Source organism: Biomphalaria glabrata, chromosome 12, assembly GCF_947242115.1.
Source record: "Biomphalaria glabrata chromosome 12, xgBioGlab47.1, whole genome shotgun sequence".
In the NCBI taxonomy this organism is placed as follows: Eukaryota; Metazoa; Mollusca; class Gastropoda; family Planorbidae; genus Biomphalaria; species Biomphalaria glabrata.
The window spans coordinates 9908955-9981043 of NC_074722.1; the positions used below are offsets into that span (position 1 = coordinate 9908955).

Sequence of the window (72089 nt, forward strand, 5' to 3'; positions counted from 1 at the left end):
AAAAGACGAGACAGAAAAAAACTTGAGACAGAAAAGACTTGAGACAGAAAAGACTTGAGACAGAAAAGACTTGAGACAGAAAAAACTTGAGACAGAAAAGACTTGAGACAGAAAAGACTTGAGACAGAAAAAACTTGAGACAGAAAAGACTTGAGACAGAAAAGACTTGAGACAGACAAGACGTGAGACAGAAAAGACTTGAGACAGAAAAGACATCTTGGTCTACGACTTAAGTGTCAAGAAGCCTGCGCAATGACTAAACGCCTTTAATTTTTGGAACTGTTATCACCACAATTCCAAATCGTATCTCCCGATTTCGGAATCCAAGTGCTCTACCCCTCGGTCACCAGATCCTCCCACAAGGGGTACTATCGTTAAATTTTCAGAGAAGCCCAAAGCGATATACATTGTAATTCCTCAGCTTCAGATTCACTTATTTGTTGTGTGTGTGTTTGCATGCGTAAGAAGCGGGTTGTTAAAAGATTCATATGTCTTCCTCGTTTTGCCAGATCTGTTGATTAAAAGTATTCAGTAATCAATATAATATAATATATAATCAATATAATAGAGACCTAAACATCTTTTCATAAAAATAAATAAATAAAAAAAAACACAACGAGAGTGTAAAATAATTACAGACATTTATTTTTTGTTTATTTCTTTCTTTTCATATATCACTTTACAAATAGAAAATAAAAATACACAACATTTTGGAATGAGTCTCAACGACGTAAACTCTACACAAACGTATGTATTGACTGGGTCAGTATAAATGTATGTCATTATATAGAGCAGTGGTTCTTACGTACTATCTTTCATAGACATTCTCAATGGATCACTACAACTTTTAGAGACATTCTCCCTGGGTCTCTACAACTTTTAGAGACATTCTCCCTGATCACTACAACTTTTAGAGACATTCTCCCTGGATCACTACAACTTTTAGAGACATTCTCCCTGGGTCTCTACAACTCTTAAGACATTCTCTCTGGATCACTACAATTTTCACATTCTCTATGGGCTAGTAAAACATCCTATGTGGGTAAGTTAGTAAAATCTGCATGGCTTTCTGCTATCAATTCTCTTTGAAAAATGCAAAATATTTTGAACCCTTAAGGAAAAAAATGTTCATTGATATAGGGTACAGGTATATTATTCCCCTGAGACATTTAAATGTGATTTAAAGGGATGTAAACCTATGTGTTCCACGAAGAAATCAGTGTCGGAACCACTGCTTCATAAAAAGAAAGGTGATATATTGACGTATGTCATATTGTTTTCTATCATATTTTAGTATTTCATGGCTAATGCGGACCGCCCCGCTTGGTACCCAGCCTAGTAACACCACTGCAAAGTCCTTTTACTTTCTCAGCCACCAATGTCAACACTTGCATTCATTGATACAAACTATTAGTAGATTCAGTCATCACATATAAAGACAGAAGATGTTTGATTATGTTTACTGAAGTCAACCGCATACACAATACAACAAACACAATGAGCATCATATAGATCTAAACTTCTTTGTACTTTTATGCTTGAAGTACAAAGCACTGTTTAAAGCTGTTACAAAAAGTCCCTCCTCCAACGCTTCACTTCTAGACCCAAAGACTTATGATCTGTAAACTACTATGGATTCGAAGATATATGAACCTATGGGACTATGAACATATTGAGATTAGACAGACGTTAAAGACCTATAATGACTACTTCACCATCAGCTTGATTAAAATGTGTAACTATTTATTTATAGACCTGTGGGCCTACAAACATTGACTTAGGGACCCATTGACGTATAGATCAAAACAGAATCAACATAATCAAAGATTATAATTTAAAACAAATTTTTTGTTTGATAGCTCTATACATTAAATCTTACAATTGTTATACTCACAATATCCCCGTATTAAACACAACTCAAGTGTTTACAACGTTTATATCCCAAGTCTGGGGCTTCATCAGCTGTTAAATGTAGCTACAAAACATTAATGACCCATTTAACCTATTAACTCGAATTCATACTAGCTGAAAACATAAACCCGTCAAGGTTTGTGAAAGAAAAGAAAAACAGTGTATTTAACTTTTATTTTCTTTAGCGACTATAAAATATTTATAAATTTTTATTAACAGCAATCAGACCAGAATAAATGAATTCCTGAAATATAACGTTATTGAAAATGGAATAATTGTCTTTATAATCTACTAAATTGTTGTCAAATATGTTGCAAGTGCTGCAATATAATTGATAAATGTTTTAGAATGATTTCCAGCATCCCTTATACCAAGATTATACGTTCTGTGTGAATTACGCTTAAACCAAAGTCTTTAAAAAAAACTTTTCATGTTATTAAACAATAAACATAACAATTGTAGTCACTAAATGCACGGACAAGCTTTAATATAAATATACATTTATGACTCGATCTCTTGAAAGGACAAAACATGAAAGAAAGGAATCCGTCTTTTATCCTAAAAGATATATAGTAAGTTACAATCAGGTTCAAGATCAATCAAAGCGTGTACGAAACTAAAGTACACCAGTGTCCACAGAGGAATGTAAAACCTCAATTTGTCATGTCCATATTGATCCAGTTTTTCTTTTGTCAGTGTAAAACAATATAGTTTCAAATACTATTGTTGGTATCCTATCGGAGCTCAGTACCGACTTGGACTTTTATTTGCCAATGACAGTAAAGCAGCCTGCTTCCATCATTTTATTTTTTGTGTGTGGTTAAAGTTGTATGTTATTGCAGCATTTAAAATAGGCGACATGTTGTTTCATTCTAATGGCATTGTAAGAGACGGCTTTCATGGTAGCCATACTTCAGTGCCAGAGCCGAAGTGCCAGAATCCATTTGAATGTCATGTATCAAATGTGGACATTTTATGTACTAGTACAATATACACAAAACATTGACATTTTTTTAATTACACATGAATATTTTTTAGTCCCAGAGGTAATGCCCTCATCTAGATGAACATATTTTGTTCAATTAGGTGTGTAATATCAAATAGTTCCTTTTGAGTTTTCATTGGCAAAAACACAAGCATTGGGCCTTGAATGTTTCAGTAGAAATGTTTGTCCCATATTGGACCTGACATGTTGCATCTCTAGTGTCCGTTATGCTAGTTGGCCTGGAAAATTCATGTTCATAACATGCATGTTTGCGGCGAGATTGTGAGGCGCGTAGGTGGGGTGTGGGGACTGCATGTATGTACAGGAGCTCAGGGCGCTGTGAGGGCCTTGACCTGGACTCGGGCGTAGGCCGTACCCTGAGGCTGAAGATGAGGACGATGGTTGGCGCAGCGCGCAGTCCGGTGACGCCTGAGAACTCAGTCTGCAGGCCGCCATCTGTGAGCTGAAGCTCAAGCCGTGGTTGATGTTGGGGAGAAGAGGAGACGATGTGGCGCCAGGGAGGAAGCTGCCTGACCCTGCCATGCGCCCCGCTGACGGATGATGATGTGGATAGTACACGGAATCCCCGGCTCCGCCCATGCAAGACACGGAACCGAAAGCTCCCGATTTCACGCCGCCGCCGTACTGGCATTGCGTGGGGGATGGGACAGGGCTGGCGTCGCCTGAGCCGAGCCTCTTGTTCCCCAGTAAGTCGTGTTTGCTGGACCCCAGCAAGTGGTAGCTGGAGGCAGACATCATGTCTTCGCGGTCCTGGGAACCATCGTCTGCTGGGTCAGAATGAGATGCGAGGCGCTCTTCTTTGATAGCCTTGGATGATGACGTCATGCGATGAGCGTCCATTTTCATCACTAACATGTCGTCTGGTCTGCTTCTTTTAACAATGTCGTCTGCAAACAAAAAAAGTTTTTATAAAGGCTGTTAAAAAAAACAAACAATACAGAATGAATATTAATTCACTTCAGAAATAATAATAATAATAAATTATACTACAGATTTTGTGAGGTTAATATAGCTTTTGGTGGTTTTAATTAATGTTTTCAAAAGATGGGTCTTTTGTCCTGATGTCTAGTAACGTTTTTTCCCTATATAGGCCCTCTCTTGTCTGTTTTTAAGTTTTATGATTTACAGGTACATGGCCATATGTCCATTGCAGGCATGTAGCTTGGCATATCATCGAAGGCCATATAATAATTTGACCAAGTAGACCTAACTATATATAATGGTTTTCCACATGTTCAGATTTGTGAGTGCCGCTTGTTATGGAGTGTGTGTGTGTGTGTGTATGTGTTTCATTTGTGACGGTGGGAAGAGGTTAGCGATTGGTTGTGAATGATGCAAGATAAACGTCATTGTCGTCAGCGGTCTTTGATATGGCAGACGACTCCAGAAGGTGATACAGAAAAGATGTGTGTTTTTGTAGTGAGTTAGACTTTGTTCAGAATACCATTTTATAGTATTACTAAAGTCTGCTACAGTGAATTCAAGTTGAATATGTTTCTATTGAAATAAAAGTTCTATTTAGTTCTGTTGGCAAAAGAAGTTGTTGAAAGCTATTTCAAGTTGTAGAAGTTAAACTATAATACGCCTATAGAGGTTTAGTTGTCTACCAGTAGTGTAGTACTACGAGTCAACGAAAATCAACAACATCGCTCTGGTCTACTCTCTCGCAAGCACTTCATGTCTTCTCCTGGACCTGATGCCAAAGTTCTCGCTTAAATAAAGTAGTTATTTAATATGGAATTACTTAAGATATACTTTGGTTTTAACTGAAAATACCAAGCGTTTGGTTTAGAAAAAAACAACAACAACACAAAATTACTTCTACGCTAAAGAATTCCAGATGGAAGTCTTTAATGAAATTTTGTATGATGCCCATTTGTGAACTGAAGCTTTGATACCATCAAAGAACGATAATGCTAAATCCAAAGTTTGTCTGTCTCTCTGTCCATTAATGCTCGTCTGTATATTTGTCCATGGGCAGAGTCCCACGTGATATCGTAAGTGTTGTTGCTATGCTATCTGTCCGTCTGTCATAACTATCAATTTAATTATTCAACAACAGAAAAATAAGAGAGGAGGGGTGGGGCAACACAGACTATGGGTATTAATACCCAACTCTCTCAAACTTAAACCTATACTATTGGCCAATACTCTGGTTGGTGTTTTTCTATAGGCCTCTAGTGACTTGTTAATCTTAACATGATTTTTTTTTTCTTCCGTATCTTTCTATCCGCTAAGTTGTCCCTCCCTCCCCCACATAGATGTCCTCCCTCCCTTTTCATGTTTTTTTTTTGGTTTCTTCCAAAATCTTTTTTTAAAAGCCCTAGCCAGGTGTTTGCATCATTTCGCAGGATCCCATAATCCAATTTAGCCGGAACCGGAAGGTGTGAAAACGGACTCCGCGTAGAAGAGGCCAGATGCTAAGACTAATTTCACCAGTTCATTAATATTGCAGAGAAAAGCGGCAAACTCGATCGTCCGCGCTCAATTTCTCCTCCGAGACTCACCCCTCGGGAGGAAAGTTTACTCTGCCTCGGGCGGGCGGGGAGAGACCAGTTTTAGTTCCCGAGCGCGAAGAGAATGCGCCATTTCTGACGGGTAGAGTGCTAAAGAAAATCGCGGCGTCGGTTACTTACTGTGGTAGCTATCGCTCCAGGGTGTCGGCCACAAATTGAGGCATCGGAAACATGGACTGCTAATAAGAGAAAACGATAGGACTATTTACTATCTGAGAAGACACTCGGATCTTTTTTTTCTTTTTTTATAAGTGTTTTTATTTGTTGTCGTCTGCTGGTGGTGGCCATATGCAAAGTGTGATGTGACGTAACGTGTGACGTATTACACAGTAGAATTCACTTGGAACATTCTAAGCCGGGGGGTGGAAAGGGGAGGGGGGATAGGACAATGCTACAAAAGTGAGGAGATGTTAAAGATTATAAAGAAATGAGGAGACAAAAAAAAAAAAGATATGCACTTTTGGAAAATAAAAAAAAAAAGCTGGCAAGCTGGCGTGTTTGTCATCTTACAGTAAGAACAAGTGGAGTAGGTTGTTTGGTTGTGTCACGTGACGTGTTGATATCACAGACGGGCAGTTTTCCTTTGAGCTCAGAGACAATAGAAGTTGTTCTTTTAGTTCTTTACGTCAATATTCTTTTTTTTTTGTAGATCAGATTTTAAATCTTAGTAGATTGCCCGATTGTCGTGAGAGGGAAGTAGAACTGTGGAGGAGTGGGGGGAGGGGGGGGGACGAGAAGGGAAGTCTGGGGAGGGAGAAGAGATTTGTCAAATGTAGAGAGTGAATTATTGAATAGGGCAGGGATTGAAGAATGGGGCGTTTCAAGGAGCAGGAGTCATTTCAACGAGGCCCGGTAAAGGGGGGGGGGGGAAGACACCACAGAAAAGAGTTGAGCCAGACATTAGGTTATTTTTCACACTAGAACAGCTTGGGCCATATACAAAATATCGATCATGGGCGTAACACGTGGTAAGGCCCAGAAAGATCTGTGTTGGCTTGTGTTTCTCTTGGGTGGAGAGAGGTAGTTGTGTTGACAGGAAAACCAAATGGTTGAATCCCGATGGAATGTGCTCTGAGATGATATTGGGCATCAGTTCAACCGTTGATATGTCTTCTGAAAGCAGGGCCGACTTTAGGCCGATTGCTCCAACTTGGGCCCCGCATCTTGCAGTGGCCCCCCGATTTAAATTTAAGCATATCACTATCTGTCACAGACTTTTAAAGACGTAGGACTCAAAGGGTTAACATATTTAGTGTATCGTATGATAGTTGTAATATTAATTAGACCGCTGGCGCCTATTGTGTGTGAGTTGCTTCCCATGCATGCTGTATAACAAATGTTGATATACTGACCTAATTAATACAATTCAAAGTCTATTACGTCCCTTGTGTGTGCCAGAAATGCTACAAACCCAAAAACCACTTACAATCTACTTCCATTCAACTTAAATAGTGCCATAGAAAACACTTAATTGCATATTACGTAATTAAATAATTCGCTTAGTGACCAAACATTTGAAATCCTGAAACCATTCTTATTATGAAGAAAACAAAAAAGCGTTCCGTTTCACGTATTAGCATAGCCGCTTAATCGTATTTAATGTGTTGGTACTTAATCAATGCAGTTGAGCGGATTCTTTTGTACTTAAATAGACTCAACACACAAGGCTAGTTACAAACAAGTTACATTTGAACATTGATAAATTAGTTAAGTGTTTTTTCTGCATAAACAATGCTAGAGTGTGACTTTATTTCCTATTAAGTTATCCTTGCTTTTGTGTAGTCATAGCAAGACGCATGGGAACTCAATTCTTCTAAGAGATACTTGATAGATCAGGGACGGAACTGCCGCCGTAGTGAGTCTGTGTTGTCACCCGGGACCTCACCCTCAGCGTGTTTCCAATCACCTCGGGGGCAATAATATTTAAAAAAAAAATCTATACATTTGTGAGGTTATTCATGCTCTGTTAGTTTCGCTACTGCATAAATAAATAAATATATATCTTGAAAAATATGACATGACTTAGTTATACTTAAGTGCATTTTTTACTCAAACACTGGGAAGAATTGCATGGGGGGCGGGGGTAGTTAACACAAACATTTGGCCAGATCTTTCAATTAGACATATCCAGGCCCTGTGTTAACCTAATGGGATATTTAAAAAAATGTCAAAGATGTATAAATTATCAAATAAAAGATTAATTACCTTTTTCGCGATCTGCCTCACCATCCGATGGTCTCTTCATGGTCAGGCGATGGTCTCTGGAAAACGTACAACTATAAGTGATGACAAATGACACATGTGTAAACAAATGACAGCATGAATGTCATATCAAATGATACTAACAAACTACAGAAATGTACACATCTTCAGTCCACATAAAATATAGATAGTTATGATTAATTGTTGACAAAAATACTGTCTGGTCAGATGAATGACCAATCACTTTTTTTTTTATTAGGTACGTAAAGTATAAGATTGAAGAAACTCTGAGTCAGGATTCAAACCATTGACCATCGCTATGTCGCATAGTAATAAGTCGCAACTTTTAAGTCCTTGGTTAATATGCATGACTAAATGCATGACGCGTAGGACGTAATCATCTTCTTTTTTGAAGTAACGTCTGTATTATAAGATAAGATTATAAGATAAGATAAGTAGTACCAATGAACAGTATTCGTTTGTAGCATGCTACATTGATGACCACGCATCTTAAGATGGCCAGAAGACTCCCCACTAACATAGACCGTGGAGAAGAATGTTCTTTGGACTTAAAGGGCAAAACCCAGTGCCTTTCATCTCTCTTCCATATTGGCACAAAATTATTTTCTAGAGCTACACACCAGACTTAGACTTTACAGTACACACTAGACATAGACTTTACAGAACACACCAGACTTAGACTTGACAGTACATACTAGACATAGACTTGACAGTACACACTAGACATAGACTTTACAGTACAAACCAGACTTAGACTTGACAGTACATACTAGACGTAGACTTGACAGTACACACTAAACTTAGACTTTACAGTACACACTAGACTTAGACTTTACAGTGCACACTAGACATAAACTTTACAGTACACACTAGACATAGACTTGACAGTACACACTAGACATAGACTTTACAGTACACACTAGACATAGACTTGACAGTACACACTAGACATAGACTTTACAGTACACACCAAACTTAGACTTGACAGTACACACTAGACTTAGACTTTACAGTACACACCAGACTTAGACTTGACAGTACACACTAGACATAGACTTGACAGTACACACTAGACATAGACTTTACAGTACACACTAGACATAGACTTTACAGTACACACCAGACTTAGACTTGACAGTACACACTAGACATAGACTTGACAGTACACACTAGACATAGACTTTACAGTACACACTAGATATAGACTTCACAGTACACACCAGACTTAGACTTGACAGTACACACTAGACATAGACTTGACAGTACACACTAGACTTAGACTTGACAGTGCACACTAGACATAAACTTTACAGTACACACTAGACATAGACTTGACAGTACACACCAGACTTAGACTTTACAGTACACACTAGACATAGACTTTACAGTACACACTAGACATAGACTTGACAGTACACACTAGACATAGACTTTACAGTACACACTAGACATAGACTTTACAGTACACACCAGACTTAGACTTGACAGTACACACTAGACATAGACTTGACAGTACACACTAGACATAGACTTTACAGTACACACTAGATATAGACTTCACAGTACACACCAGACTTAGACTTGACAGTACACACTAGACATAGACTTGACAGTACACACTAGACATAGACTTGACAGTGCACACTAGACATAGACTTGACAGTACACACCAGACTTAGACTTGACAGTACACACTAGACATAGACTTGACAGTACACACTAGACATAGACTTGACAGTACACACCAGACTTAGACTTGACAGTACACACTAGACATAGACTTGACAGTACACACTAGACATAGACTTGACAGTTGGTTACTTACTTCCTTGCTAATCCATTATCCCGGAAACCTTTGGCAAATGGGTTGTGGTCAATTTTTAACTGCGTTATCTGAAACGATAATAATAATAACAATAATAATAATAAGAAGAAGAATAAGAATGTTAATAACTCTAATAATTGTACTATTTTGGCAGCCTACAAGGCATAAGAACCAATGCAACAGTAATAGTTTTACATATTTGTAGGATGCCGTGAGCCCCTCTAGTTGACAAAAAGTGGTCATCATGGAACCACGATGGACGAACTACAATAGTTTTCAGAATAACTATAGTAACTATAGTCTACACGCTGTAAGTTTGAAGAAATATTGGCGTTATGTTACGTGTCCTTGGTGGAATTTGTTAATTAGTTTTTACATTTACAAGATAAGTTTTGATGATATGCTAAAATTTTGTTAAATAATTATTATTTTTCATTTTAAAAACTCGGACAATTTTTTTTTTTTTTGGGGGGGGAGGGGCCCAAGAGATAGAAGAGGCCTTGAGCTATAGCTTATGTAGCTGGTAGGTAAATCCTGAGCTTTGTAAATATATTTACATGTCATATCGTTTGAAGAAAAAACAACCCAACTTACTTTAAAATTCGAATATGTAGCGTCATTATGAAACGATTTGTGACTGTTTAGACGTTATTGAAACAGCCTATCCTTACTGACTTAGTGAAGTTACAGGTAAGTGAACGCAATGACCTAGATCCTTGTTATTCAAAGCCACATTCATTGAGGTTACCTTAAATCTATTAGAACAGCTCTGTTCGTAATGGCCAGACATTTTGTTGTCTGCTAAAACTATTAACTCAATCATTAAAAAAATCAATGAAACATTTCGGTTTATGATCTTACCGTCTCATTCTGTTATATATCTCGTATATAGATCCGAAGGTATATTAACTAGCCTATTGTATTTATTCATAGTTTTCAACATTAATTTTTTTTTTGGGGGGGGGGGGGGGTAAATTCGCTGATGTATCTTTTTTTTTTTAATTTTTTTTTTTTATTTTAAAATTAAACTATCCTTTAAAGACATTTTTTCTGCTTTCTGAGAACAAATTAAAAAAAATTAAATAAAATAAAGTTTTCAAAAATAATCTTTTCACTTAGGAAAAGGAAAAAAAAATGGTCATCAACAACTGCAGTGGTTAATGTTACGCAACTATTTCACCCAATTATAGAAGAATAAATGAAGTCATCAGTCTTAGTGCACATTTTGACATTGCACGGAACTTCCGGTACCAATGCTAGGCCTATAGATCTACTACACTGTATACTATTCCAATGCTAGGCCTAGACTCACAAGACGATGCAAACATTTTCCCGAACATTAATTTATTCCACTCTTCAAGGAATACGAAAATACCCGAAGACGCCTTGTCCGTTCAAGATAAATAGCTTCTCGTTCTCTAGCCTAATTTTTTTTTTTACTTTGAAAAATTATAACGGTCAAACTTTTCTCAGCGATATAGAGAGAAGTTTTTTAGGTCAGTGTCCACCCACCCAGTTTTTTAAAGTTTCCACGAAGCTACTAACTGAATAGAGGTAATGTAAAAAAAAAATAAAAAAAATAACTAAATAGATACGGTACTAATATGCAATTTTGGCTCGTCTTACAAAAAAAAAAAAAGTTGTTTGTGATTTTAAAATAATTTACTAATTTACATCTCGTCTGCTGCAGGATTTGGAATTCCTAGATTTATATTGTCCATAACCTGTCTATAACTTACCTATAACTTGCTTATACCTTGTTTCTAACTCTTCTATAACTTTGCCTACAATTTGCCAAATAGGCAGTGGTACTTTTCTTTAACTAGAAACAGACTATTCTGTTCAGTACTTCTAATCCAACCTACCTGTTCATTCTGGTAGGCTGTGACTGCTATGAAGGTAGTCTCATCAAAGGAATAGGTGTTGAACGTGTTCCACCTCATCGTGAAGATATCATTGGCCTGCACCACGTGAAGGCGAGGCTGGTACTTGTGCATAGAGTTGAGTATAATCTGTAACCAGAGAAAGGTGAAACATTCCTCAGCAGAGTCAGACACCGAGAACGAGGCTAAGTAAAACATGACTCTCATTCAGAGATGTAGCTAGAAAATACCCATGAAGGCTGTGTGGACTTGGACTATACAGAAATCATGAACTGTAAATTGCAGGTTTTATTAGGAATTGAACTTTAAACCCCTTGCTTAACAGGCATTTACACTAATACTTGGCCATCAAGTAAAAAAATGAAGCCCAGTAAAGATTAGATAGTATGTAGAAGGGGGTGGGCGCAGCTACGATATACCTTCTTAACGACACTTCTGATAGTTGGGTTTATTGTGTGGACAGTAGCTGCTAGAGAAATGCGCATGTAATCAATGTAATGTATTAACCCATTTATGCCTTAGTATATTGATTACAATGATATGTCCGGAAGTAACGTAATCAAGTCAGAACAGAACCTAATGCAGTAAGAGTTAAATGATACCTATCAATGAATATGAAACTCGCTTACTGGAATGCCCCTTTCTGGAAAACAAAAGGGGCGAGAGAGGAGCATTAGAGAGGTACACAAAGTCGATGAGGGGTGTTGGAAAGGAGGAGGGTGGCCCACCCTTGAAGCAAAAGGTGGATACCCGAGCCTGGAAGTCCGTCTAAATGACAGCATAAAACACATGAGCTTCAAGTCAGGAGGCGTCTTAGGAGGACATAAATTTGTCATCGTCGCGGCCTCGGCGTCTGCGTGCAGCATGGGCCCTACGTAGACCCGGGGCGAGGAGGAGTCATTTGTAGTTTACGCGGGGGGGGGGGGGGGAAGTTGGCCTGAAGGGAGAGAAAGATATGGCGAGCGGGGTTGGTCTTGGGTTCTTTTGTCGTTCGGGGGGTTCGGTTTGGTGGCAGGCAGGTACAGAGATGGGGGACTACCGTTGAGACGGAAGGGGACGGGTTGGGGGGGGGGGAACGGGTAACTGGATGTCAGGTTGGAAGTTTAGATGCGCCGGTAGCTGGGTGGCTAGGTGGAGCGGTGCAGATTAATTTCCGGTTAGGTTTTGTTGCTTGAGAAAGGAGGGGGGGGGAGGGGTTTGAGTCTTTCAATATGGTTTGTAATGTGATAGGCCATCTGGCGAGATGTGTTCTAATAGTGAACTTGTGGTAATCCTGGGCGCCGAGTGTGCTAATGATGGAGTGATTAGTGGAGAATCTCACATCGTTCACTGGATGTGCAAATAATGGGTTAGATGTGCAAATAGTGGATTGGATGTGCAAATAGTGGGTTAGATGTGCAAATAGTGAATTAGATGTGCAAATAGTGGGTTAGATGTGCAAATAGTGGATTGGATGTGCAAATAATGTGTTAGATGTGCAAATAGTGGATTGGATGTGCAAATAGTGGATTAGATGTGCAAATAGTGGGTTAGATGTGCAACTGGTGAGCTGAATGTGCAAATAATGGGTTAAATGTGCAAATAGTGGGTTAGAAATACAAACAGTTGGCCAAATAGTCGGTTTAATGTACCAGCTCTATTGTAGAGTTGGATATTATACTATTTTGACTGTAATTTGACTAAAGTTATAGACCTAACGATTTCTTTCACTTAGAAAGAAAACAAAACAATAGTTAGCAACAGAAATTAAGAGTCAGAATTTTTAAAAAGTCTACTTGCTTAAATCAAATCTGTCTGTTTGTATGTCTGTCTGGGTGGATTCTTTTACACTTTTTATTTTCTCCCACTCCTATTCACGGATTAAGTTGAAATTTTGCAAAATCATTAATTATTGATGATAATCAAAATAAATTACCAATTAGTTAATCATTTAGTATTTATAATTAATGGTTTTAAGTATCAAAAGAGGACATGAAACTTGTGTGTGTGTTTTTTTTAAGTATTTTAAAATTTGTCTTGCCTGTTTGGCCTATCATTGAGTTTCTAAATGGATTAAGGGACACAATCTCGAATGATCTTTAAAATTAACTCCCCATTTATTACTTTGGACATTACAAGGGGAGTTTCTGTTCTTACGTTACTCTTTTTTATACAATAAATGAAATTTTCATTTATGCAGGAAAAAAAACTATAAAAATGTTTATGATCCAGTTTACGTGCTTTAAGCAATAAAATACATTTAGAGAGACAAAGAAGGGAAAGCGGTATAAAGACGTGGTGACCATATAATGGGACCGAAAGAAAAACGTAGGGAAACAATGGACTGGGGGATATTTAAAAATAAATAAACAATGTCAAGTTCGCCACATTGAAAGCTCCCTGTTGCCAAGCAACTAATACCAATGACTTTATGTTACAAGCGAGTTAAGAAATTTAAAAAGTGTAAAAAAAAAATAAATAAAAAATTTAAAAAAATATTACGTTTATCAACACTTCCGTATTTTGTACTCCGGATACACCAAAAAGCGTGCTATTTACGGATTTATCTTCATGTATGAAATTTGGCAATAAAACCGTTTCGCTGCTATATGAAGTCTTGACATTCAACTGACCAGTTCTTTACACCTGTTTACTCCAATGACGTTGAAATGTTTACCCCTAGAGTCACCAGTCAACTAAAGAACGTTTATACCCATTAAGGGACGTCAGCTGGGAGGGCCGTCTCAAGACCCGTTGAAGCCTCTATTTAAAAAAAAAAAAAGCCGCTGGATGCGGGAATTCCCCGAAGGTTTCAAGTTATCAATGTTCGCTTTGTGTTCTCGTGAATTCTCGTGCGCGCATTATGAATATTAATTTCCCTCGCGTGAGTTGCCAAAGTTATCGGCCTTGCCTGACTCATCGTGCCTTCCTACTCTCTTCTGTTTTGCATATCCCGCTAACATGAGTAGCCATTTTGAAAGTCCGCCGGGACGCCCTCCCCCTGAAGATAGTTCTTTAACCTCTCACGGAGAGATCACGGAGTTGTCTTCTTCGGTAGCTATTCGGACTTGTCATTTTCCGAAACGAAGGGGAGGGGGGCTCTCTTCAACCCCCCCTTTTTTTTTGTCAATGATCAGCGGACATATGTGGGTGTCTTGAGAGTGTGGAGGGAAAGGGGGGGGGGCACATTTGTTAGGCTTCGGTTTCGTGAACCATAATGGAGAAAGTTTATTAAAGAAAATAAAAAATCTAGGTTAGAGCACAAAGGTCACTTCCTGTGACATTGTTGTCAATAAGTCATCTTAAAAAATAACTCAATGGCATGATTTCGTTTAATATATTAATTAATTAAGTATTATTATTTTGGGAAAGAAACTAGCCAAAGCGATCCTTGAAAGATTTTACATGGAACTGAAAGGCACATGCTTCTGACACCGACATTTGGAAGCGAGTATTGATAGTATTAGTGTATGAATTGAAAATGATGCATCTGATGCGCTTACTTTCAATTCAAGTCGACTTAGCAGAAGTAGGCCTATTATAAAACTTTTATGGTATCCTGTGGTAAAGTGCTTGTTTCTTGGTTAAGATGAAAATTTGATTTTCAGGATTTTTAAGACGCCCCTGAGTTGGGGTCTTGGGAGGGGGAAATAAAGGCAGTGGGTCGTTGTGCTGGCTGCATGACACCCTCGGCCTCAGAAACAGATACCCTTTACATCATGTGCTCTATTAGACCGCAAGTCTGAAATGGATACTTTACTTTGTTTCTAGTGGTGTGAAGTAATGCTTTTATTTTTTAGTACATATTTACCAGAAGTGAATGTGGTTGAACACTATGAAGGAGTGAACACTACTGATGACAGCTTGTGATCGCGAGGAGGCTAAAGAACCAGTACCCACCAAAACGCAAGCGAAATGTAATTTTGATTAGGCCTGACATTGACTCACTTTGGTTCTGGCCAGTAAATCAATTCTACGTATAATTGACAGTGTTTTATTACAGATATAAAATTTCTATTTATAGACATCACCAAACCAAGTGTATTTTTTTGAAAGACTTTTAAAAGTAAAACTTTACTGATATATTCAAATCGTGTACCACAAAAAGTTGTTTGCCCACTAATTCTTAATTTGCAGGATGTTGTCGTTTAGTAGGCGTATATATTCTTTTGTACGTGACCACCGGCGGACAATGGTTTTGCTTGCCCTGGATGTAGCAAAATAAGTAGGTCACAGCCCGGCTGCGTCGCCACGAGAAATACTACTTTCCTCATTAATCTTCGGACTCGAAGACAGGCCTTGTATTCATTTGTCTTTGTGTGTGAAAACGAGAGTGAATAAAAAAAAAAAAGCAAAATACAGAAATCGGGTGTTGGCTGGCAAAAACCTTCTTTCAGGGAACAGTACCAGGAAACAGAAGAAGAGGCAGATAGATAAAGCTTTGGGAAGACAACATAATAGACTGGACGGGCCTGCCATTGAAAGAGGTTTTAACTAAGGCAAAAGACAAGAGAGGAATAGAGAAAGACGGTCGACAACTCTTGCATGATGCCCTAACAGACTAAGGGATAGGTAAAGTTAAAAAAAAAAGACCCATTAGAGTTGTCACCCTTTTAATCTTATTCAGCGCAGAGCTCGCATAACGAACATAGGTGGAAGGCCAAGAGTGTGAAGGTCAGTAGTGGCACTTCAGCGGCAATCACTCCGATTTCAATGTTGATGTAGTAAAATAGAGAGAAGAGTGAGTGAGACATAGTGCATGTGATTGTCGTTCAATAGCGCTCTCCGATTTTGTAAAAGGGCGCAAGCTGCTACCATTTGTCGGGAAATTGGAGAGACTCTGTGGAGAGGAGTCTTGATCATTCCGAACGATTAAAGACAGGAACACTTTTTTTTTTTGAAGTAAAAATACATCATTGATAAACTAAACACTACATCTGCAAGGAACCCTGATGAATTACAAAGCAGAAAGGACTACTTCACCCGTAGCGCTCTGGGTCGTACGGCGTAGTGTCTAGTGGCGATCATTTAAATCTAGAGACTTCAGTGACTACATAAACTAATGGTATACTCACATGTCCGTTCTGGTCCAGATTGTTGTTGGTCAGTTTTAATTTGTGGAAAGTGACCGGCTGCTTCATCCAGTGCCCTCCAGACGCCGGGGAGTCCGGGTGGATGTACAGGCGCCCTGGCATGTGCGGTTCCGCTTTGCCCGTGACCACCCACTCCGAGTTGTGATACTTATATCGGCAGTCGTCCACCGGGACAATGTCTACAAGTAAAATGTACTTTGCGTGGGGGTCAAGGCCATCCAGGGTCACTTTCATCGTGGGAAACATTCGTCTGAAAGAAAAATACAAAAATCAGTTAACTCAAACTTTGAATCGACTAACTCAAGACGCATGGATCTATGGGGTAATAGGTATACATCTGTTCTGTTCTGTTTTTTTTTTTCTGTCCGGTGTAGAGAATAAAAGAAGTGGTGATAAGAAGCTTTTTTAAAAGGTAAAGCCTATATGTTAATTTTCTTCATTTTTAAGCTCTCCAGAACACAACTTTCCATGTTCTTCCGTTAGTGGCACAAAATACACAGAGGTAGCCTTAGACTTTCACTGTAGGATTTAAAAGTTAAACACATTATCGGCTAATAGCTAGTGGTTATAAAGAAGATTTGATGCAAACTACAAGGATCAGCTGCCATGTAATGAAATAGTGTTAAAAATTTAGCACATTTTTTTTATTTAGTTGGCAACAGAAACGTTCGATTCAGCATCATTGGCATTGTTAGTTATCTTTAAAAAAGGAAATAAGCACACACACACACATATACTACAAGGCCAAGTAGACATGTCAAGTAATATATTGAACTAGTCTACCGGCGGCGTAGCCTAATCCGCTATTTTGCAGGGCCGGTCTTAGGCCACTGCAACCTATGCGACCGCAGTGGACCCCGCATTTTCATAGGACTCGCGCTAATTCTACGTGTATAAATTAATAAATTAAACCATTATATAACTTATAATAGATTTGTGCGCGGCCTCCTGTCAATTTACCAGGAGCTCCTGGAAATCTCATGAAATTGCAAAATATACGAAAAAGTCTTGGAAATCTCCGGAAATTATTAAAATCTTTTGAAAACATACAAATCTCCTGAAATATATGGACAAAATTTGTCATTTTGAGGTGTCATTCAATTTGGAAAACGCCAATCCTACCCGCGATAAAAAAACGGCCTTATACAGTACCCGTGATCTATGTAGGAAACATAATTCTTATGATATACTGTATGACTTCGCTACACGCAAGGCTCGTAAAGTAATTCTGTACGTAGTAAAGAATGAATAAAATGCAAAGATGAATTTATTTTCTAATACAAACTCTTAATTTTCACTTATTAACCGTATCCCTACATAAACGTGGCCCCACAAAGGTTAAGTCCGGCCCTGCTATTAAGTGACGGGTGAATACAGAGTAGATTACTTGTTCTCCTCCCCCCTCCCCTCTTTTTTCGCCTCTAAAGCTACGTGGGGTAGAAATAAAGAGGAGTGATCTTTCCATGACTTCTTGGTCACAACGGTTAAGTCCGGCCCTGCTGTTTTGTGACGGGTGAATACTACTTGTTCTCCCCCTTTTTTTTTTCGAAGGGTAACTCTAGTCCGACTTGGAGAAATAAAAGAGTGATCTTTCCATAACTTTTGTGGAAACTCTTGAGCCTTCAAGAGAATTATATATAGAGAACATATTTGTTATACCAAATTAAGGTAAGCAAAATGTTTAAGTAACGCAGCAGGATGGACGGATGAACATATCTGTCTATTTCAAATACAAGTGACTGTAAGATGAAATCTTATAGGGAAAAATCTACTACCAGATGTTATGCTCGACAGAACTAAGATCAAAAACGATATTCTATTGATCAATGATATCCTATACTCCGAAATGTCTCATTAAGGTTAAAATGGACTACTGTTGTTTTTGTCGATCTGCGAGTTATACTTGTGAGTAGCGGTTCTTTAAACTCATGTTTATAAACTATTTCTAGAAAGAAACAAACTCATTGGTTTAGTTAACAGCTACTGAAGATGAAGTGAATTGCTGCGTTTGTAAACAGACGAAGTGTAACGGCAAGCTTTGGGGTCACTCTCAATGGAGTGGTTTAAGTGATGAGGTCAACAGCTCTGTTCTCTTTTAGCAACTGTGTCTTGACCATTGTCCAGGGCGCGTGCCCAGGCGACCAGCGTTTGTCCAATTACAGCCATGGCGCCAGCAGGTACTCCACACGACTTCGGTAGAACAAATAGCGCCCCCTTCTGTGGCGGCTAGTGTTATTCAAGCGTGGTCAGATAGTCCTCATACTGAGGTCAGCGGGTGCACTTCAGAAATTCTTTCATTTTCATCAAGTGACCACAACAATCACTCAGATGACCAACTCTAGTCCAGATACCTAGTACATTCATGGATACCAGGCTAGCAAGGGAGACAATCCAACGGAAAGAAAAGATATTTGTTCCCTTTAATGCGTTGACAATCAATTTTTTTTTTTAAAACGCAGAAGCTAGAAAAGACCACAATTGGCAAGACTCGGTCGTTCAATGACAAGAAAGAGAGATTGACAGCAGGCACTTGACAACTTGAAAACGTCTCGACGTGTGTCCAGGTCGCGTGCCAAGCCCCGAGACACCGCTAACTACAGGTCAGTTACTGGAAAGCTATAGGCCAGTAAAACTGAGTTACGAATACGGGAGAAGGGCAAATTCGATCTGCCTCAACCGCGAAGAGAGGAAAAAATCCACTGACATTTTTGACTTTTGACAGTTTTAATGATTTTTATTAAAAAAAAATATAACTATAATCATCAATGCCAACTTAAAAATGTCATATCTAGTAAAATTTGTGGGCATGTCATTGCGTGCAGTTGGCAAGATGGCCAAGTCTGACTCAAAACAAACCTGTTTTCTTAGGAAGCCATCGTTTCGTCTGCCATTTATTTTGTACAGTAACTGGGGAGTTTGATGATGAATTTTAAACACATAAATGATAAATCTGCTCTTTGTTTGATTTACAATGTAAAGATCCGTATTAAGTTCTTTAAGCCATACAATAGAGAAAGAAAGAAAAAAAAGAAGAGAACTTGCAGACAAAAGTAAGAACATAAAGAGGAAGAAGAGACTTTGAAATAAATAAACTAAACAATGTCAAGGTTACACAAGCTCCCTATTTGGAGATTTGCACGAGATATTAAACAATGCCAAGGACGCTAAATTGAACTTCAATGTTGACAACTTAAAAAACAAAATCTACAAACGGAAGAATTTAGAAAATCTGATTCTGCAGTGCTAAAAGTGCACACAAAAAAGTTATATTCTTTAAAAACACTTGGTTATTAACACTTCCTTGTTCTGTACACCGGATACACCAAATAGATAGCTATTTATAGTTTGCCCGCCATGTACAAAATTTCTGAAAGATCACTGTTGCCAATTAAAGTATGAAAGTTTCTTCTACAAGCGGATGTTCACCCATTTCATTTTACAGAGAACAAAATGCTCATGAATATCCATAGGCTATGTCGTTTACAATGTATAACTTATCAATACTTCCAAAACGCTATTTACTTTCGGTCCTATACAAAGTTAGGAATCCTTAATACCACGCAAAGTTCATTGCTATGTATTAAACTTGAATTTGTTTTCGCAAAGTTGAATGAATTTGAGCACTCTTTTATTTAATCATTTAATAAAAAAGAATAAGTCCGGACGATTAAAATGAGTTCTCGTCTCTTATTGTTAACTTTAATGCACGAAGTTGTCTTCCCCTGTCTCCGAGAAGTTTGAAGACTTAGTATTAAAGAAACAAACGATGACTTAACATGGCGTGTAACCTCTAATAGCAACTCTCGAGCACAAAATTCGTTACGAAGAAAACTTGAAAAAAAATATGAAAGATCGAGAACCTCGGGCGAGAATTCCAACCAGGAACTTTGGACTTCGTCAAAGCTACTCCAATGCTACTGTTATATGTTATTTGTTGTGCTAACACTTCTCTTATTGAGCAGAAGACTCAGTGTGTCAATTATTATCACCATGATATTATTTACCTATTGCCATGTGACTTTTGACTCTTGTCGTTGCTAAAATAGACACGAACTAAATCTAAACAAATCTATCTAGATCAGAGAGTTGGATTGTTCCAGTCTAGCACGTCGATACATATGTGCTGCCATTTTGGAGAGATTTGTAACATGTCAAAGTTATTTGAAATAAGTTCGTTTGAAAAATGTATTTAAGTATGTCATATTCATATTACAAAACCTTTAGTCCTTTATTTACCAGGAAAGCGCAAACAGGGACGTCCTCGTATAACTTGGCGCCACACTTTCATGGAGGACCTCCGAGGAGGGGACACCAGGTGGGAAGAGGCTTTAGACCAGCGGTTCTCAACCTTTTATGCTCGGCGACCCCTTTTTACAATCCCCCACTCTGCCGCGACCCCCTCCCCGCACACACACATACAGCAATAGAAGAGTAGACAATAACAATCCATATTTTGGATCGTCTTAGGCGACCCCTGGCAAATCGTCACTCGACCCCCAAGGGGGTCGCGACCCACAGGCTGAGAACCCCTGCTTTAGACATTGCTAGTGACAGATCTTTGTGGAGACAGCTTACCGCCCCATGCGCCGAATCTAAGTCTAAAAGTAGTCCTATTTCAGAATTGGAATCCCAATTTAAAAAGAAGAATTTCTTGAATTGAAACAAACCAATGCAAAAAAAATTACGACACCGGAAGCGGAAGTCTTAATGACATAAATACTAGGCTCTCTTGGTGTGCATAGTAATGACCTACTTCTCTCCATGGCGTCTCATTACAACGAGAAGCAAGTCTCAGCCATTCCACCGCTCTGCACCCCTCCATCCCTCCTTACAGTAGCCGCATGTCTACAGCGCACAGTTGCCTACGCTCTGTATGTTTCTCTCTGTGGGAAGCATCACCCTGTTTCAAAGCTGCTAGATGATTAAAGGGAACAGTTCCACTAGGTTTTGGCTGCTGAACAGAAAAGGTCGGCCTCTCTCTCCGGCAGTCTCCGCGCAGTCAAAGCGTCCTCCCCCCCCCCTTATGCTCGCTGCCACTATCCACCGACCATGACAAATTGCCATTGTCTGTGGTCAGTCAGGGCCCCCTGTCACGTGACCAAATGGTTTAGCGGAAGTCTTACGGCATGGGGGCTCTTTCTGCACCTACGGGTTGACACTACATGACCGCATGTCGTCATTGAAGACAACAGTGTTGAGCTAACTTGAAAAGATACAATTATATATCTAGGCATGAAAAGAGGCTAGCCTAGATCTTAATGATTCAACAACAGATGACCAATTGAAGCTCTTATTTATATGTAGCTTCATAACTACGTTTATTAGCGTAATATCTTAGTATGTTAGTAAAACGACTAATCTTTCTCCGTAAGTCATTAAAGGACTTAGGAAGAGATTCGTTTGCTTAAGAAAATTGCCTGGGATTTAGGAAATAGCGCATTCTCAGTATTCAGATTAATTTGTATGTTTTAGCGTAAAAATTTTTCATGAAACGAAATCGTGAAAAAAAAAATTTCTGAAAATACCCAACTAAACTTAAATAAACCACACTAAACCCAACTAATGTACGAACCTGGTTTCCTATTGTAATTTCAAACTGAAAACATGCGTCTTGATTACTGTATTTCCTCTATCCACTAATCAATGAATTTTTCCTAAACGCTTAAATTGTGTGTGTACGAGTGTGTATATGAGTGAAGATGAAAGGGTGATGGAGAGTAACTAATTGTGTGTGTGTGTGTTTGTGTTTGTTAGTCATGGTTATTATTGTCCATTGTTCCTCTACTGTTAACACTATAACACTGGAACTGCCAGGATTCAGATTCAAACAAAATTTATTGTAGATCTAGTTCCATTAACCAAAATCCAATAAAGTATTTTTTTTTTTTAAATAAGTTATTGGACGAATTAAAATAATCTTCTTTGAACAGTCTAGTATTTGTATGCAAGATTAGTTACCACCACCCTTTCGGCTAGAATCACAATAGGATACATTATAATTGTAGTCATTCAAACACCATGTCTAGGTTTCCATATTTTATGTTTTTTAAATATTTTTTAGCGCCCCCCCCCCTCCCCAGTAGAAGGAAGATACAATATCAGTTTTGTGACAATATCAGTTTTGTGTAGCCTGTCTGTCCGTCCGCCTGTCCGTCCGTCCGTCCCGCTTAGATCTCAGAAACTAGAAGAGAAAATGAAAATCGGACATCATGATATTTTAGATCATTCAAAGTTATGATGCAACGGCTCCTTTTTTTTTTTTCTGAAAGCGAAAAATCGAATTTTTAAAATCACTTATGCAAGCAGTTTTTTTCATAAAAATACGCCACTTTTAGAACTATTAACTATGAAACACTGAACTACATGAGACTCCTTATCAGGGGAAACATCTGTCTACCATATTTTTAACACATTTATGCAAACGGTTGTAGATTTTTTGTCAAAAAATTTTGTTTTTTTATATTTGTAATGTTCAGTTATGTAAGTTCTGTTATACTAATTAATACATTAACACACGAACAAGTGTTTACTTACTATTTTTTTAAAGAGAAAAAAAAACTATTTAGTATGCATTACAAGCTAGACATAATTTAAAACAATTATTTATCTTGTAAACTGCATTTTCTTATGCATTTTTTTTTTTTAAAGGAAATGTTGTTTTTTTTCTTGAGGATTCGAATAAAAGGATAAAGTTTGAGCCTTTACAAAACAATTAGATCAATTATAAGACATCAGTTGGGCCAGGTTCACGTCTAACTTAACCTTCACTTTCACCTATCATTTGATCTGTCACCCTTCTTTCTCCATTCTTATCTGTCATTTGACTTTGATATAATTTCATTCGGATGTTCTCTCTGAAAATATTGAAGCCTGCCTGGGTGGACCACTTCGAGGGCCTATTTTGAGTTTGTCTTTGTAACCTTGTTTTAAATGTCACGGGGAAGAGGTACCGCAATGCGTATTTTTTATCCTCATTTGTCAATAAACAGAAGACCCTCGAACTGGTCGAATGACATCCACTCTCTTGTCTGTTAATATAAGCCTATCCACGTAGAGTCATGAGTTGGTCATCTGTAGCACCTCCTGAGGTGTTTGTAGTTAGAATTTAATGAACGCTTATTTATTTCGATTATACATGAAAACCGGGGGGGGGGGGGGGGGGCGGTGGCTGAGTGGTTAAGCGCTCGGTTTCCGAACCTGGGATCCTGGGTTCGAATCTCGGTGAAGACTGGGATTTTGAATTTCGAGACTCTAATGGGTACCCGACTTTAGTTGGGGAAAGTAAAGGCGGATGGTCGTTGTCCTGGCCACATAACACCCTGCTTGTTAACCGTTGGCCATAGAAACAGATGACATTACATCATCTGCCCCATAGATCGCAAGATCTAAAAGGGATATTGTGCTATTTTTTATACATGAAAATCAGACGCTTATGTATAAGACTTGTTACTTAAGTATTATGGTCTACAATAAGCAGATTCCGACAGAGCTGGGTATTTGCTCAATACTCGATTAAACCAAGATTTATATCTTTCGAAATTTGTCAGTAACAAAAAAAACATTGTTTCTGCTTTTTCTAATTTCCATCCCGATAACTCTGTCTAGTATTATGCTGACAAGGTTTAAACTTTAATGCATTACTATTATCATTGTTACTTAGCCAGCCAGTGAGTTCAATATTTGGATACATATCAATATTGGGAAACAGGAAGATAACTATCGCTATAGGAAATCAATATTTCAAAGATGTTTTATGTTTTAATGCAGTAGCTCTGTTTCTTGGTTCACGTGTCGACCAATGACGTTCATGATTATAAGTCACGTGAGCTGACGATCAAGACCACGCTGAACTCAAGTGAATAAACTTGTTTTAAGTAGTTATAGTAAAAACATAAGCAAGACTATATATATACACATCTGAATAAAATGTATAACGACACAGAACAATTAGATAGTCTCTCCTGACAATTTAGGTTTTAAAAGATAATTTAAAAAAAGACCGATCAGTTTTTATGTTGCATAAACGTTATGATAAATTTAACTTCTGCCTATTTTTTTTATAATAGGATATTTCCATAAATGGCAACACTTGCATACTTACATAACTAGCTTTTTTTTAGGCGTATTCCGCGTGTATCATAAGGAAATAATAATATGCATTGTATTTAGAAACTAAGCATTTATCATGGCTTCGCACTGTGAAAACTGGCGCTCAGGTTGCTGAGGAAAAGAGGAACAACGCTGGCAGCCCCCTGGATGACATATTGGTCATCATCGAACCACGATGAACGAACTACATACATTAACATGAATTTTTGTCAATATTTCTAAATATCTTCCAATTGTTCTCTTTCCATTTTCAATGGGTTTCATTAAAGTACCCTCTCATTCCCACCCCCACCCGCTCATTTCTTTATATAGCATTCTTTTCTTTTTCTATGTTTTCTTTTATTTTTTATTATTGGACCGAATTCAAAAATCAAAATGTAAACAAAGGAAGAATAGATTGTCAATCTATATTATAAAGTAGAATGTGTGGTGTATGTATGTATGTATGTTACTTATAGACATCAAAACCGCTTGACCAATCTTGATAAAACTAGGCAGGAATGTTCCTTGGGTACCAACTTAGACCGTAGTGTATGTATTGTAGCCCCAAAACAAACTTAAGACCCTCAAAAAAAAATAAAGTTGTCCGACTCTATTACATCTATAGTATTTTATGGATCTAGGCCATGTCTACAATGTTGACATGAGAAAAGATAGAAAGGATTTAGACCTAGATCTAATTTTAAGAAATACACTTTGCGCAGATAGTTTTTTACTTTGACACATGAAAATACAAAAGAAGATCCATTGATTTCATTATATAATAAAATTAACCTTCAATTTTGTGTTTCAAAAGCATTTTTTACATTAATTAGTTCCTTATATCTGTGATTACAGATTTCCTGACGAACATTCTTTCATTAGACAATTCCGTAATGAATCGCGTACTAAATATTAATTCGTTTAATTGTTTACTTTATAATCCCATCCCTAGATCTAAAACTCTAAGATGATAAAACTTCTCTTCGCACAGATAGTTTTATACTTTAACACATAAACATATTAATTAAAGTCCATTCATTTCATATTTTGATCAAATAAACATTCAAATTTGGTTTTCTAAAGCTACATCAACCTACGAAAGCTGCGAAGCCGAGTTGAGATAGGCCTAGATCTATATTCATTCATGAATCGCGTACTAAACATTATTTCGTTTAATTGTTCGCTTTATAATCCCATTCATTTAACAAAGCTATCGCTCTTTTCGTTTTTAATAGATAAGAATGTATCGAATTCGGGTAAACCTATTTTCGCAAAACTAATTTTATTTTCGTAGCGAAAGAGAAATAACGTGAAAGGATCATTAGCTACGTTTAACATACATCTAAATCCAATCCACTAGATTATTCAAAAGCATTTTTTACATAAATTAGTTCCTGATATCTGTGACTACAGATTTCCTGGCGAACATTCTTTCATTACATATTACCAAATGGTTACACATTAACACATCTCTCTACTGAGTCTATTCCTAGGCCTAGGTCTAAAACTCTTACTGAACTCAAAGATGATAAAACTTCTTTTCGCAAAGATAGTTTTATGCTTTAACACATAAACATACTAATTATTGTCCATTCATTTGATATTTTAATCAAATTAACATTCAAATTTGTTTTTCTGAAGCATTTTTTAATACATTCGTTCGCTGTTCGCTAAAGCTGCGTAGCCGTGTTGAGATAGGCCTATATTCATTCATGAAAAAAAGTTCACGCATGCGCAGCACAGAACTCTAGATTAGTGTAGATTTAGATCTACGTCTACCTCAAGATCTACTTTATACTTTATACACATGAACATACAAAATTTAGTCTATTCATCTCAAATTTTAATCAAATATATGTAGGCCTACAAGCAAATGTTTTAATTTAAAAAAAAATGGATTTAATTAAGCCTATTAGCTATTTTGATTTGATAGCTTCATTCACACTATTTTTACATTGACACATTCGCTTTACTTATTACATTATTATTTCGTTTAATTGTTTACAAAACACTCTCAGTGACTATATCGACAGTAATGCGCAAATAAAGACCCGCGGGTCGCGGGTAAAATATGTCTAGTATATATATACACTTCGGACCTGGGGTTTAAAATTGGATTTTTATTCGTGATTTTTAGAACCTCCCCCCCCCCCCGGCCGAGTTGAAGATGAAAAAAAAAAGCGGTTGGTCATTGTGTTGACCACATGTCATCCTCACTAGCCGTCGGCCATAGAGACCGATGAGCTTTGCATCATCTGCACACTGGATCGCAAGATCTGAATTCGGAACATTACTTTGAATTTTTTATAATATTACGATAACTAGAAACAGAAGTGTCGGTAATAATCGCTTCATGGGTTTGTTGTTAGAACTATTAGTAGTATCAATACAAAAAAAAAAAAAATAAAGAGGAGGTGGTTCAATCTAATAGCATGTGTTGAATTAAAGAAATTAATATATATTTATACGAAGCTAAAAAAAAGTATAAACAATGGCAACTTGAATACACACACACACACACACAAACTGTGAGTATCAGTTTCGTATTAATGTGACTTTGGGGCGCCACGCAAGAGAGAGAGAGAGAGAGAGATTTTCATTATGTAACAGGATAAGGTGAAACAAATGGTGCCCCACATGAAACATCTGGTCAGTTAATTAAAGACAAAGTCATAATTGTTTGACTATCTATCTATCTATCTATCTATCTATCTATCTATCTATCTATCTATCTATCTATCTATCTATCTATCTATCTTATGTTTTGTTTTTTTCCAAAAAGACTAATCAATTTGTACCCACGAAAAGCTGGGTTTTCTTATCTAGGTTTATATTATAAGAAAATCTGGAGATATTATTTTAGAATTTGATAATGCATTTATGATTACTAGCAAATATTTTTATCGCTACAAAAATAACATAAAGAAAATTTTTTTTTTCAGTTCTTTTAAATAAGAACATTCCCTTTCTCTGTCTCTCTCTGTCTCTCCCTCTGTCTCTCTCTGTCTCTCCCTCTGTCTCTCTCTCTCTCATTCTCTCTATCTCTGTCTCTCTCTGTCTCTCCCTCTGTCTCTCTCTCTCTCATTCTCTCTATCTCTGTCTCTCTCTCTCTCTTTCTCTCTTTCTCTCTCTCTTTCTCTCTCTCTGTTTCGATCCCTTTCCCTTTTTTTCTCTCTCCATTCCTCCTCCCCCTCTCGTTACAAAATATGTGAAAAAAAAATTAATTAATAAAATAAATTAAAACCTGTGTGTGTGAGAGTATTACAAATACACAGTTTATGATGTTGTCCTTTTTTAAATTAGTTGTATTGCCCAATATTTGTTCCATGACCTCTCCCCCCCCCCCAACCCTCTTTTTTTTTCTCTATTAGGCTTATAGCGTGGAGCGAAACATAGCTGGGGGTGGGGGCATAGACTGGGAACGCATAAAGGATGATGTACAGAGAACTAGATCCGCATTTCAACCTGTTCACAAATTGTAGCCCCGACACCTTACCCCGAAACACTTCACCTCCCCCGCACCTTTTTTTTTTTCATGCATACCCCCCCCCCCATTCTTTTTCTTTGACACAAACACACACACGTAGATTAAGGCGGAAGATTAATCAATCATTACCTTCGCAGTCAAGCGTCCTGTATACTGTTAGGTAATCATTCACGCTCCTAGTGGCTGGCGAACTGCGCATGCGCAAAGTATATTACTGTATATAGGTAGTTATTTTTTTTCTTAAGCTCAGGCGGACATGTGTTAAATCTTCTAACGAGTCTATGAGAGATGCTCATAGTATGTTCAGTGCGCTTTGGTCCATCAACTTTTGTGGACCAGCGGAGCATGGGAGGGGTTTATGGGAGAAGGTCTCCGTGCTGCCTTTTCAAAATCAATTTAAAAATTCTAAAAATTTGCTAGAGTATGGATTCGAACTGGAGCTTCCACAAAGGAAGTCCGACTTGTTGGCCACTGAGCCAAGAACATATACAAGCAAAATACTCTTTAAAAAAAAGCAAAGCTTATATTAATGTGTGTCTATTAGTTTAGATCCGTCATGTAATTACATTTGTATTAGATCTAGACTAACAATAATAAATCTGTGCGACTAGAAATATTTTTTTTTACCAAGTGTTATTGTTTAGCGCAATTTCATGCTTATAGCGTTCTCAATACGCTATAATCCTATCACTTGACTAGTTGGAAAATGGTGGGGGAGAAAGAACGGGGTCTCTGGGTGATCGCTTTTAAAATGTATTTTTTTAGAGGGACTGACATGAATGCGAGCTTGTGGGCTAAAGCCTTCTCTAACTTCTCAAGTCAACGCGGTAACAACTGCTAGTGAAGAGTCTATGAACATGGAAATTTGAATAATTATCTGTTGTTTGTGTTCATTAAGCCTGAGACTGCAGAATAATATAAAGGGTACTAATTCAGCTTATACCACCACTTCAGTCAAGTACTATTTCTTTCTCTTGTTTGAGGTACCAAACAAATTAATTTATTACCAATAGTTAACTAATTGGTTAATTAAAAAAAAAAAGATTCTTGTGTTGTCTGGTAAAAGAAATAATTGTGTGAATTTTCAGCTTGATCCGAGATTGGGTGTTGGAGAAATAACGTGTACAGACAGGCACACTCACAGACAGAGTAAGCTGATAAAAGCTTTGTAAAAAGTAGAAGATTTTATAGTCTATTGTTATAATAGTCTATTGTTAGTTTAAAATTTTAGCGAACGACCTAATTCTCTACACAAGGCTTATCTTCCATTAGTTTAGTAGGCCTTACTGTATCTAAATAAAACAAAATTAAATAATTTCGACTAATTGATTAAGTAATTGGTTAATTGAATCATGTGTTGTCATCGACAATGGAGAATTGTACACATTTTTAACTTGACCCAAGTATTGGAAGTCGGTGAAATAACCTGCATAAGATTCCATCCAGACAGAGTGAGTGGATCTAAGCTTGGAAAAAAAAAAGTAATAAATGTATGTAGATGGCGAGTAGCTCAAGTCTTGGTGATAACTGTTACACATCTGTTAATGTAGTCTCAAGTCTTGGTGATAACTGTTACACATCTGTTAATGTAGTCTCAATTCTCAAATGAATGCTCACGTGAAAAATGAGATTTAGTTTTTATTCTGATTATCTTTTTTTTTTTTAGTGTTTACTTTCCCACGAAAAACAACTGCAACATTTGCTCCTCTCTCTCTCTCTCTCTCTCTCTCTCTCACACACACACACACACACAAACATACATTACAACAGGTAATAACTTGGGCCGAGAGTTGTGCTGTTTATCTGTCCGTTAGTCTGCTTCAGGCCCCATGTCCGTAAACACAAATGTTACCAAACAGCGTCCCTCCACCTCCTTAACGCCCCCTCCCTTCCCCTCTTCCACGCACGATGGCCTTGCTTATAAACACTCGTCTACTAGGACAATGCGCACCTGTGACAATGTACGTGCAGAGATAACTAATAACCTCTCCCTCCACCCTCATCTTTCAGTGCTCACGATTGTTTTCGTAATCATTCGAAGCGCTCATGCAGAGAAAATCTCCCCCCCCCCCACTTTTTTTCAAACCGCGCTGTCCTACACCCCCCCCTTCCTTTTCCACCACTCAATCTTCCTATCAAATTTTGACAGACAGCTCACTTTAGGGGCCGACAGCTTGCTGGAGGTTGTGGCGCCCCAGGCGAACGGCGCCACAGGTAACTTAAGAAGTTAAAGGAAAACTCGAAACCCTCCGCCCGGCGCTTTGGGGGGGGGGTGAAGGGGTGGGGGTCGATAGGGCGGGAATCATCAGATGCCATCTAGAATGGTTTTCTGGATTGCTGCGATTCTATCTGTTACATGGATGGCTATCAAGGGATGTAATCTGCCGAGAAAATATTATTTAGTTCGGGGAGGGGAGCCAGGGAGGATAAGAATATTTGGTCTGACTATCTATGCAAACTATGGACATAATAAAAGCTGACCGACATTTGTTTTTTTTTTAAGTGCTAACCACTATAAACCTTTTTAAAACAGTTTAAATGTATACAATGTTTCCTTGGAAACGGGTAGGCAGTGGATGTGGTGAGTATTGCAGGAGCTCAAACTGTTCTTCTATGCTTTATAATATTTTAATTTTTAGTACGCTTCTATTTGGGATTTCGACACACAACAAATTCTCTTTGTCAACACTTTGATTTGTTAGATCCTGTTATCGTTCTTTTAAGCAATTAAAAAAAAAATAAGAGGGAAAAAAAAGAAGAGAAAAGGGTATGAAGAAATATGGTGGCAATATAATGGAACTTAAAAAAGTAAGGAAATGAAAATCACAAAATAAAAAAGGATGATTGGGAGAGACTTTGAAATCAAGAGAGAACTGAGCAATGTCAAGGACGTTAACTGGAGAGATCTCTGTTGCCAACTAAATATTTCAAGCACATCAGTCGATTTTCGTATCAACTCTGCTTCATGGCCGCTCTAGTTAGTTGATTTTCATATCAACTCTGCTTTATGGCCGCTCTAGTTAGTTGCCAATTTGTTTTTAAATCCGCTTTTTAGTTGGTCCACAGTCCTAGAGAGAAGTCAAATGATGCGCCTTACATGTTAATGTTCTCGGGTACTAGAGTGAATAAATGTTAAAAAAAAACTATATAAATTTTAAAGTACATGACTTATGTTCTGTATACCCGACACAGCAAAATAAAAAAAAAGCTAGCTATTTATTTTTATCAGTCATAGATGAAAGTCGTCAATAAATAGCTTTATCTTTCACACAGCAAAATAAAATATAATTTAAAAACAATATTAACTCTTCTCCCTAATTATTTTCCACATTTCGATGGAAATATTTATTTTGTTCATTTGTGTTTCACTCCCCTGTTATGATAAAACTTTAATAACTATTTTGTATGTAATCAGGAAATGTTATATTAGGTATATAATTATAGAAGAACGCATGCTCTTTTTATAGAACACAAGTTAAAGTTTATAAAACCCAATATTAATTTAATTCAATGGGGTCAAATCAACGTTGGTATCGCCAGTTAGGAGAGAAAGAGTTAATTTTCCAACACAACTGTAACAAAAAATCGCGAGAAACCTTTTTGAGACCCATAGAAGCTACAGCTGAAGACAGCCTCGGCGAACTAAACAACAACTTACAAAACGATTAACAAGGAAAACCTGGATCCTACACACAAGAAACGCCCTCGAGTTCTTTATCCTCCAGACTGTTCTGGTATCAACCTAACTTCTTCCATTTTGTTGTAAGTTAAAAGCGCTTCAGCAGGAATGGCCACTATGTTGTCGATTGACTCTACAGTGGAGAGACAGAAAAAGAGAGAGAGAGGGAGAGAGAGAGAGAGAGAGAGGTAAATAAACAGTCAAGGCTCGTGTTGTATTTGTCAAGTTCAAGGCTGCTCACGGGTCTACTCTCATCTATTATTGATGACCACTCGCCCCATGACTCCGTTATTAGCGGTATCTGCTCCCACCAATCAGAGATTGGGACACAGTGCAGGGTGAGAAGCGGCGACCCCGAACTGTGCTCAACCTACAACATGTCGTGTGTCCTAGGCTTGCTGGCTTCGAGATTAAGTGGTGTGATATATGACGTCATCGTGGTGACAAGACATAATGATCAAAGAGATAGAGGCTAGAGTGAATCAAACATCTTACAGTCTTTATTAAAAACCAAAACAACAAACGGGCCATTGATTACTTTACATTCGATTGTTGTGTAGAGCTCTGCACCTAACAATCTGTCTTATGACTTTTCTATTTTCTTTTATTAAACAAGGTTACAAAGACAGTTTGTGTGGAAAAACTCAAAATCGGCCCCAGAAGTGGTCCATCCAGGCAGATAAAAAGGCAGGTTTCAATATTTTCAGAAAGAATATCATAAATAAATTCTATCAAAGCAATTGACAGAGAAGAAAGGAGAAAGAAGGTTGATAGACCCTGTGTGGTGCCCCAACGGTCCAGCAGATCAAGGGATAGATGAAAGTGAAGGTAAAACTAGATGCGAAACTGGCCTAACTGGTGTCACATAATGATTATCAATATGCTCTAATTATTTTGAAAAGGGTCAATCTCTTATTCAAGGTCTCAAGAAAAAACAACACCATTTCTTTTAAAAAATCCATTAGTTTGGTTTCAAATGTAATGTACGTTGCATTGTAGTTCACGTGATGATATGAAAAACAACTTATTAATTGTTGTTTTAAATTATGTTCCACTTATATGCATATTAAATAGATTTTTTCTCTTAAAAAAAAAGTAAACATATTTTTTTTTTAAGTGTAATATAAATGACAGAACTTACTTAACTTAGCAATACATTTATAAATAGATTTTTTTTTTGACGAAAAATCTAAAACGTTTGCATAAATGTGTTAAAAATATGGTAAAATGTTATCTCCATTACTAAATGGCCTCCCGTATTTGTTACTATTAATAGTGAATAGTTGTAAAAATGGTGTATTTTTATCAAAAAACTGCTTGCGTAGTTGATTTTGAAAATTATATCTTTCGCTTTCAGAAAAAAAAAATGTAGCTGTTGCATCAGAACTTTGAATGGACTAAAATATCATGATGTCGAATTTTCAATATATTTTCTTGTTTACGAGATCTAAACGGGACGGACGGACAGACCACACAAAACTAATAACGTCTTTTCCCCTTTCGCGGGCCGCTAAAAATTAATACAATTAAAAGAAATAAAAACTATTTTAAACACAGGCTCGTGGGCGGCTCCTGTAAATCTGTCGTAATGAAACATTATGTCACATATGAAAGCCAGACTAAACTATTTGTTTACGGAAAGACGGTACTTCTGTACTGACTACGCTAGACCAATAGGTTTTGTTAAATATTGTTTCGAAAAATGGTTTATACATACATTCCTACAATATGGTTGCATAACTTAAAAAACAACAACAACAAAAGATTTAGCTCTCAGCGTTTTTTTATTCAAAAACTATTTTTACATTTATCTTTACTTATCTATTTATATAAGTTTTAGATCTAAACACAAGAGACAGAGGAACAGACTGACAGAAGGACAACACTATAGCTGCCGATACAAATAAAATAGACTGAGATAGTATCAGTTTTTATCTGGAATTGTTCTAAGGGTATCTACCATCTAGTTCCTATCAGATTTTAGCGATAGGTATATTCATAAATATATAATTAAAATAAAATAATTTATAAAACAACAATAACAACAACAACAAAACAAACAAACGAGAAATCATTGAGGGACATAAAGCTGTTTTCATTTCTTCATAAGAGTCCAAATAAAAATAATAAAACCCAGTCTCTCTGACGTCATTCCTCCATGTTCACCACCCAATCACTCGCACCATTTACTCACAGCCACTGTACATAAAGGGATGCAACTGAGGTGCGAAACTTTCACGCGACAACAAATTGCATTTCATTACAAACAAACCAAGACATAAATAGCATTTACAACACATGTAATTAAAAAAAATAACAACTGTCCTAATTAGGTCAGCATTGACGTTATTTAATGTTGGCCAGATTTTCTACTTTGAGAATAATACACAAAAATTGTAAATGATTTGAACCAATTCATATATAAATAGTATCCCTGGAATCGGCCCACGCAATTCACCTCAATCCGGCCCATGAATTGTACACTATAATGATATAAGATAAGAAAATATACAAGATAATATAAACCATATGCTGCCTTAAAATTTTTAAAAGGATGAAACCTACAAGTAGCACTATGTATGTACGTAAGTATTTTGGTTTTATAAGGCTGATTGAGATTTACATCGATGTCATGTGGTCAGCAACGACCAACCGCCTTGACTTTTCCCCAACCAATGTTAGGTACCCATTAGAGCTGGGTGGATTCCGATATTAACAATCACAGTCTTTACAAGGATTCGAACCTGGGACCCCTTAGCCATCGCGCCTCTTGTCAGATGTAGGTCATGGCATTATTTCGGGAAAATGTATTAGATTAAATTGACATTAAACTGTAAAAGATTTATTTTAACACGACGCTCACTTTTATTAGATAAATACGTGTCATAATCTTATTGGTGATATTAACCACGTTAGAGAGTTGAACTGAAGTGACAATAGAACTTAGAGAACAGAGAAATACAAAAGCTGTGCTTACAACATAAAACTACCAACATATCTATATCTATATCTATCTATCTATCTATCTATCTATCTATCTATCTATCTATCTATCTATCTATCTATCTATCTATCTATATATATATATATATATATATTTCCCGTTCCCTTAATAATATTTAACACATACTTTAAAGTTTATTGCCCTTGATATGTTTTGATAAAGACTTGAAAGTCTAGCATTGTCCAATGTCACTATAACCACGTAGAGTTATGCTAAACTGGTCGCTAATTTGTCGTTAGACAATTGTTACTTTTCTGAGATAGAAATTTAATTTGATTTTCGGAAAAAGAAAGAAAGTCTTTTAAGTGCATCAAGTCTGTTGTTATTGTTTGTCTCAGCTAGACGGATCAATTAGGTCGTCGTGAACTTGATTATCGGGTTTACCCACGGGATGTATGTATGGGGGCTCCCACACAAAGACTAATTCAATTTGTACCCAGTAACGTCATTTCCGCCAAGAACTTTCATTTTAGTGTCGGGGATATAGAGGATAGGGTATAGGATATTTTCTTAACATCCACTATGGTCAGTATAACCCTCCAGGCGGCGGCAGACCGTTTAATTGCCACGGCGGTGTCAGAGGTTAGCCTGCCTTTTGTCTCTATTTGAAAGTAGGGCCCATTGTCAACGACTCAACTTTGGTGGTGATCAGCGCATTCTTTGTTTTACAAAGACTTCTGACATTGAAGAAGCATAGCCGATTTTAAATTAGTTGAGCAATCTTATTTGTGATATTAACCACGTTAGTGAGTTGAACTGAATTGACAATAGAACTTAGAGAACAGAGAAATACAAAAGGCTGTGCTTAAAACATTAAACTACCTACATTTCAATGTGAAAACTCATAATATTTTCACTTCTGAGGTATTCAAAGACGTATTGCCAGATGAAGATCAAAGTAAGAAAGATTTTAAAAAATCAAGAATTGGGTTTTGAGCACTAGATTTGGATATGATCAGTTATGTTCTTTCCCAGGTCTGATCAGACCGAAGCTTAGTGTGCTGGTCTTACTTTAGACGCCCAAAAAAAAAAAAAATAAATCAACAAGTCGTTAGTGCCAATCGTCGCATCGAAGTTGAGAAAAGGGAAGGGTGTACGCTTTACTTTGTCACCTAGGAACAAAAACAAAGTCAACAGTAGTCTGTGAGCGTACTAAACAACTAGCTTATGTTACAGAATGTGCTACATCTTCTCCTCAAGCAGGACTTCCCTGCACCACATTTGCACTACCAACGCTACCACCAAATATTTCTTATTTACTGGCCACTTACATTCAGGTAAATCTCACCTGGTTGGCCGTGGTGTTCAGACTGTTAGCGGGTCTAGCAGTTGTCTGCCCGACCATTAACGCGCCAATCCTGCAGTCTGGTCAATCCACGTTTTGTTCTTTGTTGGAGTATTTTGTATTTAAAATTGTTCGTCCAGTAACGTCCATCTAAGAATGTGACGGACACACTAAATACAAATAATTATCGTATGTATTTTTGTATGTGTGTGTGTGTGTGTGTGGGGGGGCGGTGGGCATCCACTAGTTACTCTATTGTCTATTACGTTTTTGATTGTTTATAATTAAAGATATGATAATTAATGTGGTCTGCACATTGGCGCATATGTTGAATTGAGTATTGGGCTGGTGACGGAGTACAATTGGTTAGATCTAGAACGAATATTTGAAAAGGCTTGTCTTAGAAAGGTAATGGAGCCATTAAAGGCAAATTATTGGTATGTGTTGAAACCCGTTAGGCCGATTTGACAGATTGCTGCAACTTGGGCCCCGCACCTGGCAGGGGCTCCGCAATTTACATTAAGCATATCACTGTCAGTCAAGGCTCTTGTCACAGGCTTTTAAAGACCCAGGACTTAAAGGGTTAACGTATCGTGTATCGTACGATTAATTGTGAATTAACCCTCTGGCGCCTTCTGCATTTGAGTTGCTTATTGTGCATTTTGTATAATACATGTAAATCTAAAAATATAATTAATAATAAAAGCTGTTATTGTTATAAAATATTAAGAAGAAATTCCTCGCAAGAATCAATAACATTGGGCCACGCAATTCAGAAGGCCGTACTGTCTGTAAGAAATTACAAAATACAATTTTTTAATTTTTAGAAACAGTATTAATTAATTTTAAAAAAATATTTTTGTAATTTATTTTTTTCCCTTCAGACATGAATGACACAGTTTTGAACGCTAATGACATCTGACTTGTTTAGTAAGAAAGACAACTTGATTGGACAAGGTAATTAAATTCTTTTCCTCCTTACAATGTGTGTCCATCAAAAGTGTCTATGTTCTTGGGGTCATCATGCCGCCGACCTTATTAAGAAAAGTTCATTCAGAGACAAAGTGATCCCTACTGACGTGATTGGATACCTACAAAATGTCGAAATGTCAAGTTATATGTTACAGAACAATGTTTCTCTGTGTTCCGCATAGCCTGAATAAGTGTTCTGAAATAACTGACTAGTAGGCCACCACGTGAATTAATCTCTCTTAAAAAAATAAGAAAAGTGTTCTGCTAAATACTTAGAATGTGCGAAGTGTTTAGTTAAGAAAAAAAAAAAAGAGAAACAGTGTTAAAGAACATATTTTGATTTCGTTTCAGTAAATTTTCTCGTATTAGTTTTTATCTAATTCAGCTTTTTTAATGTCCTAAAGACATTATTATTAGTACTGCGAATATTCTTAATAGGGAAACACACATTTTAGTCCAACGAGGAGTACTGAACTCTGCCAAGTGGCGAGAATGTTAGGAATATCCTCGAAGTTATTTGTCACAACCCTTTGACTGATATCCTGATTGCTATATTGTTATTTTAGTCCAACCTCAACAGCCCATTATTTTATCTTCACTCGATAATCTTGCGCCATTTTCTATTTAATGATATAAATAAACTATAGGCTAGTTGGTAAACATTACATAATTAAAATGTAGTTTTTTTCATCTTGAATTAGGTAGCACATACAAAATGGGGGAGGTAGTAGAATCAATTATTTTGTTGTATTAAGTTTAAAGTTCAATGGGTATAGTAATGGGTATAGAAAGCAATATTTGTATTGTATATTCGTTAATTTTTTATTATTATTATTATAGCTTTTATATAGCGCTACTTTCATGCTTATAGCATACTCAGAGCGCTTTTTGGTCCAATCTCATTTGTGGACCAGTTTGGGGGGGGGGGGGGTATCTAGGAGTTGGTTTTCCGTGCACCATTCTGGCCAAGTCGGGTCTCGAACCTCGAGCCCCCTTCTAGGTAGCCAAGCCAAGTTCAAGCGCACTTGGTCTCTCGACCACGCTTCCCACTTCATGTGAAATATATTGCAATAAAAAAAAAATTGTGCGTTAGGCAGTAGTCAACTGTTACTTAGTAAAAATATTTATGCATTTGTTTCAAAGTTGATCAAGTATTGAGGTACTTCAAGAACACGCACTGCCGCAGGCTAATACACTGAGAACCTCGAAACAATACAACAGCCTGGAAACTGGCTACTTCCTGTCCATTATTTTTATTTGTCTTTGCGCACTAATATTATTTCAACAAGCGTCCGGCGGTTAATCTTACAAATCAATCCGCAACAGTCTTGATTGGCGTACGGGCAAGCCAGGGTTCGTATGTCGTAAAACTGCTATCAGAAATGTGTGACTTTTGCAAGAGGGAAGGAAAGAAGAGAGAGAGGGAGAGAGAGAGAGAGAGAGAGAGAGAGAGAGGTGAGGGAGGCGTGGGAAACTAGGAAATTATGGGAAAATTGTGGCAGGTTCGATCATCGATTTTAGCGCAGAAATAATATGAAAATATTTTGATACTGGGTAACAAAATGTGTGTGAATGTGGGTGTGTGTGTGTAAAGGCGAAGAAAAGCTAAAACAAGGGTAAACAGGTAGACAGGAAAGAGGAGGGAGGTGTTAATATCTGATTGCTTTTTGCCAACTAGTTTTTTAACATGAGCGCGAAGTATTACTCTCGTATTGAAGTGAAGTGAAAAACGAAAAAGGGGGAAGAGTGAGTGTGAGGGAGAGAGACAGAGAGAGAGAGAGTGAGTGTGAGGGAGAGAGTCCAGAGATAGGGAGGGAGAAAGTGCGAGAGAGAGAATAAAGAGGCCAGAGATAGGTAGGGATAGAGCGAGAGAGATAGAAAGACCAGTGTTAGGGCGAGGGAGAGCGAGAGATAGAGAGAGAGAGAGAGGCCAGAAATAGGTAGGGAGCAGGGGCGGACTGGGTGTCAAAATCGGCCCGGGCATTTCTATAAAATTCGGCCCACAAATTCTATATCATGTGATGGGCATCCATTTCTAGGTGTATCGGTCCTTAAAAATCATTGTTAAGTTTGATAATGTTTCGATATGCATGCATACAGTGAACTCTATATCTTAATAAGCGATATATCGTCTATCTATCTATCTTATGTAGGCCCTAAAAAGATGAAGCCTACTAGTAGCACTGTCTACATTCTACATTTTATTTTCGCAAAAATGTGTTCGATTAACTGAGTATTACACTGTAATGTCTGTGAAAGATTTTTTTTTAAACACGACGCTCAGAGGGCATTTTATATAAATCACAATAATAACATAATAAGAATATTATAAAACCTTTAACTACTTGATATGTGCCATAGTGATCAGGCCATTTCGGTTGCCCTACCGGCCCATTTGGGTACCGGCCCACCGGGCATTTGCCCAAATGCCCATATAGCCAGCCCGCCCCTGGTAGGGAGAGAACAAAAGATAAAGATCGACAGAGCATACGAGAGAGAGAGAGAGCGAAAGAGAGAGAGAGAGAGAGAGAAATTGTGAAATGTACATGAACAAAAGAATTATCATTAAAATCAGCCAATAATAATAATAAAAAAAAGAGAAATAGAAAGAGAAAGCCAGAGAGATAGATGAGTCTAGAATTATGCTCAATAAGAACATGTTCAGATCATATAGTAAACATGACAGACTTTGATATTCAACACTGACCTATACAACACGAGGCTTTGACAACTCTACACAGCTTTTTAATAACATGCCCCATTCTTCTGTCCCAGATTATCACTCCTTAGCGTATTGTTTATCATTACTTATCACGTTACTTATCATTACTTATCATATTACAGCGTTTCCCCTCAGGTATGTCACGTCTGAACTGATGGATGCTCATAAATTAACCTTCGCCAGGGTCGGTGCATTGTTCAAGAGTCCAGCCCCCCTTCCCCTCTCGGAACTCTCAGTGGACCCTCCCCCCTTTTTTTTTTCTGCAATGACACGGTCAAACTTAACGATAATAGGAATGAGGACGGGAGGGGAGGATACAGGTTTGGGGGGACCAAAAAGTAAAGGTATCTCTGGCCAGGGTCGGAACCCAACAAAATCTTTTTTTTTTTTTAATTTTACGGGTGAAAAAGATGCGGTGGCTATTGAACGCTTCGTCGTCGCGACATCGTAAAAGTTTGGTGGTGGCGGTGTCATATGTGGCTATCTACACGGCTAACGTGCGCGGAGGCTGGTTTCCGACACCGCCACGGCAATATCAGTTTTTCATTGAATGTCTCTTGATACGTCGCTGCTTCTATTGTCTGTCCCATGCTAACCCTTGACACCTGACGGGAGCGGAAGAGGAAATAGGTAGAAGCAAGGGAGGGCGGGTCAAGGTTTTTAGTTTGCTCCCCCCCCCCCCCAGTCATAAAATGTCAACGGTTTGTTAATAGGATATCGTATTGACTAGATTCATTTACTAAATCGGTCTACTTAAGGTATAATCGAGCGATATTCACATTATATAATCTATATAAATTAATTCTTAAAGAAAAAAAAAGGAATTATAAGTTAGTTCGGTGCTACAAGTCAACAACCGCCTACAACACAGAGGTGTTAGGAAATGTGTAAAGCCCATAGACCGACAACAGTTGGACATCACTGACATCACTGATATAAAAGTTTATCAAGAACATCAACAACATCAAGTCATCCTATATGTATCAATCATTGTCATATCACCACCATCATATGTTAACTATAATTTTAATCAATGTTATTTTATCATCGGTATCATTTTGATGGAGGACTTTTGAAGATGTAAACACTTCCATGCATCTGAATATAATTACTTTTCGAATCAAGCTTATCAAAATGCTTTTTTTTTCTTGTGACGGCACTCATCGGTACGGCGTACGGCGTACCGGTACATTTTTGAATGTGGAGAAAAAATTATTACTTTTCTTGATTTTAACGTTTGTTATTAATATATTAGTAGTTAAACGTTAGGCAGTCCATCACTGAGTACCGGCACCTAATCACTGAGTACCGGCACCTATTCACTGAGTACCGGCACCTATTTTATTTATTTTTTTAGAAAAAAAAAAGCACTATATATATAAAGTGTTTTTGTTTCATGACAGGATTTTTATTATTTTCCTTGAGGAGTTTTCTCTCTCTTACGCACACACACGCAAATACACAATCTATTTTTTCTCCATCAAAAACAAAACCAAACCAAGAAGATGTTGACACTAGAAATGCTCACACAGACAGTGGTGAACGAAATTTGCTTGGCGCCCTGCAGTACACCACGACACACCGCGTGTCTCGTGAGGAGAGGTGATACTTAGCTGAGGACATCTTCACGGCATCAATGACTGAGTTGATTAGTCAGTGAGTGGGTCGGTCAGTCAGTGAGTATGTTGTTCAGAGTGTGAAGCAGGTGCGCACCACTAGGATTATGTGGTGACATTAACATATATGCTAAACATTATTGTTCAAAAAAAGGTCAAGCCCAGAAACTTACCTCCCTGTTTTCGTAATGATCATTTCCGTTCCAAGGGAGTGAAATTTCCCCCATAATTCTCTGTTCTCTAAGGTCACCTTGATATTTTTGTCCACTGTATCTGATTGACTTCCGGTCAGTACACGTTTATGGTCTGAAGCTCCAAGATGATGATATCCTCCAAACTGCTGACTCTGGCCAACTAGACAAAGGAGAGAATTGAAATTCATAAGAATTAAAACTAATCTCAGTCTTAGGTTCTGTATTGTAAACGAATGGTGGCCAATGAACATTGTAGAATCCTCTGAACAAAGTATTGTAACAATTTTAGCTGTCGTGTTTGTGTTTGGAATGTTATCACCGCCTTGAGCCTACATTTTGTTTGTTAGCAGCGCTTTATAAATAAAATTATTATGATTTTGATTATTATTATTATTATTATTATTAATTATTCTATTAATTAAAAAAAATACGTCTACCGCCCCCATTACCCAAAATCACACATCTACACGTTGTCAATGGTGGAGAGAATTAAAACAAACAAATAGGTCAAGGAAAGTTCAGGCCTGAAACTGCGGAAATAAGCATGTCACGTGATCCAATAGAATTTGAAAAATTGAATTTTTTTTTAACGATTGCCTACTCGTGGGCCAACTATTAGTAAATTCTATTTTCAGCAATTTCTTAAAACTGTTTCTCCAAGTTAAATTTTAATTAATATAATTAGATATCGTTGAAGATGCTGCCCTATTACATTGACACTGACAATCGAAATCTATAGCATCATATAATTATACAGAGTCTGGCCTATCGCATATTAAGGCTGGGAAGTCTCCCTTCTTGAAACAATGGTTTGTCTAACGTGGTTAATCTGGTCACTCTCCACACTGACCTATATGCACGTCGCCACTGCTGTTATCTGTTTGTTACGTCGTGGGGATTTTAACTCTTTCTCTCTGTAATTATTTTCCTCGTTTCGATGGTATTATTCATTTTGCTCATTTTTATTTCATTATCCTGTTAGGATTAAACGTCTATAACTTTTTTGTTTGTCATTAGAAAATGTTTTATTTGGTATTGAGTTGTAGGAGAATGCGTGCTCTTTTAGCACAACACAAATTAAAGTTTATAAATTCAAAAATCAACTGAGTTAAGTGGGGGTCAAATCGACGTTGGCATCGTCAATTAGGACAGAAAGAGTTAAACTTATGTACAGTCACGTAACGTTCTATCGAGCAGACGACTCTTGAATAGAATTTACTGAACACTAATCCACTATGAACAGCTGACTGGCTTCACCTCATTATTTATACTTTAGAATTAGATCTAGAAACGTCAAATTTCTTGTCAATGCGAAGTGTAAGTTTATTTTTAGCGCCCTTTGGACTTCATGAGCTCTTCTGGAAATGTTCAGAGTGGTTTTGAGTACATCAGTGTTACGAAACACTTCCGTTGTTAAAGGCGCCCATTGGGACGTTCTCATCACGTGACCAAATGCTCACTATAATGCAACAGGTTGTGTGTGTGTGTGTGCAGTTTAGAAGCCCACCGAGAGAGACTTGCTTACCTGTTAATGACATCGGGTCGTGGTGCATGGAGAAGGCGAACGGGGAGAACTGTGGCGTTGGCATCAGGCCGTGGGACAATGGGAACGCCCTGGCTCTCTGACTGAACAGCTCATCCTCATACATGCTGGTTTGGGAAGCTGGGGGGAAGAAACAATTAACAAGAAAATATAAAACAATATACTTTAAGAAAAGGCTTATATTAATTGTAATTATATCAATTACTTTGGATCAGTCATGTAATTACATTTGTAACAGATCTAGCCAAACAATAAAAATTCTGAATTCGAAATCACTTCTCAAGCCTTCTCAGGCTTCTCAAGCCAACACGCTAACAACTATGCTAGTGGATGGCTTATGAACATGGAAGATTGTATAGTTATCTATTGTTTCTAATGTCTCGTCCTATTTTTCAGGTTTGTGTTCACTAAGACTCAGACGACAACCTATAAAGGGGACTAATTCAGTCAGTTACAATTTCTTTCCCTTGTTTGAGATACGAAACAAAATAATTTATTACCAATAGTTAATTAACTTTTTTTTTTATTGATTCTTGCGTTGTCAGGTAAAAGAAATACTTGTGCAAAATATCAGCTTGATTCGAGATTAGTTGTGGGAAAAATAACATGTACAAACTTTTTACCAGACAGACAGAGAGTGCGTTGATATAAGCTTTGTGAAAAACAACTCATCATTGCGACAAATGATTATATTTAAAAAAAAAAACATATTATATAGTTATTTGTTGGTAGGGGTTAACTATTCAATAGATGGTCCATTCATAGCAATAGTGCAGGGCTGGCGAACCTTTTTCAGTCCGAGTGCCAATTAATTTCAATTTAAAAACAATGAAGATTGTTGCGTGCCCAGTAGGTCTACTAGTGACGCCGCTATATAAAAGAATTACTACAGCCAGTAAGTTAACTGCATGTATAAAAACAGCTTAGTAACAATATTACTTGTTTATTCAATTTTATTATCCTGACCTACAGATTTGAAGTCTTAGGGCAGGTCAATCAGTGCGACTTCTGCTGTTGTGTGGTAGGCGATAACAGTTTGATATCTGGTGTATACCGTGTATTCTTCAAAGTTACACACGCCGCACTTAGTTTATAGGTCAAGCAACTTCTGGCATCTGATTTAATATAATTCATTGTAGAAAATAAAGATTCGCATGAGTAAGTAGACGAGAAAATTGACAGAATGGATGTTGCTACTTTTATCAGAGAATTGAAAGTTTTAGGCAGGTCATTCCAAACTTGAAGAATCACATTTTCTGCTAATATCTGAAGTTCTAATGATCCATTTAACCGTTCACGTTCAATTAATTCAAGTCGTATTCGTAAGTCAATAAATTTCTGTCTCCACACATTGCGCTGGACTGAAACTCAACAAGTTGCATTTCAATGTCGTGTAATCCATCCAAGAAAACATGGTCAAATCCAGAGTTTCAAAATCTACTGTATCTGGATATTTTATAAATTTGGAGGTGTACTCGAATTTTCGATACTGTTCAAAACGCAGTGAAAATTGTTCAGCAGTTGTGTCACTTATCTCTAAAAACAATCTTTTCTGTAATCTTTGCCGGTAGTATCATGAACTTTTAAATCATCATAAAATTTCTTCAGTTTGTTAAAATATTTAAATTCTTCCTTCTCTATGTCACATTTGTAAATCTTCAACTTTTTCTCAAATGCTGTCAAGATGGCAAATGCCTGATCGACAGATTATCCAAAACCTTGCAACTTCGTATTAAGTTCATTTAAAAAATCGGTAAAAAAAAAACAACATTAGTCTGATAAGCCAGTCAACAATTGTCAATTCTGAGCAATTTTGTTTGTTATCATCCATAAAGATTCGAATTTCATCAAGGCATTCCACAAACCGTTCCAGAACGTGACCTCGGCTTAGCCAACGTACGTTGTTGTACATTAATAAGCCAGAGTAACTGAACTGAACTTCATTTAGCAGCTGTTCAAATTTTCTCTTATTCAAAGCACGGGCAGTAATGCAGTTTACGGTTTTTATTACATATTTCATAATGTCTTCAAGTTCCTTTAAGCCGTTTTTTGAACATAGGGCTTGTTGGTGCACAATGCAGTGAAAAGTTATTAGTGGGTGTCCAACATGTCCTGTAAACATAGCAGCGAAACCTGCATCTTTTCCAGTCATACTTGGAGCACCATCAGTTGTAACAGAAACTATTTTTTTGAGATCTACGCCTGCATTTCTGAGTTCAGTCACAACAGTTTGACATATATCTGCACCTGTTGTTGTCGTTGGTAAAGTTGCTAATTGTATTAGTTCTTCGTGTATTTCATTTCCTTTGCTATATTTGGCAATGATGGCCAGTCTAGCGGACGATCTCACAGTTGCCATCAATACATTTTTATCAGAATAATTACCATAACATGTCATTCTCAAAAATAAAAATGTCAGTATCAACAAAATGGCGGAAGCTAATGAGATCTCGTTCAAATACGAGATTTGTCTTGAAAAAGATTTATTATGCCCTATGCTCCCCAAATGAAACACAGTCATATGAACAAAATATATGGAATATTATCCACTAGCGCTTCTTCCATATTATTTACAGTTCTCGAAAATAATTGAACTTTATTAATTATGGTAATTTGAGATATCCGTGATTTTTCTAAAAAACACATTTCTTAATATCATCGTCGTCGCGTGCCACACAAAATCGTTTCGCGTGCCACCTTGGGCACGCGTGCCATAGGTTCGCCAGCCCTGCAATAGTGTATATGAAATAGATATTTGATTTATTGACAACAAACGATGATTACTCGTACAACTTTTTATTTTAATTATGAAGTGCAATAACACATATAACAACATGCATGCTATTGATAGACAGTACTTGATAATTACACGTATAACTTTTTAGTTTTATTTATTACCCAATTAATAACAATAACAAGCAGAAATTACCCGCGATATTAACTTTTTTTTTTCAAACTAAAAACAAAACACACAAAAAAAATGGGTTTAGAAAGGGTCGGGAGGGGGGCAGTGTATATTTTCTTTGTTGTTCGAAGTTACATAAGAAAGGTAAATATAGCTTTATACTTTGAATTACTTCCCTTTGTAAATGGTTCATGGTTCTATTTTGAGATTACGTTTGTGTGAGGTTTACAAGTAGTGTGGTGTAGTGACTTGACCAAGCAACAAACATTAAAATTTATGCCAAATACAAAGACGACACGATATAAAGAGGTTATATATATATATATATTTAAAGGAGATGCTTAGATTACATGTTCTAATAAAATATGGATGACTGCCTGGTTTTGCGCTTTGGACTGCTGACACGATTGAGACCCATCTGCTATCAACCCCCCGTCGTTTTGAACGAGCTTTGGATTAGGATGTAATAATATTCATGACTGGGATCTTACTGTGTACAATAACAATCCTAGTAAATGAATAGATTGTTAGAGAGTTATTTCAATCTAGACTCAGGCACCATTTTACTTTTTAAAAAATGCATTATGTTCATAACCAAGAATTTTTTATAATGAGTATATGTACTGACCGGTTGCATTTACTAACCGTATCATACAGATCTATGCTGACTGCACGAATAAGTTTAAGAAGCCATTATTTTAGCGGGGCAGCATGAAGTGAACAAAAAAAACGTCTTGCGGTTATGACTTCGCAATTTTATTTGAGACATCCGATTCAATTTAATAATTATTTCTCTAAACTGTACGTATCCCGAAAGCCATCCTTTATGGGCACAAGGAAACCTGGTCGTCCCCGCCTCGGATATGTGGATGTAGACAATGGGACCTCAAAGTAGTGGACATCAACTACTGGGAAGACAGAGAGAGAGATAGAGAGAGACAGAGAGAGAGAGAGAGAGATAGAGAGAAAGAGAGAGAGACAAAAAAAGCTACGGAGAGAGAGAAAGTTCTGACCTCAGCACTGGAAGAAGTCAAAGGAAAATGGCTGGTTCTTCTACCACCATAGCAAATGCAACATTTAATTACATAGAATGTGGACGGGAATGTCTCTCTAGAGTAATGCTCTACAGATCCATGAGATAAACAATAGCCATTCTAAAGAAGGTCGACTAATTAATTTTTAAAAAAAAATTGCAATGCGAATTTTAAAAAATAAAAGTAAAATAAATAAACAAATAAATTACAAATAAGGTTTATACAAATGGGACTAGCAATGCATAATTTTAGAAATAACACATTTTTCGAACTTTTTTTTTTTAAATTATAAAAAATGAATAAAAAATAAATGAAGTTACAATCAGTTGCTTTACCGTCACTATGTATTCTTTTCTGTCTCTGACACACACACACACACACACACACACACTTTTGTTATTTCTCTCTTTCACTCTTGTTTCTCTTTCACTCTTGTTTCTTCTCTTTTATACCATTTTCTCATTTCTCTTTTTTTTTTTTTTTTTTAAATCTTTTCATCCTTCTTACGGTGTCTCTCCAACTGACTTTGATTTTGTTTCTAACGACCCTCTCTGCACTGTGTAAGTCAATCACTAGCACCGAAGTAGCAAGTCTTGTCTGCAGCCTGCCTGCATAGTCTGAGCATTTCCCCGCTTGCCAGTCTTATCTTACCAAGACCGTACAGTTACCCGGATGTCATCGGGCAGACCTTCGCTGGAGTGGTGTCGTGTTCACCACCAACAAACTTGGCAGTTTTATTGTTGGATTGAAGCAGTCTCTTCGTGATTCCCATTCTACTGGCACGGCTATTTGATAAGTGCTAAATTGTTGCCGGCGACAGATTCGTGTAAGTAGCAGAAGACAATTAGAGAGGAACACTGGAGACATTGAATGCCCCGGATAGCAAACATTTCTTACAGAAGTATACGTTTTAAAGGTGTTTGTTATGGAAAGCATGTTGTAAGATATACCGATTAACTAATAAACCATTAATACATTGATGTGTTTTATTTATTGCTTTATTTGGAGCCAGTGGCGTAGCAAGGTGATTGTGGGCCCAGGTTCAAGAATATGATATTCCCCCCCCCCCCTAAGATTATGATAAAACTAAAAGGGGTCTGGGAGGACGCACCAAGCTCTCCAAGCTGGATCCGGGACCGAGTTCCGACGCTAAGCTAAGTCACAGTGACTCGTGACACCAAAATGATAGTTTTTGCCGAGATCTAAAAATGAAAGCTTGTTGCAGCTTACTAATGAGATCTACATCGATTTGTTACGTCCTATGTCTGTTCTATTTTTGTTAGAGATTAGATTAGAACAACATTAGGAATGGTAAGTACAAACTGTTAAGAATCGAATACATTTGAATGATTGTAGTCGACATAGTTTGTTTTCAACTTTTTTTTTACGTGCCCTTATGGAATCTGTTGGTCATTGGCCCAGGTTCAAGAATATGATGTTAGCCCCCCCCCCCCTAAGATTACATCCTTATGAGCCCCTGTTGGTCATTGGCCCAGATTCAAGAATATGATATTGCTCCCCCCTAAGATTACATCCTTATGAGCCCCTGTTGGTCATTGGCTTAGGTTCAAGAATATGATATTAGCCCCCCCCCCCCTAAGATTATATCTTTATGGGCCCCTGTTTGTCATTGGCCCAGGTTCAAGAATATGATATTGCCCCCCCCCCCCCCATCCTAAGATTATATCCTTATGGGCCCCTGTTGGTCATTGGCCAGGTTCAAGAATATGATATTGGGCCTCCCTAAGATTATATCCTTATGGGCCCCTTTTGGTCATTGTCCCAGGTTCATTGAACCTCTTCGCACCATGGTTGCTACGCCACTGTTTGGAGCATAGACCAGAGGTTTCAAATGTGAGAATGATATGCGGATTTGCTTAAAAGCAGATTTGAACTTAGAAGATGCAGAACTTGTGTCACAATGAGATGTGATAGCGGATGCATGGAGGGTATTTTTCTCCTTCTACTAATACTAGTCCAGGAGCAGAAAACAAATGACACTTGTTTAAAAAAAAATCAAATATGTATAAATGGTAAATTAACATTTGTTTATCCCCTAACCCTGCGTCGCCATGTTCTTTTTGGTCTTCCTATGACGCAGTGTACTCGAAGAAGCAGAGAAGACCGGAAAGAGCTGGGACACCATCAAAAAGCTAGCAAGAGACCGTGGAGAGTGGCGTGTTTTTGTCGAGGCCCTATGTTCCACTAGGAACTCAAAGGAGTGATGATGATGATGATGATCCCCTAACCCTAACCCTACAAAGCGCTGTTTACCTACAACAACAAAAGATTGACTCAGGTTGTTTAATTAGTTTCATATGATATGGTTACCACAGGGTGTAATGGAAAAGTGGTCAACTGTTTTGAATTTCGAAGGTTTGAAGCACTGGTACATAGCTCCGGGAAATGTTTTTAAATGGGCGTGTGGCTGAGTTGTACACTGTTTGGCGTTCAAACTGAGAGGGGTCTCGAGTCTCGAATCCCAATGAGGTTTGTCATTTTGAACTTTGAAGACGCCCCTGAGTCGACCTCATTCTAATGAGTACCTGGCATACTTTGGGAAGTATAGGCGGTTGGTCGTTGTGCTGGCCACATGACACCCTCGTTAACTGTCGGGCTTAGAAAAAAATATATCTTTAGATCATCTGTCCCCGTAGATCGTGAGGTCTGAAGGGTCACTAATTTACTTACAATCATTAATTGTAATACCCATATTGCGAGACAATTGTTTCTTCTTCTTTTATTTAATCTTTTTTTTTTTACCTTTTATCACTTTGGTATCACCCCTTGGATGGGTATTACTCTTTGCGGTCCACATCATTCACCTTCCCATGACGCCACTGGTTCCTCCACCATGGCTTCTATGTATGTTAGCTTTTATTTTGTGGGTACTAAAATAGTGTTTGTGGGATTCAGAATTGTAAAAAGTCGGAAACCAGTGACACAAGACTTGACAACTAAACACTATTTCCAACTGAGGGCTATTAAGCTGAAGTGACAATGTTGAGTTTAATCCGATTACACTGAAACTCAATGTAAATCTATATTTATTGTGAACATAAAACACTAGAAGAATGTGCGGCCAGTGTGATGTATTTGTTGAGCTTTCGATACGTTATGTCAAGCCGGTGTTAGAATTGTAGGCACGTTGTATTTCTTGATCCTTTCCTGCTGTTGGTCGCCTTCCGTCGGAGGTATAAAGTTTCATGGATCATAATAATCAAGTCAAAAGGATACAGTAAGTAATAAGTATACAACTTTACCGACCGAAAAAAGTCAAGGGTCTTTGTCACGAAATATCAAACATAGTTTAAGTTTAAAAAAGAAAACAATGTTACAAAGACAGTTTGTGTGGAAACACAAACTCAATATCGACCCCCAAAGTGGTCCACCGAGGCAGGTAAAAAGGCAGGTTTTAATATTTTCAGAAATAACATCAGAATGAAATTCTATCAAAGACAAATGACAGAGAAGAATGGAGAAAGAAGGTTTATAGATCTTGTGTGCTGCCCCAACGGTCCAGCAGACCAAAGCATATGTGAAAGTGAAGGAGTTCGATGTGAACCTGGCCTAACTAGTGTACTATAATGATTATCTAATTGATCTAATTGTTCTGTAAAGGGTTAATCTCTTATTCAATGCCTCAAGGAGAATGATACATTTACGTAAAAAAAAATATATATATATATAAAATTTCTCGCCTTCCTTTAGTTTAGTATTGTATACTTTTCGTGTCCACCTTACCGTTTACGCGATAATATGAAAAACTACTTATTAATTGCTGTTTTGAATTATGTTCCACTTATATGCATACTAAATAGATTTTTTTTCTTCAGAAATAAAAGTAAACATTTCTTTGTGTAAATGTAGTAGCTAGTATGACATAACGTACTTACCTTAGCAATACAAATGTAACGCGACTAGTGACGCTAGGACTTAGTTGGGTTAGAGGCTACTTGGAGACAGAAAATCAGTTGGTGGTAGGATTTCATAAGGGTAGGGCGTATTTTATCCACAGAGACATCGGCTGTGGCCCTTTTGCTGTATTAAATCTAGTTCATGAATTGTTCAACGGTTTGGACTTGGCTTCTTCACTAGTTACCTTTTGTGTGTGTGTCTGTCTTTGTGGTTAGTCACATTGAATACACCCTCACAAGAAAACCCAGACATCTCCAGAGTAATTCTAAGTCAGACAGGCACCACTAACTACAAGACAGGCATACATCACAACAGACACGGCGAAACCTGCATCCATATACAGATGACATTAATAAATTATGAAAAGAATTAGAGTTATGTTGCGCTCAGTGTATTCTAGTCTAAATCTAGGTCTGATAACACTCTTTGTTAGGATTAAACCTGACTTTATTCCCATTTGAGCATAGGGCCGCAACAGCGGTGCATAGGGCTGAAACAGCGGAGCATATGACCGAATCAGCGGAACACAGGTCCGCGACAGCGAAGCATAGGGCCACAACAGTGGAGCATAGGGCCACAACAGCGGAGCATGGGGCCACAACAGTGGAGCATATGTCCACATAAACGGAGCATAGGGCCACAACAGTGGAGTATCGGGCCACCACAGCTGAGCATAGGGCCACAACAGTACGTTAGGACGAAAGGTTAATCAATTAATATTTAGCAACCATAATATGTAGAAGAGAGAGGTTAAAACTTATTCTCAGCAGATTCTGATTCTGATTCTCACTTTCTTGATGTTTTTTTTTTGTTGTTTTCCTAGTTTCGTGAGAAACTTGATACTTGCAAAGGATTATGGGATGGAAAAAAAACAAGTTAAAATTTTAAAAAAAATCGCTCCTTAGGTGATGTAAAATGAAAGAATTCAGTTTCAAAGTCTTTGAAGACTTCAGCAAGACTCTGCGAAAACATAATCCTTACATTCGTTTGTGTAATGATAATGTTTAGAAATATTTAAACACGTTTCTCAGTCCTAGGAAAGTGAGCATGTATAACTTGCATGTGAGCTAATCAAATAGAGATCATGTGGTGGTGAGGAAAACAATGTTAAATGATATTTGTGTTTCGTTTCTTTTCAAATACATTTCAATCAATATAATAATGTTCAAATCAGTTTCCTTAATTTATATAATGAAATTAATGATGAAAACGCAAAGATAAAAGGTATACTACATGTCCTGTTCATATGTGATTTTATTGCATTTCCCTACTCTATCTCATCCTTCGCTTCTTATCATTAATATTAAAGCCCTGACCCACTGAGACATACCTGAAGCCTTGAAACACATAGGAATGGGAAAAAAAAAAAGAGACAAAGCTTTACAAAGTGAACGTTGAGGCCAGGCAGCGACCAGGCTTACAAGGTATTTCATGGAAAATGTTAATCATAGGTTGTTTTATATATAACTTTTGGTATCACAATAACAAATATTAATTTTCTTTTGTTTAGAAAGTTCCCAGTGACCAATTAAGAAATTTACATTTTGACGAGTTATATAAGGCTGCAGTGCAATTCATTTCTGGTCGCCCGTATTTACATACATTTTGTACAAAAAAAATACGTATGAAGCTCCACACCTGATATTTTCTTCTAATAGTAGGCTACTTGGTTGGGAAAAAAAAAAGCATTTTTAATGGTCGATGTCACCACATCTCTTTTTTATTTATTTGTAATCTGGATGGGACTTGATTAGATCAGGTATGAGAAAACACCTTGTTAGAACTAAACATCATTTCTTTCTTTCTAACGTAGCTCACAGAGTCCATTATAAAGTTTTAAATACGGACACTAGCTATTTTTTTTTTTTTTTTGGTCATTGGAGAAATCTGTGTCAAATATTTCAACCAACAAATGAATCGCACTGACTCCTGGTTGAACATGTTACATTAGCTTCTTGTATTCACCATGCTGATCATGATTATCACATAGAAACGTTTGATCAGCTTTTAAATCAAGAGCTAGTCAAGTGGTTCCCTCTTAGCAGTCGTATTTACCTACATGACGTGTTGTCCATTAAGTCTGGCTACATTATATACTTATCATAGCGATAGCAGTATTTCACATGACCACGCAAGCCTGCATATTTTGCCACAACTAATGGAGACGAAACCGTTTTCCGGTGAGGTGGGGGGTCTACTAATTTGATTTTTCGTCGTCTGTGCCTGTCTTCGGCTCGGGCCCTTCCATGAGTCTCAAATGTGAGTCCCGGCATCTTAGTAAACGTTCTTCCCCTCATATTATACAGATGCTAGAATACAAGCCGCTCAATGCCCCCCTGTTCTGTTGAAAGTATTTGACTCTACAGGAGGCGTATCACTTAAATTAGGACAATAGTATAAAATATAAAAATTACGGAGTATTTTTTTGGTGGCACTATAAGTCATATAATGATCCAAACCTCCCCCCCCCCCAAAAAAAAAAAATTGAAATTATTGTACTTAAACTGTATGATGATAACCATTCTTTGTCATCCAGAGGTCAAAGGGCGGACAGTGTCACTATTTTAAACGATCTGTATTCAGCCTATTACTTCTCTTGACGAATAGCTAAATATAGCTCAGCGAGGGTACGCTCTAAGTCGTAGAATCAAGACTAAGTTATTTACTAATTAACAGAATGGTTTGTGTCCCTGCCTGGGGGGCTGGGTGAGGTGTCGGCCATGACATTCAACCAAAAGTCAATGTTTATCGTCTGCTGTCGCGGCTTTTGTAAAAAGTAAAACTCTGAAATTTGACGAGGTTCACACACAAACTTTTCAAACTCGACTGGTCGTGGGAATTCTTGAGAAACCATATCAATGAGGTGTTGAAATTAAAATAATTGAGGTAACTTATTTCTTGATTGAGATGATTTAATTTTCAGTATGGTCGATAGTCGACACTAGATCACTGGAAGACAAAAGAGGACTAATACAAAAACTAAAACTCTGACTGCATTATTGACCCTAATTGTAACGTGTTTCAAAATAATAATAATAATCGGCGAGATAAGATTTACTGTTTACTGTTTATCAACAAAAATGATAAGTCCGCTACCATCATGTACATTGCTGTACCATACACACTATAAGGAAAATTGAAATAAAAAAAAAACTAAGAACATATATAAAAATCTGATGCGGCAGTATAGGTTAGTTAGCCTCCTTTATACTTTGTAGAGAGAAATAGGTCGCCGCTGTAATAGTTTGATGCTAACAATAGATAACTATAAAAACGTCTATTTTCATAAGCACTTTGCTGGCACAGAGGTTAGTGTGTTGGCTCGAGGAGGCTAGAGTTTTGAGTTTGAATTCAGGTCGTTCAACTTTTAAAAATATAAATCCGTTTAAAAAGTGATCACTGTAACATCCATCCAGATACCCACTTCTCTCCCCCCCCCCACTCCACTTCTGGTCCAGACATGTGATAGGATCCTAGCGTAGTGGGGAAGTTAGAAGCAAGAAATAGCGCTAAACCAAAACAATTAGTAAAAATATTTCTAATCGCACAGATTTCATAATTGTTAGCCTAGAATTCTATTACAAATGTAATGACATCACTGATCGAAACTAGATGATACAACTATGTTTAAAATAAGCTTTGTTTTTGAAACCAAACTATTTAAAAAAATATTTCTCTTGTTTTAATTATGTATTTGTCTGAGATTGAATCCAAAACTTTACTCTGTTGTAATCTTTAAGAAAATAAATCTAAATGTAGGAAAGTGCAGTTCAAGTGGCGCAACAGACGAGCGAAGCTCTATCACAAATGTAACTGTTTCTATGTTTATGTTCCTGCGAGTAGATTTGGACAACTTCAATTCTCTTTGCCCAGGAGATCAACTTTTGTAGTTCTAAAAAAAAAAAAGGGGGCGTCTTTCCCCTTATGTGGGATTGTATTCATCGAATATAATGTCACAAATAACAGACACACAAAATGACTTTATGAAAGTTCTATGTGTGCTGACTGACTATTCCACTAGATCTTCGTCAGCTAAGAATGTTCATTGTGCATCACTTCTGAACAAACTTCTTATTTGATGTACTCAGGATCGCAGAGTTCTAATAGAGCGAGCGCTCGGTGACATATCTTTCTGTAGTTTGGTAAATATAAGGTGGGGGTGGGGTGGGCGGTGGCTGAGTGGTTAAGCGCTTGGCTTCCGAACCTTCTGAACTCTGATGAGTGCCTGACATTATTTAGGGGAAAAGTAAAGGCAATCGGTCGTTGTGCTGGCCATAGGATACCCTGCTCGTTAACCGCTGGCCAAAGAAACAGATGACTTTTTCATCATCTGCCCTGTGGATCGCAAGGTCTGAAAGGGGAACTTTATTTTGATAAATGTGCTGAATATTTATCGATATTACACGAGTAGTTGATGAATTCTTTTTTCCCTCTTTCTATTTTGGTTCGAAACTGAACTTTTGTTTTAGAGCGTTACATGTTTCCGATTGGTCTTCAAAGTGGATTTACTTATTGTAAAACTGATCAAAGGAAACAGTTGGAAATACCGACAAGAAAGTGACTAGATATTTGTTTTCTTTATGCCGATGACTCATGCATTTATGGGCGCCTATTTGGTATATATATTTCTATGAAAAGACGTGGGTCATCTGGATTACATGGTTGATAATCGTTACTATTCGATGACTTGATTGTTATGAAGATATGGTTCAGTGTACTCTTGGTCTAGCGGATGTGATTGAATGATCATCTAATAATTGATGGATATGGGGGGGGGGGGTGTTAAGTGGCCATTCATCCATGGCTTTTGGAAGAAGTGCTTTCCTTGGTTATGTGTCTCAAGGGGTTCATCTTCTTAATACCCCCAGATATACTATTAAAAAACAACAATTGACTTATACACTGCTTGTTATATGTTGCTTTAAAATATTGTGCAGCTATATACATGGAAAATGTGTTGTTTCTTTTTGAAATAAAAATATAAGTATTTATTGTAAGTGTTTTTTAAAATAGTGTATTTTTATGAAAAAAAATACAAACATCATGTTTTCAATATCTTTTCTATTATTTTTTTTTTTATTTTTAGATTTTAACATGACGGACAAACAGCCCAAATTGGATTAGTAATGGCTTTCGAGGCCACTAGATTACTGACTATGGTGTCTCCATGTTACAAACCATTTTTTTTTTTTCATTTTGTTTTTATTTTTGAAGTTTCAAATATGGTGATTGTGTTTCCTCATACAATCTTACAAAGTACTAGCTCTAGATATTTATCAACTATACCTTTAATTACTTTTATTGTTTTTAGCTCCATATAAAATTACTCTTCGGACTCGAACACAAGCCTTACATAAATTATTCTTGTTTCACTTAAAGTTGGCCATTGGTTATTAAAGGCATGAGTCTTAGGAAAGAAGCGAAGGGTTGTGCAGTATTATTCTCTGCTATTTTTAGAAACAAAAAACATGTGACCTTTACATCAGCTGACCTATAGGTCGCAAGGTCTTCAAGGAACTTGACCTTTTTTTTTTTTTTTTTTTTTTTAAAATCTATTTTTAGAAATACACTTGCAAGCATCATTGAAATGTTATTCGTATAATTATCACCTGGATAGAGGTCTACATTGAAAATTAATTATTATCGGAGGTACAAGAACAATAAAAGAGGAAGTCCATTTGATAAAATGTGACGATATTAATGATTTGGGTCCAGCCAAACTAAATGAGAGTTTGTGTTTTGTTTTCAGACTTGCTTTCATGGCAACGCAACACCAAATCAACACATCATCCCTTCAGAAACCGATAGGCCTATACAAGACTCAGAATAGAGACATTTTTTGTAATATATATATATTTTTTTAAAAGTCAGCTTTGAATTAGAGACATGCTTTCTCATAGAAACCGAACATTGAGGATGAGAGTTCACAAGACCATGCAACCCAGTTCAGTCCTATAAGGGGAAGATAATAACAATTAGCCTTGCAAGATACAGAAGTTATCCCTAGACCACCCTCTCAGCTTAATTCCTTTTTTTTTTTTTTTTTAGAAATAACTATTTGTATAAACCATATAATGTGTTATCTCATAGTCTCAAGACAACTTCCTAGTCAGACAGAGACATCCAGAATGTCATAGATGATAGAGGTGCGCTGTCTACACAACATCTCTGGCAACATTTTTGGTTTTGTTCTGTATGCATATTTTTATGTATTCGAGATTTTCATCAATGATGGATACAAACTAGAACTTTGTTGGTGTATCCGGTGTAAAGAACAAGCGTTGATAAGCTAGGTTTTTTTTTGAAGGGTATATCATGTTTTTGTGACTGTGTGCACATTTAAACTCTACAGGATAAAATATTCTAAGCTCTTCCATTTTTAGCTCATTTTTAAATTGTTGTCGTTGAGTTGGCAACATTGAAGATCTATTTGGCCTTCCTTGACATTGTTTATTTTAAAAAAAAATCACCAATGTATTAATTATTAGTAAACGTTCCCCTTTAAGATCATGAGATGTATGTGGCAGTTGATGTAAAGGTCATTAGTTTTTGTGGCCCACAGTTATCATGTACCACATACCACAGGTATCATGTGGCCAGCATAACGACCAACCGCCTTTACTTTCCACAACTAATGTCAAGTACCCATTAGAGCTGGGAGGACTCAGAGGCGCCTTAAAGATTCCAAAATTAAAAATCCCAGTCTTCACCAGGATTCGAACACAGGCGCTTTACTACTCATCCACCCCGCCTCCATTAATTATTAGGCCTATTGTTAATTATTCATAATGTTATTATCAATATCATTATTGGTTATTTGATAAATATTTATCCAATGGCATTGCGAGTAGGATGAATAAAAAAAAGGACACACTCTGCAGTCTAATAGGTAAGAGAAATGTTTCTAAACACAATTCTATATGGATATACAACATAGGGTAAAACAACAACTGACCTGAATGTGGTGAAGATGAGAATGGTGAAACACCGCTGGACGACTGACCGGTGTAATAACTTGGGTGGTGCATTGTTCTGTCTACAGGCGGTCAAACAGTTTAAGAGAGTACCAACACTAGGTACACAAACACTGACTAGTGATTCTAATGCAGATAAGTCATATCTTAACTATCCACTGTTCATTTGACCACTTGCTTAAAACGAATTTGATTTTTGTATATTCCGAATACAGTAATCCAGTGAACTTCTTGTTGAGTCAGTTGTACGCTGACCACAGCGGTCAACACTTGAGAACTGACGAAATGGTCAGAGTGAATGAGTTAATGACCGAATCGCCTCACAGGGTATGACATTATCCCGTGACTGATACAAGAGATCTTGAAGATATCAACAAACTAACAAACGAAATGTTTGTCTATTATCCAAACACTTTGACCTTGTCCAACGATCTTTTAAAATTAAAAAAGGAAATTAAAAAAAACAAATATATAAGAAGAGTTTTGGAGAGAAATATTTTCGTTGATGATTGAAAATTGTCCAAAATATATTTTGTTTATACTATTAGGATAATAAAATTATTATTTTAATTTTGAAATTATTTTTTTACCTTTGAAATTAAAAAAATATTCAAATGAAGTAAAATATTTGATAATAATTTACAATGCAATTTAATAACTAGAAGCCTCTAATAGCTTACAAATTTGCGACATTCTTACATTACGACCAACACTAACCTAGAAAAATGTCGAAATCATTAATTGATTTCTTGTTTTTTTTTCTCTATAATTTTTAACTTAAAAAAAATGTGTGAAATTTGAAACCAATGTCGGAGCAGACGTGACCGTGTTCCAACACAAGAAGTGAGACGTGCTATGACAATGTTTGTCACACATTGACCTTTGATCTCTGACCTACTCCTGTAGACTCTGCACGCGCTTTGTAATTAAATGCAGCTTCTTAAGTTGGTCGGGACGTGTTTGGGGCTGCGATCGAAGCAGAACATCTTTTGCCGGTGATGCTTCTAACCCCTTTCAAAGACAAGTCAAGTGATCATGTGACATCCGTTACACTTCTGCAGCGCTGAGATTAGCAGACGATAGGTATGAACACACACCAAAAAAAAAAAAAATCACACAAACAAGTCCGATGGAGAAGTAGACGTTTCCACGCCAAGAAATTGTCACACAATAACAGGAGTCGAAGCCGTGGTGTCGCCGAGTGCTGGTGGCAGACCACTGAAGGGGAGCCACACAGAAAGAAGCCAGGGAGAGAAAATGGCACCCTATTTGTGTACAAGCTCTCACGTGGGCTAAACGCGAGTGTCAAATCCTGATCTTCACTCGCCAGGCCAGCCCACTAAAGTCCTCACTTGAAGTCCCCTCCTCTTTAGCCTCGGAAATGATGTCCTCTGTAGTAACACACAAAAAAAAAATCTCAATTCTGCCAAGAAGTCCACAAGCGACATTGACATGAATGACAACGGGTCTGTCTGATGTCATTTGAGAAACATAGCGTCCAGTTGATCTCCCCACCCAGCGAGTCACGGGGACGGGTTTACGCACGTGGAGGCCGGACTTGTCGCTTGTCACAGCTTTCGTCAGCCTACCAGAGTCTAGCGAAAGGGGCGGAGACTCGCCTTGACAAGAAAATCAATACTTCAACTCGCATCCGTCCTGATTGGTCCAGTAGCTTTCCCTGTCAACATTCAACAAAAAACAGCACGTGACTAGTTGTAACTTAAGTAAATATTTTTTTTTTGGTATTCTTGATGATTTGTCAGACTCGCAACATTTTGTTGTAGACTCGCTAGAGACGACCACACTAGTTTAGAATGGACAAATACAAATATATCAAAAGGAAAGAGGCGACATGGATTTCTATTTTTTACTCCCTCTTCCTCTTATAGCTTTACTGTAGGTTTCTATACGAAAGACTAACCTGTCGTGTTGAAATCGACAAATTAACTCTTTCTCTCCTAACTGACGATACCAACGTTGTTTCAACCAGAATGTGATAAATAATTACGGAGAGAAAGAGTTAACGAGATAAAAAGACAAATTGTAGACCGGAAATGGGAGGACGGGAAATGTACAAAACGAACAGCGGGAAAAAAGTGTTTGCCTGGTCGTGGGGTATGTACTCCGGCCTGTCGTTACGAGGTATCAGGTTCGAACCTTGCCCATCGCTATCGTCCCGCAGGAGGTTTGTTCTAGGACGTTGTGGTCTTCGGTCTAAGAAGGTACAAGACAAATAGAGTTGCTAAGTTTGGATACGTTGATGTCTTCCGTGTAACTTGCTCATTGCTAAGACTTGTCACATGCTATGGAGTGCCAAAGAACTGCCTGATTCTTACCATTTCATCAGATATTTAACATTTTTTTAATGTTCATTTGTGTGTTTGTGTGTGTGTGTGTGTGTGTGTTCTCTGGTTAAAAATTTTGTTTTACTTGCAGTCGCAACCCATTTATTTATCTTTTTAGAAATCTAGTTTGTCTGTAAATCTTACCGGTAGATCGAATTGTTTCATTGTCATAGCTATGCAGTTTCCTTGTTTAATACCCAAGCATTCTTCTTCTGACCTAACAACCAGCAGGAAATAGAGCATTCAGACATCTGTGACATTAAGGCATCTCTGACATTTAGACATCTGTGACATTAAGGCATCTCTGACATTTAGACATCTCTGACATTAAGGCATCTCTGACATTTAGACATATCTGGCATTTAGATGTCTCTAACATTTAGATATCTATGACATTTAGACATATATGACATTAAAACATTTCTGACATTAAGACATCTCTGACATTTAGACATCCCTGACATTTTAGACATCTATAAAATTTAGACGTCCCTGACATTTAGACATATATGTGGCATTGAGACATCTCTCACATTAAAACATCTATTGCATTAAAACATCTCTGACATTAAGACATCTCTGACATCAAGACATCTCCGTCTCATCAAATATTTATATTCTTCTTATCTTATAAGTTATTATAAAGGGAGTTACTTTAAAAGAGAAGATAATTACGCCCTACGCGTATAGATATGTTAATCTGGTTAATCTAGGTATGTATGTTAATTAGGGACTTCACCTCTGATAAGTCGTTGGTTTTCCTGGGTATACATTTAATAGACATCTAGACATCTACTTAAACCATAGAATAGTGGTTGACAAGGGTTGACATCATCATTAGATGAGAATCTCTGACCTCCAATAACAACATCGGGTTAGGAAAGACGCTTGATAGGTCTACTATTTGGACCATTTGAAGCTGATAGATAAGGTAGGAGCATTATGGGGAGCAGTGCATGACGGGAAGACACATTTCCACTTTTCCTTTTTAGCCCGACAACTATTCAGACCAGTCTTGTCTATGACTGTACTAATTACATTCATGCTGAAATTATTACGAGTGCTGAAATTTTAAGGTGATGACGTCACTAAGCCCCATAAAAGTCATTCAGTTTTTTTTTTTGGGTGGGGAGGAGTATTAGTAACAGATTGGTGGACATTCTGGACACATGATACCCTAGTCAATCGGGGTGCACAAAACAACTTTTATTATTAGCTTAAAAAACAAACAACTTTTGCCTTTTTTTCTCTTTTATGATTATGTTTGTTTGTTGTAGTGACTTTTTGTTTTTATTGAAGATGTTCATATATGGAGGCGAATCCAAACATAGCAAGAGTTTTGTTTGGTGTATCCGGTGTACGAAATAGAGATGTATTACTGAGCGAAGCATTCAATATGTTTACACTTTGCACTGTTCAGCACTGCAGAATCAAATTAATTTCTAAGCTCTGACGTCATTTTGATTATTAAGTTGTCAGCTGGGATGTTTCAACATGGCGTCCTTGACATTGTTTATTTTCTCTGTCTGGCCCAAATCTTTCTATTTCCTTACGTTTTTAATTAGCTTCCATTAGGTCGCCAACACATTTCTTCATATTGCTTTATCATTTTCTTATCTTATAATTTACAGACGTTACTTCAAAAAAAAGAAGATAATCACGTCCTACGCATTACATGTCAATCTAGTCATGCATACTAATCAATGACTTAAACTCTGCTAAGTCGTTGGTGTTTCCTGGCTGATTCAGGCAACCCATTCCATTCTCTAATGGCACTAGGGAAGAAAGAGCACTTGTAAAAAATTGTACTAGCATGTGGAATACAAAATGTGCCTCTATCTTTGTGTCTTTCTGAGTATTTTACTAAATTTTGTTTTTCTATTTTTAAGTTTTGGTTCAGTGTTTTATGTATTATTGCTACTTAACTTTTTATTCTTCTGTCCTGAAGTGTTTTTTTAGCGGCCCCAGAAAGGGGAAAAGACGCTATTAGTTTTGTGCGAAATGTCTGTCCGTCTGTCCGTCTGATCGTCTGACCGTCTGTCCGTCTGTCCCGTTTAGATCTCGTAAACTAGAAAAGATATTGAAAATCCGACATCACAATATTTTAGACCATTCAAAGTTCTGATGCAACGGCTACTTTTTTTTTTCTGAAAGCGAAAAATCTCATTTTTAAAATCAGTTATGCAAGCAGTTTTTTAAAGAGAAAAAGCTAATTAGTATGCATTTAAAGTTAGACCTAAATTAAAACGAATAATAATCTTATAAACTTCATTTTTGTGATATCTTTCTTTATTGCGGCGCTATCGGGCCTCTTCAAAACAATTACATCAATTATAAGACTTCAGTTAGGCCAGGAGAGGCGCGGTAGCTGAGCGGTAAAGCGCATGACTTCTGAACCGGGGGCCCCGGGTTCGAATCCTGGTGAAGACTGGGATTTTCAACTTCGGAATCCTTAGGCGCCTCTGAGTCCACCCAGCTCCAATGGGTACCTGATATTAGTTGGGGAAAAGTAAAGGCGGTTGGTCGTTGTGCTGGCTACATGACACCCTCGTTAACCGTAGGCCACAAAAACAGATGAACTTTACATTATCTGCCCTATAGACCACAAGGTCTGAAAGGGGAACTAGTTAGGCCAGGTTCACATATAACTTTGCATTCACTTGCACCTATCCTTTGATCTGCTGTACCGTTGGGGCACTACACAAGATCTGTCAACCTTCTTTCTCCATTCTTATCTTTCATTTGTCTTTGATATAATTTCATTTGGATGTTCTTTCTGAAAATATTGAAGCCTGCCTGGGTGGACCACTTCGGGGGCCGATTTTGAGTTTGTGTTTCCACACAAACTGTCTTTGTAATCTTGTTTTTAAATAAGATTAATTGATAAGACTGGAAGCTCAGAATACATTAGTTGAATCTAATTATGTTCATATTGACACCTTAATTAATAACCGAGACAACGGCGTTCCATTTTTATTACAACTTTATTCAAAAAGTAAAAACAAAAAAAAAACAAATAAATGTAAACCACTGTCTACACCGACATGTTCCCTTTTTACCGACCATACTGACTCTGTCCGCGGTTGTCCAAATTAATTGGCCCTAATGAGATCAAACGACTCAATGAAAAGCATTCAGCATTTCAGTTACCATTGAATCGAATTCAATAGCCGTCTGCTGACAGCGACAGCTAATCCTAACAGTTCTTTCCCCTTGAGCTAAAGACTTATCTCCCTTGCTACCCTTTTTTTTTTTTTTAACCGGCCCCGTTACGAAAGACTACCTGATTGTTGTACGAAGCAGACGTAGATAGGACACAAGGGGGTGGGGTTGGGGGTGCAGTCAGGGGGTGGGGTGATAGGTGAATAGAGAGAGGTGGCAAAGTACGTTTCTTAGCAGATCGTCTCCATTGTAAGCAGGAGACATTTTTTTTGTTTCGGTAACAGGACGACAGTTAATTATAACTTTTGACCCAGCAGACGGCGCCGGGCTCTAAAAACATAGACCGGAGTTGATTGTGAAGTCGTCAAGGTGTACGGGACCCAGACCACGCTTGTTTTTGGAGACCGACGCTAGGACGGTCATCTTCTGATCGTCCGAACAAATCGATGAGTTTCCCTAATGTCTAGGTCAAGCAATTCAACAATCGTGTACGACCAGCCATACAGGCGAAGTCTTGGCTCTATGAGTATAACAGTGAAGCCATCATCGGTCCCTCTGTGCTGCGAGCAAACTGGTCAGTCTTGGCGCCACGTGGACAAAGAAAACAGTAAATATAACTGGACGAGCTTTGGAAACACGACGGAGACATCTCCTTACCTTATTGTATTTTTACAAAGCTAACAGGGGGACATACTCTGTGTGTCAGTCTGGTACACATTTTGAACACGTTCTCTCCCCCAGTTCCACTGTCTCAGATTAAGGTGATACTTTGCACAGTTATTTATTGTCGAAGACAACCCAACACAAGAGTTCAAACAAAATATTTCCCAAATAGTTAATTAAATAGTGATAATTATTTAATCGAAAAAAAAAAAAAGGAAAAATTTTCATTTTCAGTATTCAGAGATATGGCTGTAAATGTGGAGTTCTTCCCTTCAGATAAGCTTTACTTTTTAAAAAAGTATTTTTGAAAGATTTTGCTTGTTTGTCTTATTTTTCTTATGGGGAATATTCATTTCTAAAAAACCCTGTATACTTTTGACCCTTGATATTCCGACGCACACAATAATCCGTTTGTAGAAACCACAAGTTTGTAATTTCAATTTTTCTTTATATATTTTTTTAAATTCTTCTTTTTTGTAAATAAGAGTAAGAAAAAAATAATTGCTCTTAATTTTTAACGTTCTTAGTAATAAGGACTTACAATTATCATGGCCTCATCACAAATAAACAATTAACCTCACCCTCTTCAAATTGCCCGACCCGATATACTTACCTGGCACCCCCCATGTTACAGAGGCCACACCCAAAATAAATTGACCCTTCATTACACCCATTTCCTCCTGCGACCTTAGGTCAACGCACCGGTTAATATAATGCACACTGAGTGGATGTTCCAATTAAGAGAAGAGTCCTTTTTAAATCAGCGGTTCTCAACCTTTTTAGCTCCGCGACCCCTTATACAACCTTCCACTAGGCGACGACCCCCAACCATAAAGAAAAACCTTTTCGTTCATAGGCCTAAGGTAAATGTGATTTGGCTAATGCTATAAAATCGTTATCAAAATGCATATATCTGATATTATTATCTATGCTAATTCCTTTGTTAGAAACCGAACATATCGGAAGCTTTATTTCGTGTGAACTAAATGTATGCTTCAATTACAAAAAAAAGTATCCTTTATGACTTTCATTTATTTCCTTTTTTTATTGCGTTTTTTTTTTCTTTCATAGCGCATACATAATTAACAATTTAAAAAATATTGCTAAGCTTGGACAATGTTTAGTCCTCGATACGGTAACCCACATTGCTACAAAATGTTTGCGACAGTATTTCCAAACACCCCAGAGTTATTGGTTGAGCTTGCTTTTATTTCACTCGATTAGGAATACACATTTTCTGCATCAAGTTTATTTCTATATACAATGATTATGCTTGCCCTGGATGTGGCAAAATATGTAGGACACAGCTGGCGCTGCGCAGCCACGGGAAATACTGCACTCCTCACTAATCTTCGGACTCGAAGACAAGCCTTATTATTATTTCTATATTTAGACTTGATAACTAACAAGCAGAAAAAAAAAAAGTTTCGCAAAAATGTTGTTGGAAATAGAAGAGGAAGTCGCGGAAACATTTCAACTAGAACAGAATAACTGCAAACAATTGATCCAGAGTTGTGTAACTGACATTGAAGAGAAATCATATTTAGCTGCACTGCTATTGATGTAATACTTGTGGCAGTATCTTCGTTGCTAATATATGTCGATGATTTATACTTAAAATCTTATAGAGACTCATTCTGTACCAAATATTGGAATCCAGACCGACATACAATTACTGAGCGCCTAAAGGCAGCATGGAAAACCAACTCCTAGATACCCCCTCCCCCCCCCCCCTCTCCCCACTGGTCCACAAATGAGATTGGACCAAAGCGCTCTGAGCATGCTATAAGCATGAAAGTAGCGCTATATAAAAGCTATAATAATAATACAAGAATAATTGGAACACCATCTGTGCAGACACCACAAATATTTTTTCCAAGAGGTCCTTTACTTTTCCAAAACTAACCAACTTTGTCAATTAGCCTTGATTACGTCACTAGAGGTCATTTCAAGAGGTTTGCATAGAAACTAATCTTTAAAACCGTTGTTATTACATCTCTTACGTAATCCAGTAAATTGAGAACAATATAATCTGTGGACTCATCAAGCTTGGGGCAAACTTATTGGAAAAGGAGCAGACATCATTTCCTGAATTATTGAAGGAACACCATAGCGCAAAAAAAAAGTTATTTTTTTTATCTTGACATTCTTTTGTTCAAAGTCTGTGTTCATAAATTGTACGGTAATGAATTTATTTCTGAATAACATGGACTATAATACGTGTCAGCGTATTTTTAACTAAATTTGCTTTATGACGGGATTAGATTGTCACCATAGAAACGTTTGATCCCGCAATGATGTTACGTCACTCATTTGATGAACGGCTATTTCAATTGTTTCAAAATGTACTCAGCAACAAGGAAGATGTGGACTGCAACATCTATTTTCGAATGACAATGATAAAAACAAAGAAAAACAAAGATGTCACTAATCAGTGAACAAAAAAATTCTACCTTCAAACAAAGATGTTACCATTCACAAAAAGTGTCCTCTGTATCCTCTAGCAATGTGTCCGTGTTCCTAGATCTATATTTGTCACCCCCACTTTTTATGTAACTGTAATTGATACTTGACGACCGTTTCATCACGTGTTTTAATGTAATCGAAGAACAATTCCAAATATAAATCTATATGAGCTATACTTGAGCTGGTTCCGACACGTTAGAAACAAATAAAGGCGAGCCCTTGCAAATGGTCATTCGATCTTAAAAGAGGTCACGACCCACAGGCTGAGAACCCCTGTATTAAATAGTAATATGTCTAGCTGTGGAAGTTAAACCTATAAAGAAAACTCAAAAATAAACAAAGTACCTTTTTCACCAAAAACGAACAGTCACCTGATAATATTGATAAAACAACGAAAAAAAAAACTGTCACGTGATAACCATTATTGATTAAAATTAGATCGTAATTTGTATAGAAGAGATAGAGAAGCACGTGACTCAACGTTGTTTGTTTACGATTGGTGAACGAGGTCCAATGAATATCCTTTCTCTTTTTTTTAATAACATTTCCAAATACAGCTGACTCGTGATACTCCGACATCGTTAAGTTAGACACACTCAGTAATCCGACACAGCGCCGATCATCAAGCTGCACCTAAGTGTTTTAAAGTTAAAGGACATTTAAGAAAAAAAGTCACGTGACAGATTGTATGCGTAGAAAGAAGCCCACGTGAGTAAATTCTAGTAATTAATGTGGTACTTATATTTTTAGAATGTAGTTATGCGTTGTAATTTAGAACAGAATGTAAAAGCAGAAATCAGATGTTTTTTTTTAGCGGCCCCCGAAAGGGGAAAAGACGCTATTAGTTTTGCGTGAAATGTCTGTCTGTCTGTCCGTCTGTCCCGTTTAGATCTCGTAAACTAGAAAAAAATAGTGAAAATCCGACATCATAATATTTTAGTCCGTTCAAAGTTCCGATGCAACGGCTACTTTTTTCTTTTATAAAAACGAAAAATCTAATTTTTTAAATCACTTATGCAAGCAGCTTTTTTCATAAAAATACACCACTTTTTACAATTATTCACTTTTAATAGTAACAAACACTGACTCTTTAGTAGGGGAGACAATCACTTACCATATTATTAACACCTTAATGCAAACGGTTTATGATTTTTTGTCAATAATGTTTAGTTTTACATTTGTATTGTTAAGTTAAGTAAGTTCTGTCATACTAATTACGACATTTACACGAAATAAAATGTTTACTTTTTTTAAAGAGAAAAAATCTATTTAGTATCCATACAAGTTAGACATAATTTAAAACAACGATTAATAAGTAATTTATCATACTATCGCGTGTACTAGAACCACATGACGGGAAAGCAGCACGCTAAACTAAAGGAACATTTTTTTTAACGATTTTTTTAAAATTTATTTTGGAGAAATTAGAGATTGACCATTTACAAAGCAATTAGATCAATTAGATATTCATTAAAAGACATCAGGCCAGGTTCACATTTAACTTCACATTCACTTTCACCTATCCTTTGGTTTACTGGACCGCTGGGGCACACCACAAGATCTGTCAATCTTCTATCTCCATTCTTCTCTGTCATTTGTCTTTGATCGAATTTAATTCTGATGTTCTTTCTGAAAATATTGATACCTGCCTTTTTACCTGCCTGGGTGGACATTTTCGGGGGCCGATTTTGAGTTTGTGTTTCCACACAAACTGTCTTTGTAACCTTGATTAAATTACAAAGCTGTTATCATTTCCCTCTGTCTGTCTGGTATACATTGTATCTCCCCTACATCCATTCTCGGATCTCGGTTGGTATCAAGAGAAGGAAAAAGACAGGGCCCAATTACCTATTGGTAACGTAGGCGCGGTGGGTGAGCGGTAAAGCGCTTGGCTTCCGAACCGGGGACCGGGGTTCGAATCCTGGTGAAGACTGGGGTTTTTAATTTCGGGATCTTCGGGCGCCTCTGAGTCCACCCAGCTCTAATGGGTACCTGACATTAGTTAGGGAAAAGTCGTTGTGCTGGCCACATGACACCCTTGTTAACCTTAGGCCACAGAAACAGATGACCTTTACATCGTCTGCCCTATAGACCACAAGGTCTGAAGGGGGAACTTTACTTTTTTTTTTAACATAGGCTTTTGGGTCCCCCAAGAAATATTTAGCACTAACATATTAAATCTGGGTGGTGCTGTGGCTTAGTGGGGTTCGAATCCCGGTGAAGGCTAGGTTTTTTTTATTTCGCCACTGAGTCTATCCAACTCTGCCTGTCTTTAGTTGGGGATAGTAAACACGGCCGGTCGTTGTGCTGATCACATGACACCCTGCTAGTTAACTGTTGGCCAAAGAAACAGATGACCATACCATTATCTGCCCAATAGATCGCAAGGTCTGAAAGGGGAACTTTACTTTACTTTACAAATTATATCTGGACTTATAAAGGGCCCTTATATCTAGAACAACTTAGGGTCCTTTCAAATGTAAATACGGCACTGAGTGTGCTCGACAACTGATGAAATCTTACTCAAGACTCACCCGCTGCCATCAAGCATCTCTCCTCTCTAGTAGTAGTAATATACTGGTGCACTTTATATGTGTTCTGTATATAATCTACTGGTGCACTTTATATTTGTCTAGTATATAATCTACTGGTGCACTTTATATGTGTCTAGTATATAATCTACTGGTGCACTTTATATGTGTCTAGTATATAATCTACTGGTGCACTTTATATGTGTCTAGTATATAATCTACTGGTGCACTTTATATGTGTCTAGTATATAATCTACTGGTGCACTTTATATGTGTCTAGTATATAATCTACTGGTGCACTTTATATGTGTCTAGTATATAATCTACTGATGTACTTTATATTTGTCTAGTATATAATCATTTTATATTTGTCTAGTATCTCAACATTTTCCTGATGTCCATTTCTCTTATATAAATAAATAATCGTTACATTTGCCTCCTGCAACACAAAAGCCCCAACTGATCAGAGATTCTTCAAGTCCTTCAAAGACAACTCCACTGCTTTCACTTCTCCCAGGTCTACATACAAAATGATCAAACGCGTGGGGCGGTGGCTCGTCAAGATACCAGTTTTTCTTTTTTTTTTTTAATGGCAAAGAAAGCTTTGTAAATAATTGATCAAGAGAATGGACGCTTCGCTCAGTGGACTGGATATGATCAATTATATCCTCAATATTTTGAGAGGGGGGGGGGGATAGCCATCACTGGGAAGGGTAGGGGCAATTATATCCGGGCCATCAGTGAATTAGAGAAAAAAAAATGACGCCAGCCTGTATCACGTGATCATGGTTTCGCCCCCCCCCCCCCCAAAAAAAAACAAAAAACAAACATAGGTACAACAGAATTCTCCGATGTAATGGCATGACTATGTAAGTGTAAGACTAATACACACTGATTACACACTGCATGGACGTCACTAATTAAACCATTAATAAGTATGGAGGAAAAACAACAACACTACAACAAACCAAATAACAACACTACGACAAACCCAAAACAAACCAAACAAACAAACACATGAACAAGTATGATTTGGTACTATATCATTAAGCAGAATAAAAACACATTTCATGGATGACTTACAATTGTTTTAGTAGCAAAGAAAAGTTGAGTCCTACCATAAAATATATATATATATAACAGGAGATAGTTTGCAGAGGCAGATATGGTTTAAATTCACAGAAGCGCAAAAAATGCTTCGATATCGGACTCCGTTCTGGGCTATTCCCTTCTCTTGGGGTCATGTGCACGCTGCCATGTTCGATTCTTGGTCTTGTTGTTTGCATTTGTCCATAGGCGTAGTGATAAGGGAAGGAGGAAACGGTGCCCAGGGCGCCAACCTCGAGAACATGCAGAGAGGCGCCAAAAAAAATGATTGTAGATATTCTAGTTAATTATTACAATCTAAGACTAAGACAAAGACTGCTTTATTGATCCTTATGGAAATCTGTTGTGATTACAAGGACTCTTTTCACATATACAGACAACACACATTAAAAGAATAGACACTACATGAGTTCATTCAGCGACTACACACAGGCATCTTGGTCCTTTTCATGTTTCCTGATTAAAGGCTGGCGTTGATATAGTCTGACGGAGTAAAGTACGAACGAGTTTTTGTACCGCTCTGTTCTTGTCTTGATTGACACTTCGCGACGACTTGACGTAGTTATGATGGAGCAGGTGGCTGTTGTCTTCCAAGATTTTCATGATTTTTCTTAGACATTTTTGCTCAAAAAGTTCCTTTAAATATGATAATGTTGTGCGTGTGATTTTTGAAGCCTTTTTTTATAAAGTTTTCTAGGCGGCGCAACAGTTTAGATGAAGCGTATCCTTGACAACAAGTTATTCTGTATGTTAGCAGATTTTGCAGAGTTCCAAGATGGTCTTTTCATGAAAGCTTGTTATCAATGTTATTTAAGGTTATTTGCATTATATTATTAAATACTTTTTAAATTTATAAGCCAATATTTCTATGTAATGGAAAATAAGAGGGGGGGGGGGGGCGCCATTAAAGTTTCGTGCCCCTGGCGCACATTTTCGCTCACTACGCCTCTGCTTTGGTCTCACAGCTTTTCTCTGCCCCTTGGATTCAATCCCAGAGCCTTTCTTTATAACGTCGTCTGCTTTTCTTTCAGTTGGTGTCTTCCTGTCTTGCGCACTAGTGGACGCTGATTGACAAAGCTGCTGTTAATGATGGTGACACTGATGATCAGGCTGATTACGATGTTGATAATGTTGCCAACAGTGATAAGTAATAACAGAATGATGTTGATCATAATGATGTAAATGGTGTGGATGATGCTTGCGTTGTTCGTGCTGTTTTTGACGTTAATGATGACCACCGTGATGCTGATAAAGATGTTAATGATAATGCAATTGTTGTTGATGATGATGATAATGATGAGTATGATAATTATAATTATGAAAAAGTTGATAAAGATGAGGATGATGATGACACACATGATGATTTCATGTTTGTGTATTATGTGACGTTTGACAGCACAAACTAACAGCCGACCAGTAGGACGTCAACTATCACATTGAGTGTGCCTGGGAAAGTAATGCAGATCATTCTAGACAAACGTAATTTGCATAAACAAGATAAGGGGTCACGGTGGTATTATGGGAAGCTGATAGAACTTACTATCTGTGACGTAAATCGAGGTTGTTTGGTTGGTCATTAGATTATTAACAAACGCGGGTATGGACAGTATAGAGCTGGCATGTCAAACTCATTAAGGTGTATGGGTCACATAAAAAACTTACTATGACCTGTGGGGCCGCAGCAAAAAATCAATTGCAAAACAGCCTACCTGTCCCTTAGCTAAATTTGTAGTACTATTTGGTAATTAAAAATTACTATGATTACGCATTATTTTCCTTGTCCTGATGCTTGATATCTTTTCTGGGATACAAGTTTATTAATGTCATGTTGAAGTTTGTTTACCACTGAACTTTCATTACTGTAGACAAATTTTGACCAGATAATCTCAAACGGAGAGGTGTTTTGTAGCTTTCATTATGGAAAAGAACTGCTCACAGAAATCAGTGCTTGCTCT

General features: G+C 37.4%; 1 protein-coding gene across 2 annotated transcripts; it reads right to left on the reverse strand.

Annotated features, from left to right (window-relative positions):
• Positions 1-624: 624 nt before the first annotated feature.
• LOC106070296 (T-box transcription factor TBX3-like) lies at positions 625-58294 on the reverse strand. 2 transcript variants are annotated; one of them, XM_013230159.2, is made up of 8 exons: positions 57842-58294; positions 43012-43149; positions 41466-41646; positions 16419-16686; positions 11347-11493; positions 9482-9549; positions 7639-7694; positions 625-3804 (listed from the first exon to the last, which is right to left on the reverse strand). In XM_013230159.2, exons 1-8 carry the CDS (start codon positions 57912-57914, stop codon positions 3122-3124), a joined length of 1614 nt encoding a protein of 537 aa, XP_013085613.2. In that variant the 5' UTR covers positions 57915-58294; the 3' UTR covers positions 625-3121. The 2 variants fall into 2 exon arrangements, with proteins under 2 accessions (XP_013085613.2, XP_013085606.2); XM_013230152.2 differs by having other exon boundaries at positions 7639-7709.
• Positions 58295-72089: the final 13795 nt, after the last annotated feature.

What these genes read in the sequence shown, in the direction of transcription:
- LOC106070296 (XM_013230152.2), bottom strand. Translation starts at nt 57,914, where the DNA reads ATGCACCACCCAAGTTATTACACCGGTCAGTCGTCCAGCGGTGTTTCA. An exon ending in ATCTGGACCAGAACGGACAT is followed by an intron (nt 11,494 to 16,418) that starts GTGAGTATACCA and finishes CTCTGGTTACAG; the next exon opens with ATTATACTCAACTCTATGCA. An exon ending in TGAGGCAGATCGCGAAAAAG is followed by an intron (nt 3,805 to 7,638) that starts GTAATTAATCTT and finishes TTTTGTTTGCAG; the next exon opens with ACGACATTGTTAAAAGAAGC.